This window comes from Oratosquilla oratoria, chromosome 1 (genome assembly GCF_046742065.1).
Source record: "Oratosquilla oratoria isolate Oo_2021 chromosome 1, ASM4674206v1, whole genome shotgun sequence".
Classification (NCBI taxonomy): domain Eukaryota; kingdom Metazoa; phylum Arthropoda; class Malacostraca; order Stomatopoda; family Squillidae; genus Oratosquilla; species Oratosquilla oratoria.
In genome coordinates, this window is record NC_134777.1 from 28894523 (window position 1) to 28966611 (window position 72089).

Consider the following 72089-nt stretch of genomic DNA (forward strand, 5'->3'; position numbering starts at 1 on the left):
AACAAACTTACAACAATTTTACGCAACTGTGAAAAAAAATACTATGACACACTGCTTGAAGGTTATAAAGGTAATATAAAAAGACATGGGAAGTAATAAACAACTTAACTAGGCACAAAATTAATAACACCAATGAATTCATAGACATTATTAAAAAAGGAAAAACTAAAAAAGAAGTGGCAAACGAATTTAATGAATTTTTCTCCCATGTAGGACTTAACCTCGCGAAACAAATAAAGACAACACATCAAACTTACGAGACATTTTTGAAACACCGAATAAATAACACTATGTTTTTAAAACCCGTCACAGAAAACGAACTTATGAACACAGTAAAATCAATGCAGAACAAGAAATCACTCGATTGCACAGGAATCAATATGAACCTCATAAAACAAATTATGCCTATCATCAAAGATCATTTTCTGACAATATGCAATAAATCATTTGAACAAGGGATATTTCCAGATGCAATGAAAATAGCAAAAGTAATACCGATATTCAAATCAGCCGACAAATCAAGTTATAATAACTATAGACCAATTTCACTATTACCACAGTTTTCCAAAATTCTTGAAAAGTTATTCACAATTCGCCTTGACTCATTTCTAAAAAAAAATGACGTCATTTACCATAGTCAATATGGATTTCAACGAAATCTTTCAACGTCTACAGCAGTAATGGAATTAATTGAAGAGATAACTAACAATATAGAACAAAAGAAAAAGACAGCCGGCATATTTATTGATCTTAAAAAGGCATTTGACACAGTAAATCATGAAATCCTAATTCGAAAGGCCGAATACTATGGGCTAAGAGGTAAAGTTAATGACTGGTTAAAAAGTTATCTAAAAAACAGGAAACAATATGTGGCCATTGAGGAAGAAAGATCACACATTCTACCAGTTACATGCGGAGTACCTCAAGGTTCAGTTCTAGGACCCAAACTATTCTTAATATACATTAATGACATTACAAATGTATCCAACCTTATGAAATTTATACTGTTCGCCGACGATACCACCATTCTATGCTCCGATACAAATTCCGACAAACTGATCAAGACAATTAATGAAGGATTATGTCAACTATCCAACTGGTTTTCAGCCAATAAGCTATCCTTAAACGTATCAAAAACTAACTACCTGCTTTTCTACAAAAATAATGAAAGTACTAAGCCGATCAAAATAAACAACGAAATTATTGAAAAAGCGTCCGTCAGTAAATTCCTAGGCGTGTATTTAGACGATCAACTTAATTGGAAACATCATATAAATCACGTGATAAATAAGATATCCAAAACTTTAGGAATTATGCATAAAATGAGAAATATCCTCAATGAAAATACCCTACGTACCATTTATTGTAGTCTACTACTACCATACTTAAACTATTGTTCAGAAATTTGGGGTAATACTTATCAAACTAATCTTCAACGCATAATTACCTCTCAAAAAAGGGCACTGCGTATAATCTGCAATGTAGGTCGTTTGGAACATACAAATAATTTATTTAAAAAACTAAATCTACTCAAATTCAATGACTTAATAAAGTACAAAACTGCCATTGTTATGCACCAAATCTACAATAAACACATGAATCAAAACATATTGAAATTTTACTCAACTTACGAAACTCGCTATGCGACTAGGCAAACAAACGACTTCTTTAAAACTCAATACAGAACAACCAAAAAAAGCCAATGCTTATCTATTATAGGTGTTAACACATGGAATAAACTGGAAAAGGATTTACCTAAGACAAAATGTTTATCATCATTCAAACGATACTTAAAAAAGTCTTTAATCTATAAGTATTAGTATATTGAACACTTCAGGTCCATTTCATGGTTGTATTCATGGAGAAACTGTCATGCACTGCCCAAGTCTGCCGCTCTTTTTTTTTCTATTCCAGCAGGTCACGGTGACCCAGATCTGCGCATTAAGCAATTATCGTCCCGTCAACAATCGACCTGACCTCTCACCTCTCACCTGACCCCCACAAGTTGCGATGCTCGCTCGTGCCCCCGATTTCTACGTGAGGTCGGAGTTAGCGGACGTCGTGACGCATGTCATTGTGTGTGTGTATATATGTGTATGCATGTATGTGTGTATATATGTGTGTAGATGTGTATGTACCATACTACCATGTAACAAAAATAAATAAATAAAAATAATTTTTTCCTTAAGGGAGAGCAACTCCCCATAAGCTTTGCTTCTCGCTCTCCCTTTTCAACTACCAATTTTGTAAAAAAAAAAATGTATATATGTATGTCTAATTGTATTTAATATTGTTGAATAAACCTATAATAAAAAAAAAAATTCTCCCCCATTTACCGCGGTTACCGGTGCTTATATGTTATGCACTTCTGTTGAGATCATTAAAGAACACACCTCCACCTCAGATGACGTAACCATCCTCCACATTGTCAAGGAGATGCAATCTATCAATTTCCATGACTTTGCGTCTAGTGACTGTCATACACTACCTCAACCATATATACCTCATGACCTTCACTCTTGCTCTAAGGTTTGGGTGAGAGTTGACAGAATTCGTAAGAGTTTGGAGGCTCCGTATTCTGGTTCTTATGACGCTGTTCGACGTGAACCTAAGCATTTTATCCTTAGTCTCCCTCAGGGCGAAACCTCGGTTTCCATAGATCGATTAAAACCAGCTTTCCTTCCTATCTCTAATCAGACTAAGGCCCGTACGGATGACGTCCCCGACGTACTCCCCATGACTGATGTCACTGACTCAACCAATTCGAGCACGGCTGATGCTGCTAGTCCAGCTGGTCCACCCACCGGTGACCTTGACCACCTTCGTAGTTGCTCATTGGATTCTTTCAATTTTCCTTATATTCTTTTTAGTACTGGGTGACCATAGCGTCGCTGCGTTCTCCAGTCTTGATCTTATCTGTGTGACTAGTATTTTCTTCACAATTTCTTCGTCTAGGTAAATAAATGCCACTTTTATTGATCTCAGCAAGTTGTAGGTTTCTCCGACAATTTTATCTGTTTATCAGGGGACATGTCCTTTGTGATGATTACTCCCAGGTCTTTTTCAAATCCCACTTTCCTCACTTCCTTTTCACCGATTTTATATTGCCCTGATATCCTGTTTTTACTTTTTCCAAATTCCATTATACTACGTTTCTTGATGTTGAAGTCCACTTCCCACTTCTGACTCCATTTCCAAAGTTTGTTTAGATCTCTCTGAATCGACTCAAAGTCTATTTCAGTGCTCACTTTTCTCAACAACTTTGCGTCACATAAATAGCAAAAATTATTGGAGCCAGTGCCGATCCCTGTGGAACCCCACTAATCACCTCTTTCCAAGTATAACTCTTATCTCTGAACACTATTATTTGTCTTCCGTGCAAGAAATCCTTCATCCATTCTTCTGTGTGCAACTCCTATGGTTTTCAGTTTTCCTTATATTTTTATATTTTTCTATGTGGCACTTTATCAAAAGCTTTTTGTAGATCTAGAAAATCACAATCAGCCCATCCGTCCCTTTCCTGTATTATATCTAATAGTCTTGAGTAAAAACAAATCAGATTTGTGGCACATGAGCTTCCCTGTCTGAATCCAAACAGTCTCGGCCTTAATATGTTGTTCTCCTCCAGATGTTTTGTCCACCTATTTTTGATAAAAGTTTCACAAATTTTGGCTGCGGTATTTGTAAGGGAAACCGGTATGTAATGTGTTGGGTCTTCCTTGCTTCCTCCTTTATATATTGGTACTATGCTTGCCTTTTCCCAGTCTTCTGGTATTTTCCTTCCTTAAGTGAACAACTTATCATATTATATATTTTGCCTTCCAATTTTTCTTTACACTCCTTTAGTATCCAGTTTGCAATTCCCTCCGGGCCATGTGATTTCCTGACATCAAGGCTTGTTATTTGGTCCATTATTTCAGCTCGCGTTGCTATTATTTTCCCTATGGGGATGGATTTAGCTTCTCGCTGTTCATCCCAGTGCCATACTTTTTCTCTGGTGAAAACCGATTTGAAATGTTTACTTATAACCTCAGCCATTTCTATATCTTCTGTGTATACCACGTTCCCCTGGTGTAGTTTCTCTATTTCTTGCTTGTTTTTCAATTTACCGTTCACATATCTATAGTATAGTTTTGGTTGACCCTTACATTTTTCTACTATGCCTTTTTCATAATTTATTTTTCTTCCCTGGGTATTTTACATATTCATTCCTTTCATTGATATACATTTGCCACTTTCTATCTTTCTATGATTTTTCTCTTTTTCCATGTTTTCCAAGCTTTATCTCTCTCTCTCTCTCTCTCTCTGCACTTTCTCTTAAACCAGCATTTAATATATTGATTTTCCTGTTTTTGTCTTGGTACATTTTTCTCCGCTCCTTCATTATAGATTTCCATCAGAATCTTCCATTTTTCTTCCACTCACGTGTCTTCATTATGGAATTTTTCCCAACTCACTTCTTGAAAAAGAACTCTTGTTTCACAAAGTCTGTTTTACTAGTATGACAGTCTCTCTTTTCTGTTTTTCTCATTTCTCTCCATACATATTTCCTCCTTTAATTCTAGCTCAAGTAATATGTGGTCACTCTTCCCAACTGGTGTCTTACATTCAATTTCATCCACAATTTCAAGTTCTCACGTAAAAAATAAATCCAGTTTTGACGGTTCTTCATTATTTCTATATCTGGTGTTTTCCTTTGCCCAATGTGTCATTGTATATTCCAGTCATGTCAAGTAATACATTCCCCCATAATTCCTCTCCACCTTTCACTGTCATCTCTTCCCAACAGATTTCTTTGCAGTTAAAATCTCCCATAAGTACCACGTTTTCTTCATCTTTCAGCACCCCATTTAATGAAATCCTTGTATCTTCTAACATTTTAGAGTAATCTCTCTCCAAAAACCCGTTTTGGGGGCACATAAATCACCACAAACACTCTTTTTCATGTCCCGCCCACACTTTCCAAAGCAACTTAAACTGGACGAGCTCATCAGGGACTTGGGTTTCACTAAGTCAGGAGCTGAGCTTTTAGCATCCAGACAGAGTGAATGGAATCTGTTGAGGAAGGGCTGTAGTTCAACAGTATACAGGAAGCGCCATGAGGAATTTGAAGTATACTTTGATATAAGTGAGGATCTCTGCTTCTGCGAAGATATTAATGGCTTATTTGCAATTGTTGGAATTTATCATAACCCTGAACAATGGCAACTGTTCATAGATAGTTCTACAAAAAGCCTCAAAACTCTTTTACTACATAATGGGAATCAGTATCCATCACAGACGAAGGAAGAATATGACAATGTATAAAGGCTTCTCGAGAAGGGAAACTATACTGAGTTTAAATTGGATGTTTGTGGTGATTTTAAAATGCTCACCTTCTTCCTTGGATTACAGGGTGGGTCCATCAAGCATTCATGTTTTCTTTGCCTATGTGACAGTCGGGCTAATAATGAACGCTACCAGAAAGTGAAGTGGCCCCCTCGAGATGACTTGCAGCCAAGAAAACTCAATATTATTAGACAACCTCTTGTAGAGCCTGCCAAAGTGTTGCTACCCCCACTTCATATAAGGTTTGGTTTGGTCAAACAGTTTGTGGAAGCATTAAATCATGTTAGAAAAGAATTTCAAGAGATTCGTCTACTCTTTCCAAAACTATCAGAGGCCAAAATTAAGGGTGGTCCGCAAGTAAGGAAAATGTTGAACTCAAAACAACTTTAGAATGCAATGAGTGATGTCGAAAGAGAGGCGTGGCGTGCATTTCAAGGCATAGTTAATGGATTCCTTAGTAATGATATAGACCCAAAATACAAGCAGCTCGTAGCAAAACCTTTGGAAAGTTATAAGAACTTAGGATGTAGAATGTCAAGGTGAACTTTTTGCTTTCACACTTGGATTTTTTTTCATGAAAATTTGGGAAGCGTGAGTGATGAGTATAGTGAGAGGTTCCATCAGGACATTGCTGGGAACTTTCCTGTTATTGCCCCACCACCAAAATGTAATGAAACAAATTTATTGAACAACATAGATGTATTGAAATCAAGAACACCTTTTCTAGAAAAATATACTGAGTGGAATGGGTTAGGTTAGGTTAGAACCTAACCTAACCTATCCTATGATAAACAAAATCATAGACAACAGAAAATAAAATAAAAAATAGTGGTGGGGCAATAATAGAAAGTTCCCATTGCTGCAATGGAGAAAAGATACCAGGGAATGTGGGATACTGCTATGAATATATATGGTCACTGGTGCCTAATAATCAAGGAGCTCACAGTAGGAAACCACGATCATCAGTGCATTTCTAGCGCGCTCTTAACCGTATGTTTTATACTTACATTTTCTCATTAGCTTAAAAGGGGAATACAAGGACAAAATATCAGCTACTATTCATAGACAATGTGAATATGCTATATATATAGTATACTATCGTAGTTTAGTATAATTTTTGTACATTAAACCTCATTTATCTTTTGAAATATCGATACTATGCAATTTTCAATTGTATTTCTAAAATTAGGAGAAAAAACGACCTTAGAAACATTGAAGACATTTAAAGAAAAAACTAGTTACCGGGTACAATCTATCTCATCGAAGTTACCCAGTGTTATTAGCAAAATATGTCAGCATGCAGCAACAAACCGCTGTTTTAACAACGAACGTCAAGTCTCACGTGTATAATGTAAACAACTTGTGAGTTGCAATCTGTATCGTCGAAGTTGAAACAAATGGGCATACGTCGCCAGCAATAACAAAATCATGTCGCGAATAGTCGTCAAAAACTTACCCACAAAGGTAATTTCTATAAGATGAATAAGGTCTCAAAGCAATTTGTTTAGATTTATATATTGGTGAAATCAATAATACAAAGACAAGGTAAACATTGAAGGGTATGATTATAAATATAATGATATCCCATATAATCCATATTCAATATCATGGATTATAAGAAAACACCTCAACACAATATAATATTGTGATGCTAAACATTCTTAAGGTGTCAATTCTCTTTTTATAGAGCATGTTAACACAGGATCTTCACACTGGACTGTCTGGTAGGCTGTTCATCTTAGCGACAGCACATTATTATGGGGTAGAATTCCAGAATCACACAGATGTTGAACATGAAACTTACATTGTGTAACAATTACAATAGCTCCTAACCTAACCTAATTTGTCATAACCATTATAGGTTACAATCAATTTGGGTTCTGTTCCAGTAACATTCAAACTTGGTTTTCACTTTATTTTCTTCTCTGCACTTGATTGAAAGTTTATTTTTTGGTAAGTTTTTAGATGTGCACACGTACGTGACATAGCAATAGAAAATTAAATATTAGTTTTCAATTTTGTAAATTATAAAACATTAAATTGATATACGTTTTCCTTGGTGGAAATCAATAACAAAAGAAGTTGCTAAAAGCGATACACAAACAAGTCAAATGTCTTCAACTTCTTGAGACACCATCTTTGTTTTGGTAAATGTGGAAGTTGAAAAAAGTAACGCAGTGTCTATTTTTACGACGAGTTGTGAGAACAGTTGTCAGGCTATTGTTACGACTCATAAGTATGATAAGAATAGTCCTCTGACTATTTTTATGACAATGGATTTTGATGATGAAATACGCCTAAGAATAGTCTTTATTAGGCTATTTTTGTGACATATGATTATACGAATTTAGATAGAATTCATAAAAATATGAATTTTGATGAAGTCATAAGAATAGGCTATTTATTACTATTTTTTTATGAAGTCATTCATAGGAATAGGGTATGGAGTTTAATGAAGTGATAAGAATACCAATGGGTTGTGGATTTTGATGAAGTCATCATCAGAATAGATAGGTATTTTAGTCGTAAGTAAGAGTCAGCGATAGATTTTGATGAATAAGCTATGGATTTTGATGAAGTCTTAAGATAGACTATGCAGTTTGATAGTCATAAGAATGGACTAAGGAGTTTGATAAAGTTGGATTGGAAGAATGTGAATTTTACTGAAGTCAGTCATCATAAGAATTCTTATATATTCAGAATATACATATTATATATTATTCTCATATTCTCTGGAGGCCTGGATCCAGGGGGGCAGATAGGACCATGACCCTGAGCCACATAGTTATGGGGTCCAAATTTTCTTTTCCATAGTCCTACAGATGACCCAGTCACCTGAAGTACTTCAATAGGAATAATCGCCTAACTGTACTACATCAAGGTGCAGAACCTGGTAATCACTAAACTACTGATACAAGGGAACCTGCCCTGACAACCAGTAATACTACCAGCAGCTGGCTAGCACACTTGCCCTGACAGTCAAAATACAGCAAACTACAGCAGAACAGACAGAACACACAGCGACACTCACTTTACTACTAACTCACTACAACAAAAAGTGTCCCACCAATCAATGTACTCTACAAGCTGGCTAGACTACAGAATCCGTCCTGACTGGAATGGCTGACATCAAGAGACTTCATTAGGCTAGCTGCCAAGAAGAGTCAATATCATATGATATAAAAAACATCTTTCTCCTTTTTCCTTGTATATTGTAATTGTACAGCACAATTTTATTCAAATACAGAATATACCAGGAGATAAGCACAGATGTATTAAAATACAGAATACCTATATACCCAAATAAAGCAAGATCTATCTGCGAGAGCTGCACAAGATATGATTCAGCTATGTTTGGCCTCTAATTGGCAATAATAGCTGATTGAATGGCAGATGTGGAGGGAGTGAACATGAGGGGACGTCCTAGGATGAGGTGGATGGATGGGGTGAAGGGGGCTTTGGGGAAGAGGGGAATGTCTGTTGAGGAAGGACGGGAGAGGACAGAAGACGGGTGAATGGAGAATGGTTGTATATGGATGATGTGATTGCATGAGGTGGAATGGGCGGGTGGATGGGGGGTGAGGTAGTATGTGTGAGCAAAATTTGATGCAGCCCGAAGGGATTTCTCCCCGTCCTCTCATTTTATGCAATGGGGGGACGGAGAGGGGGGTCGCCGATTTAATGAAGCGGCCTTGCTGTGGATGTGCTATGTCTTGCGACACTGCTTCTGACCCAGGGCAGTGGACAAGGTGCAGGGATGACCCGTCATTCAGGAGGTGCTAAGATAAGAGGGAGGGTGGAGGGGTGTGGAGTGTATTCAGGGATGGAATGGGTGGGAATGATTTTATGCCTTTTTCTTTTTGGCTACCCCCCTTGTAATGGGAAAAAGCCTTGGTATATGTATGTATGTATGTATGGATGAAGAAAGAATACTAGTAGCAAATTTGAATGGATAACAAGAATTTGGACTGTAATACTATATATGAGACGTAAGATATGTATCTCGATTCATCAGAATTTGACTGTCCCTGTCACTCACGACATATGTATTTCCTGTTTTTGTGCACGTTTCTTTGTCAGTTTGCTGTCTACGATAAGGTACACAAATTTCATCCTGATGGTGGTTTATTCAACAGCATGACAAGTCCAACATTACCGATGTTTTGCCTTTGGTGGCACATTTTTATTCAAACATGCCAGATGAAACCAATCAAGGCAGGAATCACAACAAATGCTAGGACATGTCTCAAGTTCTTGGTTGCATGTCACACAACACTAGATACTTTTTCTCACAAATGACATCCACTTGTGCCTGAATGGCCTCCCAACTATCAAACATGAAGTATTTTCGAACTGAGAATGGATTAATGTTTTCATCCAAGCACTTCATTGGCACTTGTACTGGGCGACATTCAATGTCATGTTCATCAATTAGTTCAGATGAATGAACAACTCTTTTTTCATTAATCTGAAGGCATATTGCATCAGAAAATTGTGATACTATTATAGGGTCTCACTTAGATGATCAGGTCCAGTATATACTTTGAGCTGAAAATTCGCAGCTCTACTATCTCATTCACTCTTGAGAATATGAACACACTTCATGAGGTCTCTCAGGACCGTGGGCATATTGGAATATCTAGATATTACACTTTTCAGTTTCTGGTTTGTGGCCTCAACTCGATTATTCGCTCTGTTCATGAATGAACCTTTCAGCGCTTTAAGCCCATCGAATTGAATGCCAGTTAGTGTCGTAGTACAAACTCACTGATTTTGGCACTGTTTACTTAAAGTTCTCATACAGGGACTAATAAGCCTCCTCAGTTGGTGCATGTGAGATTTTTTCAATTTGCTCCAAAGCTAGAGTTCTTTCACCTGGAGAAATGTTCATTTTATCTATAGTTACTTCTCTCCAAAGGGATTTCTCCCCGTCTTCTCCTTTTCTGCATGGAGGGATGGAGAGGGGGGGTCGCCGAATTTATGAAGTGGCCTTGCTGTGGATGTGCTGTGTCTTGAGACACTGCTTCTGACCCAGGGCAGTGGACAGGATGCAGGGATGACCCGTCATCCAGGAGGTGCCAAGATAAGAGGAAGGGAGGAGGATGGAGGGGAGTGGAATATATAGGAAATGGAATAGGTGGGAGGTGTTGCTATGCCTTTTTCTTTTTGGCTAACCCCCCCGTTTAGGGGGAAAAAGCCTTTGGTATACGTATGTATGTACTTCCCTCCAAAATGAGCTCAATGAGTGATAGAGGCAAATTAGGAGATCCACTTGTGGGAACTTTTCAGTGAGCACAGTATGCTCAGTCATGTCCTTATCTGCCATTATAAGGCAAACTGACTCCCAACATGTGTTTTTCTCCTTGAATGTATCCAACAAATCACCAACAGTCTTTCAATCTTCAGATGCCACAATCCAAAAGCATACTATTTCACTTTCACCATTGCCATCTTCTACCATAAGTACATATAATGGCATGCAATTATCATTTAGTTTATAAATTGCATCAACAAACATTATCTCTGGAAAAGCATTAAATGTTTCAATCATTTCCCAGTTTGTATATATATTCCTTGTACTGTATCACTGGTTGTCCACTATGATCTCTATTTCAGTATCCTCAACACTTTTTCTGAGCTCTGCTATCACATCAGCGAAGTCCATGCCTGATTTGATATTCCTTCCCACATCGTGTATGTCCTTCAGCATTATTTTCTTACCAGTACTTGAAATGAGATGTTATTTGATCAATTTCCTGTTGGCCTTCAAGTTGATCATAGCTTTTATTTCTACAACCTTGCCTGATGATAATTTCCTCTGCTTTGAGCTGTACTGGAAATTTCCTTTTTGATCTCATGCAAATATACATAATCTGAGTCGATATGGGTGACAATGAGTCTTTGACCATCTTCTGATGCTCTCACTTGGATATGAAATGGGCAGTTCTTCAGTACAGTCCTGAAATGAGAATGCAAACAGTCAGATTAATTTGGAAGCTACGAATAAGTTGGTGTAGTGGCACAGGGGCATAATTTCCTTTGATATGCTACGTAGTCACATGATGTCAAAGAAAGTGTCAGGCCAACTACAGTAAACCTTGCTGTAAGTCAGATTCAAGTGAACTGAAAAATTTAACAAAATGACCAAAAGATCTGACTGAAGTGGAGACTGTGCGGGCCTGGTAGTCTAATATCTGATAGTCTAATAGAGTCTAACAGCATCATGCTTCAGAGTACCTTGCATTATGGCATCCCCCTTCTATGCACATCCTCCCAGGAATGTTGTTTCAAAATTTTTTAAATGCGCAAATTATCTTAAGTTGCTAATAATGTATGAAGATGTCTTGGAATAGACAGAAGTCTAATTCTTACTTACATTTGATTTGGTCGTGTCCCAATAGTAGATTTCAGCTGGTATTTTCTACCTCCATGCTGACAGCAGTAATTTATTGAAAAATACTGTAGCTCAGGTTTGAAACTTCTGTTAGGAGCACGTTTAGTGGCTGATTGTATTGTTCTTGAGTTCCTGGTATAAAGATTTGCATTATTAGACTTTTCCCAGCTGGAAATTGATTCTTTTAGAGCTGCAAATGAATCAAATTCTGCACCTGCTGCAAGTAATTTGAAATTAGTGGCAGCCAATTTGAATTTAGTTCAAAAATTCACAATAGAGGGCACTATCAACCATGTCATAAGAATAGCCTGAGGACTATTCTTACGACTCATCGTAAAAATAGCCATTGCGAAAAAGTAAAGTATGATAAATTTATTCTAACCTAACCCCAATCTACCTACCTAAACTAACTTAATTTACCTACCTAACATAACCTGCACTTAGTAATGCAATACCCATAATTCTAGAGGTCATCAGGGTTGTTGTCATCATCTTGGACCTCCAAATCTATCAAAACAAAGATGGCGTCTAAAGGAGTCAATGTGACTCAGTTCGTTTGTGTGTAGCTTTGAGCAACATTTTCTGTTATTGATTTCTGCCAAGAAAAACATATATAAATGTATTATATTTCATAAAATTACATTTATGTATTATATTTTACAAAATCAATATTTATTTTCTAATGCTATACCATGTAGATGTGCACTTCTGAAAGAATAATTTTTATTTTTTATGGAATGGTTAGGTTAAGAGCTATTGGACTGTAAGTTTCTTGTTGAATATATGTGGTTTTGTGATTCTGGAATTTTACCCCAATTTCACCTTCATAATACATGCTACTTTTGTAGCCTGAGATAGGTTAACTTTGGGAATTCTTTGTGTTATTTTGGGTCTGAGTAAAGCGCCAATGTACCTGGTACATTGGGTGGTACCTTTGGGAGACCCAATGCACATATTTATCATGATATTATCAGATATATTATAGCTTATATACTTGTATTGTTGTTTGTATTTGATATCTATATATTAACTATCTAAAATTTTCAACTTATAAATATGTAGTGAACAAAATTGTAATTGATTGCCTACTTCGTAAATATGTTTATTTGACTGATATTTTCTATGTTCACCAGGGGCATTGTACTGATTCTTTTTGTTTCATTTGTAGTCAATTTAGCAAAATAACAAATGAAAAGTTAACAAATACATAAAGATGAAATGATTAAAAACTAAAGGACTCCTCATTATATTATGCTCTACAGATTACAATGCATCCAATGATCAACGCATCGAGCCCGTCTTTTGGCAAATGCCTTTTTTATGTTCTGAATATTACTTTCCTATAGAACTTCTCAAACTTTTATATTGTCAAATGCAGTTGGTGTGGGCATAATGCCAATGTTAATCCACTGACATATATTGACAAATTTATCTAAACCTATTTTGAATTTTCTAAGTACTGCATACATTAAAATCGTAGTTAAGTATTGTCAGATTCGAATATTGATCCTAGTGTAATCATATCTTCTAGATCTAACTAACATTACTAGATATTATATTAAATGAATGTGCATAGCAATTCGTTCAGGCATTGTACCAACGTTAATCCATGGAATTGCAATGAACAACGAAATCTAACTCAGAGCATGAAAATCTAACCAAATGCCTGGAATTCTCACTATAAGTAAGGTGATGAGATATACATGAAGTGAGGGTGGCATTAAGTTGGATGTAAATCTTAAAGGAGAGAAGTTAGAGAAAGTAGATAGTTTCAAGTATTTAGGGTCACATGTAGCAGATAATGGAGGAAATGGGGTTGAGGTAAACTATAGTGAGGGAAGCAAGTAAATGTTTTGTATGGGGCAAAGGCAAAAAGGAGACATTTAAATGTTTTTGAGATAGTGTTTGAGAAGTGGTTAAGATTACAAGGATAGACATAGTGAGAAGTGAGGCAATGAAGAGAGCAGGGGTGGAAAGGGAACTGGTATGTAAGGTTGATGAAAATAATGGATTGGTATGGGCACATGGAAAGAATGATTGAAGGAACACTAGCACAAAGGGTGTGGTCGTGTGGATAAAATGAATTTGAGGGGAGATTGATGAATGGGATAAGGGGGCCTTGGGTAAAAAGGAAAATGTCGAAAATGTCTGTTGAACAGGGAAGGGAAAAGGTGAAAGATAGGTGTTAGTGGAGAATGGTTTTGAATGTATGATAAAATGATGTAGCCAGAAGGGATTTCTTTTTGTCCTCTCTATGCATGAGTGGATGAAGAAGGAGGGTTGCCATATGAATGAAAGATTGAAAGTAAACCAGATTTAGTTGTTGTGCTCTCCTCTGGATGTGCTGTGTCTTGCATTGTTGTTTCTGACTCTGGCAGTTGGAGGGGGCCAGAGATGACCCTTCATCCACAAGGAACTAAGAATAGAAACAAATGTATGATGGGTTGGGGGTTGTGTACACCATGGGTAGCAATCTCCCATGTTAGGGTAAAGAAGCCTTTTGGTGTATAAACAAATAATTTATTTTTTATGTTGTAACTGTTCTCTCAAGTTACTTCCCATAGAATGCCCTTATCCAATACAATATTTTGCATGATTTTACACATGTTATTAATCCACAGACCTGAAATCCCTACACCCCTATCCTAATTTATATGTAATTGTCTTTATGTGTTTATTTATTATTGTTTTTTATTATTTTATTTATTTTATTTATTTTATTTATTTTTATTTTTTATTTTTTAGGTATCTGAGGAAGAACTGAGGCAGTATTTCAGCAAATATGGCACAGTTACTGACTTGAAGCTGAAATACCGAAATGGGGAATTTCGTCGTTTTGGTTTTGTAGGGTTTTGTAATGCTGAAGAAGCTGAAAAATCATGCAGCTATTTCAATGGATCATTTTTCAAGCAGTCCCGTATCACAGTTGAAATTTGTCAAGATATTGGTAAGTATGGATTAATATTTCTTTTGAAATTAAATTCTTGTATTACATTAAAGTACATGCTTCAAAAAATTCATAAAGAGATACCATCTTAACCCTTTTTGAAAGGGGGAGTTTATGATGTTAAACCAAAACAATGGTCACATTCACTAGGCATTAAACAGCTTATTTCTTCTTGTATCATAAATGCCAATATTGATTAGAAGTGTAGCCACTTTTCAATAGACATTTCAAGTATGATTCACAGCCAGGATGAGATGATATATTAATCCTATTTATTTTATTTTATTTTTGTATAATGAATTACAGAAATGGTAAAAGTGTCAATTATTTCATACCATTAGCAAGACATTCATAAGTTAACTTCATTAAACTTTTACAGTAAGTGACAATAAGCCACAACCATGGAGTAAAAAGAGCAAAGAGAAAATTAAAGCTGAGGAGAATATTGAAACAGAATCAAAAAAAGGTGACAAGAAGAAGAAAAAGAAAAAAGAGAAGGAAGAGTCTGTAATTGAGAAATTGAAAGATGATTCCAAGTTCACAGAATTCCTTAAACTCAAAGAAAAGGGTTTAGCTATTGAAGAAGAAAAAGAGATATCAAAGAGTAGAGGTTCCAGTAGTGATGATGAAGACAGCCATGAAGAGGAGATTGGAAGCAAGAATGAAGAACAGAGTACAGATGAGGAGGAAGAAAATGAAGACAAAATTGCAAACAAGAAAGAAATTTCAGATATGGATGTGGGTGGACTTGTCATTTGTTTAACAAAATTTGTAATTAACTTTGTCAGCATGGTGGTGGTATGCTTAAAAAGAATATTCTGACTAATGATAGACCCCCATATGGGATGACAACTGCATAATTTTTATGTAGTCAATATTTTAGGGATTTTTGCAACATCCTTATATTGGAACCAGAGTTATGCAGCATTCTTTTATGATAGGCTACCTGTCTTCACTAAAAAAAAAAGAGTGCTTATCACTTGTAACTTCAGATATCCTCCTTAAAGCCTTGTTTACACAGGACAAGCTGAGAGGCAAGTCAAGCATGCAAGTCACCAGTACTGGAGAGGAAAGTGAGCAAGTACACATTCACACAGGCCATTTGCCAAGTCCAGAGACAAGTGGTCCATGTGAACATGTGCTTTCTCGCTTTCCTCTTCAGTACTGGGTGACTTCCATGCTTGATTTGTCTCTCAGTTTGCCCCATGTAGATAAGGCTTAAATCTCTCTTACCATCTATGACTCCACCAATTTAGCATGATAGAACTCCTGATTATCATTGACAAAGCACATACATATCTATCTTTATACCAAAGGCCCATATAAGGGAGGTAGCCAAGTCAGAAGGCACCATCTGCTCCTACCCTTTCCACTCCCATCAACCACTTTTTCTTCCTTGTCGTCCTGCAACTCATGGATGACAGGTCATCCCTGTATCTCGCCCACTGCCTTGGGTCAGAAACAATGCAGCAAGATACAGTACATCCACAGGAAGGCCTCTTTACTTAATTGGCAACCCCCCACCCCACCCTCTGTCCCCTCATGCAGAAAAAGAGAAGATGGGGAGAAATCCCTTTGGGGTGCAACAATACATCATTTACACATAATCCCTCCCTACTCACCCCTATCCTCCACCCCCTCTTATCCTTGCATCACAGTATCATCTATATACAGCCATTCTCTATTCACCGCTGTCTCCTGCCCACTCCCTTCCTTGCTCAATAGATGTTCCTCACTTGCTCAAAGCCCCTTTCACCCCATTCATCCATCTCATCCTTGGTTGTCCCCCAAGTTCACTCCATCCACCTCTGCCTTTCATACCTCTTTTACTAATCTTTCTTCCCTCATTCTTTCCATGTGTCCAAACCATCCCAATACTCTTTCATCAACCCTATCTGCCATCACCTTTTCCACCTCTGCTCTTCTCCTCACTTCATTTATCACTATCTAACTTTGTAACCCCTACTATACTTCTCAGACATTTCATCTCAAACACATAACTTCTCTCTTCCTCTCTCAAATTCCAAGCCTCCACTCCGTACAGTGCCATTGGCACAATCACCCCTTCATATAATCTCTTTGTATCAAATTTCAAATGCCTATTTCTCATGACACTTTTTAATCCCCCAAGGTATTTACTGGCTTCCCTCAATCTACAGTTTACCTCCACCACCGCTCCTCCCTTTGATTCCACATGCAACCGGAAATACGTAAAATTATCCACTTCCGCCAACCAATCTCCCATAAGACGTGCTTCCAACTCGCTGCTATCCTCTTTCCTTGCAGATCTCATCAACTTACTTTCCATGTTTACCTTTAACTTTCTCCTATCACTTACCTTCCTAAACTCTGTCTTGAACTCCCTTAATCCCCCCTCTGTCCCTGCCACATAGTGTTGTCAGCATAGAACAACTGGCTTACCTCCCACCTTCTTCCATTTACTTTAACCATCTCCACTCCCCTGCCCACTACCCTTGCATTTACCTCCCACACCACCCCATCCATGTGCACAATGAACAGCCATGGTGACATGATACATCCCTGATGCAGCCCCACCTACCACCCATCCTTCCCACTCCTCCACTTTCAACAGCTCTCAAAAATTTACTCTATCCATCTTCCCCTTACTGCCTCCTCTTCTGTTAACAACTGTTCATCTGCACCTTTTACCTTTTCTTCTCTACTTGACTTGCCTCCCCTTCCTCTCTTATCTTCCTTCCAAAATGTTTTTTAAAATTTTCTATTGTAATCTTCCCACATTTTACATGTGCTCTTCTTTTTGCCTCTTTAACCTCTTCACTCCAGGGCACATTGCACGTCTGGCAGCATTAGCTGCCAGGCGTGCGATGTTACGTCATAATAATCGCATTAGAAAAAATAAAGTCACTGCTCAATCGCTCGTTCTCTTTCACCCGTCAATTTTGATAACCATAAAAAGTATGATGAAGCCAGTTTAGAGAGAATGAGAGTCATGCAGGTATGACTATAATAAATATAATCAAGACGCCGACGTCGGCATCATCGCGTAACCACTTGCTCCTCATGACGCCTATGTAGGCGTCACCGTATGGAAGTGGTTAATCTTGTATCTTTGCTTCTCTTCTTTTTTCTTTGTAACTCTCATATGTTTCCTGAATGCTTGCTTCTTCTCTTCTGTTACCTTCTTTACTTCATCATCCCACCACTCACTACCTATCCTCCTTGTTCCATGTATCATTTTTGCACACCTTGTCACTCCCTCCTTGAAACACCCCCATTCCTCTTCCACTCCTCCCTCTACTCTATCCCTTACCTCACCTCCCATATTTCTCTCAGGAGAGGAACAGAGGGAGTAATTGGTGAGGAACAGTGTGAGTTTAGGAAAGGTAGGGATTGTGTGGATCAGAATTTTGTAGTAAGGCAGATATGTGAGAAAGCTTTATGAAAAGATAAGGATGGTTTTTGGGACTTTATGGGTTTGGAAAAGGCTTATGACAGGAAATCACTGTGGGAGGTATTGCAGATATATGGGATAGGAGGAAAGCTGTTCAGAGCAGTCAAGTTTTTACAGGAGTAATAGAGTGTGGTAGAATTAGAAGTGGAGAGAGTGAGTGGTTTGAGGTAAATCTGGGACTCCACTAGGGATGTGTCATGTTGCCATGGCTGTTCAGTGTGTACATGAATGGGGTGGTGTGGGAGGTAAATGGAAGGGTAATGGACTGGGGATTGGAGATGGTTAAAGAAATTTGAGAAAAATAGAAGATAAGCCAGTTGTTGTTTGCTGACAATACTGTGCTTGTAGCCAGATCAGTAGAGGGATTAAGGAAGCTAGTGAAGGAGCTTGGGAAGGTGTGTGAAAGGAGGAAATTGAAGATAAATGTGGGTAAAAATAAGGTGATGAGATGTACAAAGGGAAAGGATGGCAGCAAATTGGAAGTGAGTATTAAGGGAGAAAGACTGGAGGAAGTGGATAGCTTTAGGTATTTGGGGGCACGTGTGGTGGGAAAGGAAGGAGTGGTAGAGGTAGAATGTCGATTGAGAGAAGCAAGTAAATGCCTTCTGAGATTAAAAAGTGTAATGAGAAATAAGCATTTGGAAATAGATGCTAAGAGGAGATTATATGAAGGAGTGATTGTGCCTACAGCACTGTATGGGGTAGAAACATAGAACATAAAAAGGAAGAGTTTGAATGTGTTTGACATGAAATGTCTAAGACAGGGGTTCTCAGCCTTACTTGGCCCATTCACCCCTTTCACCATTTGTCAGAATGTCATTCCCCCCCTCCTTTCCAAGATTGTCTGTTTCAAAAGGTGCATTCTAAATAATATGCAAATATTACTAAAAACCCTTTTATTTTTTCCAAATTAGTATATATTTTTCCCAAATTAGTATAAATCCAGCCCAGGTGACAGGCCAGATAGGCCAAAACCTATAATTGCTTTCCTCACCCCGTAAGCTGGCCGTGGTCACAAATCACCCCCAGAAATCCCAAAATGCCCCCCTGGGGGTGAATTTCACCCCTAATGAGAACCCCTGGTCTAAGAGGTATTGTAGGGGTTACTAGGCTGCATAGAGTGAGAAATGAGGAGGAGAGCAGGGTTGGAAAAAGAGTTGGGAGATAGGGTTGATGAAAGAGTATTAGGATGGTTTGGACACATGGATAGAATGAGTGAAGAAAGATTAGCAAAGGAAGTGTAGAAGGCATAGGTGGATGAAGTGAATGTGATGGGGTGACCAAGGATGAGATGGATCTGTGGGGTAAAAGGGGTGTTGAGCGAGAGGGGGATGTCTGTTGAGGAAGGAAGGGAGAAGGCAGAAGGTAGGAGTGGAGAATGGCTGTGTATGGATGATACTGTAATGCATGGAAGGGAGTGGGTGGGGGATAGGGGGAGCATTAGAGAGTGGTCATGTGTGAATGATATTTTAAAGCAGCCCATCTTCTCTTTTTCTGCATGAAGGGACTGAGAGTGGGGATCACCAATTAAATGAAGCTGCCTTGCTGTGGATGTGCCTTGTCTTGCTGCATTGCTTCTGACCCAGGGCAATGGGCGAGATGCAGGGATGACCCATCATCCAGGAGGAGCCAAGAAAAGAGGGAGGGAGGGGTAATGGAGGTGGAGTGGATGGGGATAAAATGGGTGGGAATGGATTTATGCCTTTTGACTTTGGCTACCTTCCTTGTAAAGTGGAAAAATCCCTTGGTATATGCATGTATGAGTCTCCTGCAAAAGACTAGGAACAACAAGTTCATTGATCGATTGGTGGAGGCTTATAATATATGTGTGCATTTTTCAGTACCTGAAGCTCATGAAGAAGAAATCAGTTAATGCTGAGGACAAAGAAGGAACTACAAAAACAAAGAAGAAAAAGAAAGTGGGTATTTATTAAATAGTTTTGCAAAAGTTGTAATACATTGTTGAAATTTGAAATATTGAAAAAGAAATAAACTTATTCCAGTGAATGTGTATTTACCTAGTTGTATTTTACAGGAAGAGAGTTATGCTTGTAGTGACCCGTCTTTGTATCTTTCAGCATCAAGTTTGTTCTTAAATTCTTGTATAGTTTTTGCACTCACTGTTTCCTCATATGTGTTATTTACTATGTGTGTGTGTATACATATACATACATGTATATTTACAAAATATATATTATGTGTGTGTGTATATAAATACATACACACATGCAAATTTACAAAATATATATTATGTGTGTGTGTATAAATACATACACACATGTACACTGACTCATTACAGAGAGATTTGAACAGAGTCTGGGAATGGAGTCAGAAGTGGGAAGTGGACTTCAACATAAAGAAATGTAGCATAATGGAATTTGGAAAAAGTATAAAAAAAAAGGATATCAGGACAATATAGAATTGGTAAAAAAAAAAGTAATGAGAATGGGATCTGAAACAGACCTGGGAGTGATCATGACAAAATATATGTCTCCTGACAAACATGAACAAAATTATCAGTGAAACATATAACTTGCTAAGATCATTAAAAATGGCTTTTACTTGGATGAAGAAATGGTAAAGAAAATATTAGTCACACTGAAGTCCTAAATTGGAGTATACAGCAACACTATGGTCACCCAGTACTAAAAACAATATAAAGAAAATTGAGAGAATCCAGAAAGCAACTACGAAGATGGCCCCAACACTATCAAAAATGTCATATGAAGAAAGATTGACAAAACTAGAACTACCAACTCTGGAACAAAGAAGAGAAAGAGGTGACTTGTTTACCATATACAGAATTATAAAAGGTGTAGGAGTCCTTGATAGAGACAACTTACTAAATTGGGATAAGAGAAACATGAGGACATGGAAAGAAACTCCAAAAGGACAGTTATAGAAGAGACATGAAAAAACAGCTTTCCACACAGAGTAGTGCATGTATGGAACATACTAGACAAAACAATAATGTGTGCAAAAACAATACAAGAATTTAAGAGCAAGTTAGATATGGCGAGATACAGAGACAGGACACCACAAGCGTAGCTCCCCATCCTGTAAGATACAACTAGGTAAATACACACACATATACACATATACTTTTCTTTCTTTATCTTTATTTCTTTCTTTATTTCTTTGAAGGAATGGAAGGAATTCTTCACCATAGTCATCCGTTCCAAAGAGATGTGTAAAGCAAAGACAAACCAAAAACGAACATTCAACAAGAAGAGTATAAAAGCATTTCTTCAGCCCTTGAAATACAAAAGCCTTAGAATTCCTCGTAATGTACGTTTGGTAGCATATGTTGGATTTGCTACTGAAAAGGACATGAAGCAAGCATTACAGAAAGATAAAAGTTTTCTTGGTAAGGATTTTGACATTTTTAAGTCTTCCTTTGTATTGTAGTGTCAGTGATATATGCCTAAATCTTTTAACTCCTTCAGCACAGTGATTTATAATTGACAGCAAATTGTAGTTAATTTTATTAAACAGTTCAAGATAAAAAGATGAGGTTCCTGTGCCAAGAGGTGTGTGCTTCAGAAACTGTCACCATTGCCCAGTGCATTTGGACTGTTTAAGACCCTAGCCAAAATGGGATCTTGGATAATTGTGATCCCTTTTTGACAAATATGCCCATGGTGCTGAATACATCATTGGCATTTTTCACAGCAAAAACTAGTATATTACCATGATGTAAAGTTAATCAAATTTAAGTATTAAAAATCCTTTCACCCATATAAAAGGAGGCCATCTCAAAGCCCACACTCAATTCTGTGGGGCTGATGTATTGGGGTTCATGAAGTATTGAGGTGGTCTTTCTTGAAGAGTTTGTATTTGATCTGGGTGGGAATGTGTTTTTGTATAGATGTATTGTGTGGTACTGGTAGTATGTTATACATATTAAGAGGGTTTTTTTTTTTTTTTTTTTTTTTTTTTTTTTTTTTTTTTCTCCTTTCTTTTTCTTCCTCTCTAGCTGATAATGCTTATGTGATGCATTGAAATGGATGAGTGGGATTGAGGGCTCTTGTATAGAATTGCGAACATATAATTTTCATATGATATTCTATGGGGAGGAATTTAGTGTCTGTGTAGGTATCTTAATGGGGTGGTTTTGGTGCATCATTTATACACTCGATACTTTATTTTGTATAATTTTTAAAGTGTCTTTGTATGTCTTGCGGATTGTTTGGAACCATGCCATGAAAACATAGCTGAGGGTGGTTCTTATGAATTATTTGAAGACAGTTATTAGAGTTTCCTTCTGTTGTCCAAAGCCTGTGCTTGCAATAGGATTTAGTAGGTTTGTTTTCTTGTAGGTTTATTTTCTTGTATGGAAAGAATGAGTGAAGAAAGATTAGTAAAAGAAGTTTGGAAGGAGTGAATAAGAGGGGGCATCCTAGGATGAGATGGATGGATGGGGTGAAAGGGGCATTACAAAAGAGAGGAATGTCTGTGGAGGAAGGACGAGAGAGGACAGAAGATAGGGGTGAATGGAGAAGGGTTGTGTATGGATGATGCTGTGATGCATGAGGGGGAGTGGGTGGGAGATGGGGGGTGAGGAAGTATGTATGAGAAAAATTTGATGCATCCCGAAGGGATTTCTCCCTGTCTTCTCCTTTTCTGCATGAGGGGACGGAGAGGTGGGGTTGCCAAATTTATGAAGCAGCCTTACTGTGGATGTGCTGTGTCTTGCGACACTGCTTCTGACCCAGGGCAGTGGACAGGATGCAGGGATGACCCGTCATCCAGGAGGTGCCAAGATAAGAGGGAGGGAGGAGGGTGGAGGGGAGTGGAATATATAGGAAATGGAATGGGTGGGAGTGATTTCTATGCCTTTTTCTTTCTGTAAGGGGGGAAAAGCCTTTGGTATATCTCTGTATTTTCTTGTAGATTTTCATGGTCAAATCTTTGATGATGTGTGTCTAGAAACATTATCAAATGCCCTGTTTATGTCTATAGCTACCATAACCATTCCACTTGGTGGAGCTGTCTTGTTAAATCCCTCCAACATGTGTTGGGTGATGAGTAGTGTGCTAGTGGAGTGGCTATCTTTGAATCTGTGTTCGTTAGGGGAGGTGGGTAGTTTTGTTGCAATTCTTATTGCTACTAATCTTTCCATCAGCTTGGATATGGTGGATAGTAGTGAAATTTGTCAGTAGGATGCAGGGTTTTCATGTGATTGGTTTTGATGTGGATAGTATGTGAGCACTTCAGATAGCTTTAGAAGGATCAGTCTGTTAAGGGAATTGAGAGGATTAGGAGGGGACCAAAGGAAGTAATTTGGGAAGAGCAGTGTGGGTTGGATTTAGCGCATTTTTCCCATTCTTGGCTCCATGCAAAAATAGTATCTAGATATTTTTGCAATATTCTACCCTCCTTATTTTTCACTCTCCCAATGATTTTTGCATCATCTACAAATATATTGGCATAACTTGTTGCTCCTTCCATCATATCATTAACATAGACAATTATTGGTGCAAGCAATGAACCCTGTGGAACTCTGCTTGTTACTGCTCTCCAGCTTGACATCTTGTCCTTTACTACTGTCCTCATGTATCTTTTTTCAAAAAGTCTGTAATCCATTCCAGCAGTTTGCCTCACAGTCCTCCAACATACTCCAATTCCCACATAAATTGAGTGTGAGATACTTTATCAAATGCCTTCTCTAGGTCCAGGCACACTCAGTCCGCCTGCCCTTCTCTTGCAGTACATCACTCTCAAGTAAAAACTTAAAAGGTTCAACACACAGGATTCCAGATCTGATCCCAAATTGACTGTCTGTCAGAATGTTCATCTTTTCAAGATATTTGGTCCATCAATCTTTCACAATTCGTTCACATAATTTCCTTATTGTGCTGGATAGTGATACTGGCCTATAATTTAGCGGTGTTTCCTTGTTTCCACCTTTGTGAATTGGCACCATGTTTGCCCTTTTCCGATCAAGTGGCACAGTGCCTTCTTTCAATGAACATGTAATAAGACTGTATCTTGTTCCCTATATTCTTTAAGTATTCATTTTGAGATCCCATCAGGTCCTGAAGCTATTGTCACATCCAATTATCCCAGGAGATTGAGCACTTTCCTCACATCTACATTTATATCTGCTAAACCTGATATTTTTCTCCCCTCACTTTTCTCCGAAAAGTTGTACTCCTTTGTGAAGACCGATTGGAAACCTTTATTCATTATTTCTGCCTGAGCTAAGGCCTCTTCACAGACTTCCCCATCTACTAATAACTTGGTGAGTTCTTCTGTGTCACAATTTACCATCAATGAACCTTGTAAAATAGTTTTAGTTCATCTTTGCATTTTTTACTACACCTCTTTCGAAATTGCTTTCTGCCTGTGAATTCTGGTATAGTCATTCCTAGCTTCTTTTGTTTTAATGTTTCTTTTCTTTCTCCATTTACCCGAAGCCACATCCATGGCCTTTTTCACAATTTTACACTTTTTGTTAAACCAGTCCTGTTTTTGCTTCTTCCTATCTCTAATCTTTGGTGCATATTTGTTCACTCCTAAGTTGCCAAGAGAGATTTCCCATTTCCTTCTTATTCTTGTGGTATTCATGAATCCCTCCCAGTTTGTTTTCCTCCAGCTGAAATTCACTTGTAACATGAACCCTATCTCCCAACTGCTTCTCTCCATCGACATTCTACCTCCACCAATCCTTCCTTTCCCACCACACGTGCTCCCAAATACCTAAAGCTATCCACTTCCTCCAGTCTTTCTCCCTTAATACTCACTCCCAACTTGCTGCCATCCTTTCCCTTTGTACATCTCATCACCTTATTTTTACCCACATTTATCTTCAACTTCCTCCTTTAACACACCTTCCCAAGCTCCTTCACTAGCTTCCTTAATCCCTCTATTGATCCGGCTACAAGCACAGTATTGTCAGCTAACAACAACTGGCTTATCTTCTATTTTTCTCCATTTTCTTTAACCATCTCCAATCCCCAGCCCATTACCCTTTCATTTACCTCTTGCACCACCCCATTCATGTACACACTGAACAGCCATGGCAACATGACACATCCCTAGTGGAGTCCCAGATTTACCTCAAACTCTCCACTTCTAATTGTAACACAGACTATTACTCCCACAAAAACTTGACTGCTCTTAACAGCTTTCCTCCTATCCCATATATCTGCAATACCTCCCACAGTGATTTCCTGTCATAAGCCTTTTCCAAAGCCATAAAGGGCCAAAAACCATCCTTATCTTTTCCTAAAGCTTTCTCACATATCTGCCTTACTACAAAATTCTGATCCACACAAACCCTACCTTTCCTAAACTCACACTGTTCCTCTCCTGAGAGAAATGTGGGAGGTGAGGTAAGGGAGTAGAGAGAGGAGTGGAAGAGGAATGAGGGTGTTTCAAGGAGGGAGTGACAAGGTGTGCAAAAATGATATATGGAACAAGGAGGATAGGTAGTGAGTGGTGGGATGATGAAGTAAAGAAGGTAACAGAAGAGAAGAAGCAAGCATTCAGGAAACATATGTGGGGTACAAAGAAAAAAGAAGAGAAGCAAAGATATAAGATTAAAGAGGCAAAAAGGAGAGCACATGTAAAATGTGGGAAGATTATGACAGAAAATTAAAAAAAAAAACATTTTGGAAGGAAGTTAAGAGAGGAATGGGAGGCAAGTCAAGTAGAGAAGAAAAGGTAAAAGGTGCAGATGAACAGATGTTAACAAAAGAGGAGGCTGTAAGGGGAAGATGGGTAGAGTACATTTTTGAGAGCTGTTGAAAGTGGAGGAGTGGGAAGGATGGGTGGTAGGTGGGGCTGCATCAGGGAGGTATCATGTCACCATGGCTGTCCATTGTGCACATGGATGGGGTGGTGTGGGAGGTAAATGCAAGGGTAATAAGCAGGGGAGTGGAGATGGTTAAAGTAAATGGAAGAAGGTGGGAGGTAAGCCAGTTGTTTTATGCTGACAACATTATGTTTGTGGCAGGGACAGAGGGGGGATTAAGGGAGTTAATGACAGAGTTTGGGAAGGTAAGTGATAGGAGAAAGCTAAAGGAAAACATGGATAAAAGTAAGTTGATGAGATCTACAAGGAAAGAGGATAGCAGCGGGTTGAAAGCACGTCTTATGGGAGATTGATTGGAGGAAGTGGATAGTTTTAGGTATTTTGAGTTGCATGTGGAATCAAAGGGAGGAGCAGTGGTGGAGGTAAACTGTAGATTGAAGGAAGCCAGTAAATACCTTGGGGGATTAAAAAGTGTCATGAGAAATAGGCATTTGAAATTTGATACAAAAAGATTATATGTAGGGGTGATTGTGCCAATGGCACTGTATGGGGTGGAGGCTTGGAATTTGAGAGAGGAAGAGAGAAGTTATGTGTTCGAGATGAAATGGCTGAGAAATATAGTAGGGGTTACAAAGTTAGTGATAAATGAGGTGAGGAGGAGAGCAGAGGTGGAAAAGGTGATGGCAGATATGGTTGATGAAAGAGTATTGGGATGGTTTGGACACATGGAAAGAATGAGGTGAAAAAAAGATTAGTAAAAGAGGTATGAAAGGCAGAGGTGGATGGAATGAACTTGGGGGACAACCAAGGATGAGATGGATGAATGGGGTGAAAGGGGCACCCTATCAAAAGCTTTTTTTCAGGTCTAGAAAGGCACAATCAGCCCATCCATCTCTTTCCTGTATTATATCTATTAGTTTTGAATAGAAACACATCAGGTTTGTGACACATGATCTTCCTTGTCTAAATACAAACTGCCTCAGATTTAGTACATTGTTTTTTCCAAATGCTCTACCCATCTAATTTTGATCATTCTTTCACAAATTTTTCCTACCATACTTGTAAGAGAGACCGGTCTATAGTTTGTAGGGTCTTCTTTGTTTCCCCCCTTATATATTGGTACTATATTTGCTATTTTCCAATCTTCTGGAACTTTTCCTTCTTTCAATGAACTGCTTATTAGACTATGTACTTTGTTAGTTTGGCCCTGCATTCTCTCAAAATCCAGCTTGCCATTTCATCTGAACCATGCAATTTTCTGACATCAAGATTACTCAAGTGATTCATTATTTCATTCTTTGTTACTTCTATTTCTTTCATAGGTGGGACTTTCCCCTCCCACTCGTCATCTCTCAGTTGTATGTTCTCCCTCATAAACACTGATTTAAAATGCTTGTTCATAATTTCTGCCATTTCTATTTCCTCTGTGTATTCTATTTCTCTTTGTCATAGTTTCACTAATTCTTGTTTATTTTTCAGTTTGTTGTTTACAAATCAGATGGATGGATGGGGTGAAGGGGGCTTTGGGGAAGAGGGGAATGTCTGTTGAGGAAGGACGGGAGAGGACAGAAGACGGGTGAATGGAGAATGGTTGTATATGGAAAATGTTGTGATGCATGAGGTGGAATGGACGGGGGAATGGGGGGTGAGGTAGTGTGTGTGAGCAAAAATTTTGACGCAGCCCAAAGGGATTTCTCCCCGTCCTCTCCTTATATGGGGGGACGGAGAGGGGGGGTCGCCGATTTGATGAAGCGGCCTTGCTGTGGATGTGCTGTGTCCTGCGACACTGCTTCTGACCCAGGGCAGTGGACAGGGTGCAGGGATGACCCGTCATCTAGGAGGTGCTAAGATGGGAGGGAGGGTGGAGGGGTGTGGAGTGTTTTCGGGGATGGAATGGGTGGGAATGATTTTATGCCTTGTCCTTTTTGGCTACCTCCCTGGTAAGGGGGAAAAAGCCTTGGTATATGTATGTATGAAAATCGACTAAAACATATGAATCTGTTTTCCCTAAAAAAGCGTAGACTCAGAGGTGACTTGATACAGGTCTTTAAAATTCTAAAGGGAATTGACAACATCAAAAGTGACCAAATTTTTACATTGAATGAGAATCAGACAAGAAACAATGGTCTCAAACTGTCCGGAAATAGATTCAATTTGGAAGTAGGTAGAAACAACTTTGCCAACCGTGTAGTTAATGAATGGAATAAACTTCCTGCACAGGTAGTGCAATGTAGTTCAGTTCGAAGCTTTAAGAATCATTTAGATAAATACCTAAGATGCTGTAATGATTATAATTTATCTTATATTATTTGTTTTTGTTTTGTTATCATTTGTCTGTCTGATTTTCATTTATTATTAGTTATATGTCAATTTATTATTATTTACTATTTACCTGTTTGTTTATTATTTAACTATACCTATGCATTTATTTATGTATTTTATTTGTTATTTACATTATCATAGTTTTTATTTATTATTTTATTATTAATATGATTTTTTTTCGCATCCGACCTAGATATGGATCAAAAGGTCTCCTGTTGGCATGCTCCGCCTTTGTAATCCTTTGTATGTATGTATGTTTACAAATCTATAGTTTTGGTTGATCTTTACATTTTTCCATGACATCCTTTTTGTGTCTTCTCTTTTCTTCTCTATGCACTTCATGTTAATTTCTATGATCAGTATATATATATATATATATATATATATATTTTTTTTTTCTCTCCTCCATTTTATCCAAGCTTAATACCTTTTATCTTTTAACTCTACATCTTTTGTTGTACCAACATTTTACATATTGGTTACAAAATAGGACGAGGTAGTCATATGAGAGGTACAAAGAGAAGAAAAGAGAAGTAAAGCAAAAGGTAAAGGAGGCAAAGAGGGGAGCAGATGTGAAATGGGGTAAGAGTATGACAGAAAATTTTGAAAGTAATAAAGAGATGTTTTGGAAAGAAATTGAGAGAGGAAGAGGAGGCGAATCAATTAGAGAAGAAAAGGTAAAAGGTGCAGATGGAGAATGGAGAGATGATAATGGAAGAGAGGGCAGTAAGGGGAAGATGGGCGGAGTATTTTGGGGAGTTGCTAAATCTGAAGGAGGATAGGGAGGGAAAGATAGCTGCAGTGGGAAATGCTAAGAAAATGACCGTGATGAGTGAGGAAAATGGAGGAGAAATAAGGAAGGATGAAGTGAAAGCAGTTGTTAAGATGATGAAAGCAGGTAAGGCACCTGGTATGGATGGATGCCATGCAGAATGTCTAAAAAAGGGAGGTACAGAGATGGTGGACTGGCTGGTGAGGGTATTTAATGTTTGCTGGAGAGAGGGTAGAGTGCCGGAGGACTGGATGAATGCCTGTATAGTTCCACTTTACAAGGGAAAAGGGGACAGGTGTGAATGTAGTAGTTTCAGAGGGATTAGCTTGTTAAGTGTAGTTGGGAAGGCTTATGGGAGGATCTTGATTGAGAGGATTAGGAGAGGAACAGAGGGAGTATTTGGTGAGGAACAGTGTGGATTTAGGACGGGTAGAGGTTGTGTAGATCAGATCTTTGTGGTAAGACAGATATGTAAGAAAGCTATAGGAAAGGGGAAGGATGTTTTTTGGGCTTTTATGGATCTGGAAAAGGCTTACGACAGGGTAGACAGGAAGGCGGAAGGCACTGTGGGAGGTTTTGCGGATATACGGGATAGGAGGAAAGCTTCTAGGAGCTGTCAAGAGTTTTAACGAGAGTAGTAGAGCACATGTCAGGATTAGAAATGGAGAGAGTGAGTGGTTCGAGGTAAAGGTGGAACTTTGTCAGGGATGCGTTATGTCACCCTGGCTGTTCAACTTGTACATGGATGGGGAAGTGCGAGAGATAAATGCAAGGGTGGTGGGTCAGGGATTGGAGATGGTTAAAGAAAATGGAGAAAAGTGGGAGGTGAGCCAGCTGTTGTTTGCGGACGACACTGTGCTTGTGGCAGGATCGGAGGAGGGATTGAGGAAGTTGGTGACAGAGTTTGGGAGAATGTGTGAAAGAAGAAAGCTGAAGATAAATGTGGGTTAAAGTAAGGTGATGAGATGTACAAGGGGTGAAAGTGGCTGCAGACTGGAAGTGAGCATTAAGGGAGAGCGACTGGAGGAGGTGGATAGTTTTTTTTTTTTTTTACTATACCTATGCATTTATTTATGTATTTTATTTGTTATTTACATTATTATATATTTTTTTTATTAATTTATTTATTACTGTATTATTATGATATTTTTTGCATCCGGCCTAGATATGGACCAAAAGGTCTCCTGTCGGCATGCTCCGCCTTTGTAATCCTTTGTATAGTGGAGTGGAGGTGGAGGTAGAATGTAGATTGAGAGAAGCGAGTAGATGCCTTGGTGGAATAAAAAGTGTAATGAGGAATAGACATTTGGGAATGGATGCTAAGAGGAGACTGTAAGAAGGAGTGATTGTGCCAACAGCACTGTATTGGACAGAAATATGGAACATAAGAGAGGAAGAGAGAAGGAGTTTGAATATGTTTGAGATAAAGTGTCTGAGAAGTATGATGGGGGTTACTAGGCTAGATAGAGTGAGAAATGAGGAGGTGAGGAGGAGAACAGGGGTGGAAAGGGAGCTGGGAGATAGGGTTGATGAAAGAGTATTAGGATGGATTGGATACATGGAAAGAATGAGTGAAGAAAGACTAGTAAAAGAGGTGTGGAAGGCAGATGTGGAGGGAGTGAACATGAGGGGACATCCTATGATGAGATGGATGGATGGGGTGAAGGGGGCTTTGGGGAAGAGGGGAATGTCTGTTGAGGAAGGACAGGAGAGGACAGAAGATGGGTGAATGGAGAATGGTTGTATATGGATGATGTGATGCATGAGGTGGAATGGGTAGGGGGATGGGGGGCGAGGTAGTATATGTGAGCAAAATTTGACGCAGCCTGAAGGGATTTATCCTCGTCTTCTCCTTTTATGCATGGGGGGACGGAGAGGGGGGTTGCCGATTTAATGAAGCGGTGTTGCTGTGGATGTGCTGTGCCATGTGACACTGCCTCTGACCCAGGGCAGTGGACAGGGTGCAGGGATGATCCGTCATCCAGGAGGTGCTAAGATAAGAGGGAGGGTGGAGTGGAGTGTATTTAGGGATGGAATGGGTGGGAATGATTTTATGCCTTTTTCTTTTTGGCTACACCCCCGTGTAGGGGGAAAAGCCTTTGGTATATGTATGTATGTTATCCCTTTTATCTTTTAACTCTACATCTTTTGTTGTACCAACATTTTACATATCCTTTTTCTTGTTTTTGTCTTGGAACATACTTTTCCACTCCTTCCATATGAATTGGTGTCAAAATTTTCCATTTCTCTTCTACTGTTGTTTCCTCTTTGTATATCCTTTCCTAGTCTGCTTTTTGAAAAAAAAGAAAAAAAATAATTTTATCAAAATTTGTTTTTCCATACATCATTCTTCCCTTTCTATATTGATAATTTTTTCTCATGTATTTTTCTTCATTTATTTCCAGTTCTACTAATCTGTGGTCACTTTTACTTAGTGGTGTCTTATATTCAATCTTGTCCACTATTTCAGGTTCTGATGTGATCATTAGGTCTAGTCATGATGGTTCTTCCTCATTTCTATACCTACTATTCTCTTGTATCCATTGTGTCATTGTATGTTCTATAATCATATAAAGTAGTACATTTCTCCATAGGTCATCTCCACCCTTTACTGTCATTTCTTCCCAGCAGATTTCTTTACAATTAAAGTCACCCATTATAATTATACTTCCTCCATCATCCATTATCTTATTTAGTGTTATCCTTGTGTCTTCTAATATATTCTTGTGTTCTCTCTCTTCCCACGAAGTCGTTTTAGCAGGCACATAATTTACCACAAACTTCTTGCTATTCTTGTCCCTGTCCTCTATTTTCATCATGATCATTTCCACACTATTCTTTCCATATGTAACATTCCTTACATTTATATCCTTCTTAATCAAGAACATAACTCCACCACCTTGATTTACTTCTCTGTTTCTAAACCAGTAATTATATGCACCATGTCCTTCACTGTTGGGTGGTAATGGACCTTTCAATTTTGTCTCTACAATTCCCATTATGTCAGGTTCCTTTTCCACCAAGTAATCATTCAGTTCATTCAAGCCTGTTATTAATCCATCTATATTTGTGAAGGGCACTTTTAGTTTTCTGCTATGTCCATCCTGTTTTCTGTTTCTCCTCTGTTTTTCTCTCCTATGAACCATTTCCTCACTTTCATATCCACTACCCAATAGAATTTCTCTTTGACTCTGTTCTGTTCTCGTTTTTTCCCTTAGCTTCTATTCTTTTTGTTTTCTCTTCCTCTCTTTCCTCTTTAATTATCTCTCTTTTTATCCATACATGTTTGTACTGATCACTTTCTGCGAGATTTCCTGTTTCTGATTAGACATTCTCTGCTGCCATAGGTGACCTGAATTTAACCTTAATTAGTCTGGTCTTGTCTGTACTGTATTTCCCAATTCTATATATTCAATTTCTTTCCCTATTTCCTGTTCACCTTCTTGAAATATTCTTAGTACCCTGTTCACTCTTTCTCCTCTCTTACTCTTGTAGTCCTATTTGGATGTTTCTCTTCCATTCCTAACATAATTATACATTTCTTTTTACCTGCTAAGTCTCTTACTATATTCTTCTCTCCCATCACTTTAATAAATGTGTCCTTAGTGTGTTCCTTCATCTGTTGTTTCACTATATCCCTAAATTAATTTTTTCTATTTTCTTGAACCTTTTCCAACCACTTACCTCTTTTTCTATGGACTCTTTATTCTCTTTATTATTCCTATTTAATTCCTCATTCTCATCCTTTACTTCTTTTAATTGTCCTTTAAATTCTTCTATTTATTTGGGTTTTGGTTCTCCTTCTTTAGTTCTTCCAATTTATCAACTCATTGTGTAATCGGTGGAAGTTGACTGAACCTAACCACCCATTGTTCATTCATTTTTGTTAGTTTTTCCTTTAGACTTTCTAATCGGGGGAGGTTGTCATCTCCTCCTTCATTAAATCCATGGAAATAATTATCCCCACCTTCCATTGTGCTGCTCTTTTCTATATTTCTAAATTTTACATTTGTACTAATTTCTTCGACTTCACCTCTGTTGTCTGCACATCATTTGTTGACATACTTTCTGACGTCTGGGGCCCGTTCGTCCCCTTCCTCATTTTCTTCCATTTTCCTCAGTAATCCCTCACCTTCTCCTTTTTCTTCACCTTCCCACTACACCACGAGCTTTCCCCTTCCCTACTAATATGACACAGGTACTTCCTTGTTGAGATCCACGAAAATTAATTTTTTTGGAGTTCTAATCTTCGCTGTCACTCTGACTGTGTGTGAAAGGTCACATTATTACTGATAGACTGGGCCATATATGAGTTATGAACTCCTATCTGGGAGGGTAAAAAGTGTTGATCGCAAGTCAAACACTTGATTCAAGACCATGATGAAACACAGACATACACTGATGCACACACACACACGAGGAAAATAATAGTAACATGGAAAGAAATAATGGACCAAATAACGAACCTTGATGTCAGGAAAACACACGGCCTGGATGGAAGAGCAAACTGGATATTAAAAGAATGTAAAGAAGAACTAACAGAAAATATATAACATAATAAGATGCTCACTCAAGGAAAAATACCAGAAGACTGGAAAAATGCTGATATTGTATCAATTTATTAAGGAGGAAATAAGGAAGACCCAACAAATTACAGACAGGTTTCCCTTAAAAGCACAGTAGCCAAAATTTTTTAAAAAGTTATAAAAAGTACATGGATAAAACATCCTAGGAGAACAATATACTAAATCCGAGACAGTTTGGATTTAGGCAGGGAAGATTATGTACCACAAATTTGATCTGTTTTTACTCAAGACTGCTAGATATGATACAGGAAAGGGATGGATGGGCTGATTGTGCATTTCTAGAGCTACAAAATACTTTTGATAAAGTCCCACACAAAAAACTATTAAGAAAACTGGAAACCATTGGAGGAATACAAGGTAAACTACTGAAATGGATGGAGGACTTTTTGCATGGAAGAAAAATGAGAGTAGTGCTCAGAGAGGAGTTCTGCATGGAAAGAGGTAATAAGTTGAGTTCCACAAGGATTAGTATTGGCTCTAATAGTGTTTGCTATTTTTGGAAGGCAGAGGTGGGAGGAGTGAGCATGAGGGGTCAACTTAGGATGAGATGAATGGATGGGGTAAAAGGGGCTTTGGGAAAGAGGGGAATGTCTGTTGAGGAAGAACAGGAGAGGACAGAAGACAAGGGTGAATGGAGAATGGTTGTATATGGATGATGCTGTGATGCATGAGGTGGAATGGGTGGGGGATGGAGGGTGAGGGAGTATGTGTGAAAAATAATTTGATGCAGCCCAAAGAGATTTCTCCCTGTCTTCTTATTTTCTGCACGAGGGGATGGAGAGGGGGGATTGCTGATTTAATGAATTGGCCTTGCTGTGGATGTACTGTCTTGTGACACTGCTTCTAACCCAGGACAGTGGATGAGATGCAGGGATGACCCGTCATCCAGGAGGTGCCAAGATAAGAGGGTGGAGGGGAGTGAAGTATGATAGGGTTGGAATGGGTGGGAGTGGTTTTTATGCCTTTGTTTTTTGGCTACCTCCCTTATAAGGGGGAAAATAGCCTTTGGTATATGTATTTATGTGAATGACATGGGTGAGGGTGTGGAATGTTACATGAGCTTCTTTGCATGTTGTCCTTGATAGAGAAGACTTACTAAATTGGGATAAGAGAAACACAAGAGGACATGGAAGGAAGCTCAAAAAGGACAGTTATAGAAGAGACCTGAAAAAGAACAGCTTTCCCCACAGAGTGGTGGATGTATGGAACATACTAGATGAAACAGTAGTGTGTGCAAAAACAATACAAGAATTTAAGAGCAAATTAGATATGGCGAGGTACAGAGACAGGACACCATGAGCGTAGCTCCCCCTCCCTGTAAGGTACAGCTAGGTAATTACACACACACCAGAAGGCCTTTCCCCCCAATACAGGGATATATATATATATTTTTTTTAACACAAATTTTATTGCTTCAGATGGCGTGAGAGTTCAAGTTCACAAATTTGAAAAACCTGATGAAGGACCCACACATAATAATGCTCCTTGGAGTGCTGCAGAGGAAAAACTGAAGTCTGCAGAACCTGTTGCAGAATCAGGGAAGATTTTTGCAAGGAACCTTTGGTATTCAGTTACAGAAGATGATCTACGAGAGTTATTTGAAGAGTATGGTAAGTACAATTATTTGCTGTTTTTTTATGTCTTCATTATTTGACTTTATTTAGTACTGAACTTCATATCCCCTAACACAGGCTCTACTCTTGTTAAAACTCTTGACTGCCCTTAACAGCTTTTCCCCAATTCCATATATCTGTAATATATCCCATAGTGCCTTCCTGACTACATTGTCATAAGCCTTCTCCATATCCATAAACACCTAGATGACATCCTTACCTTCTGCAAAGCTTTCTCACAAATTTACCTTACCACAAAAATCTGATCCACACATACTCCGTTCTTCTTAAACCCACACTACATCTCACAAATAACTTCTCTGTTTCTTTCCTAATCCTCTCAGTTATAACCCTCCCATAAGCCTTTCCATCAATGATCAACAAACTGATCAATCTAAAACTACTGCAGTCACATTTGTCCACTTATCTTTTATGAAGTAGAACTATACAGGCAGTCCCCCAGTCCTCTAGCACTCTCCTTTCTTCTAGACACAAATTAAACAACCTCACTAGCCAGTCCACTATAACTGTATCTTCCATCTTCAGACACTCTGCATAACACCCATCCAACCCAGGTGCCTACCTGCTCTCATAATTTTCAAAGCTGCATTTTTTCTTACTCTTCCATTTTCCTTTCCCATAAGTCATTTTCTCAGTGCCTCCCACTGCTACAATCAGTCCTTCACAATCCCTCTCCACATTCAACAGGTCAGAAATACTCAACCCATCTTCTCCATGCCACCTTCAGTTCCATTAACATCTGTCCATCTGCCCATTTACCTTTTCATGTTTGCCTGACTCACCTCCCCATCCTGTCTTAACTTACTTCCAAAACATCTTTTTATTGTTTTCAAAATTTTCTGTCATACTCCTACCCCATTTTGCTTCTGCTCTACTTTTTGCCTCCTTTATCTTATCTTTTGCTTCACTTCTTTTTCCTCTGTACCTCTCATATGCTTCCCAAGTCCTACTTTGCAACAGATCTCTAAATGCTCACTATCATCTACATTCCATTACCCCATCACTCACTACCCTCCCTTCTAATCCCTCCTATTCTCCTTGTTCCACACCATCTTTGCACACCTCCTCACTTCCTCTTTGAAACACATCCTATCCTCTTCCACTTCCACCTCGTACTCCTTCACCACCTCCCACACTTCTCAGCTTCTCCTTGAACTCGTGCACCTTTTCCATCTGATTCAAAATGTTTACTCTAAGCACCTCCCTACCTTCAGCCCTTTATCCTTTTTCTCCCTCTATCCTCCACTCTCAACTTTCCTTCCACAAAAAATAAATAAATAGATAAAAATGAAATAAAATAAATCTGATATTCCCCTACTCCCCATAGAATGTGGACATTCAGAACTCATCCTACTCTTTTCCTGGATACCACTACATAGTCCATTAAAGCCTTATCAACCTCTCATCCACAATCCTCTCCCATCTGTGCTTATGCTTGAGAGAGGAGTTGGAGGGAGTGAAGGATAGAGTAGAACTAGGAGTGGAGGAGGAATGGGGGTGGCTCAATGAGGGAGCCACAAAGTGTGCAAAGATGGTGTGTGGAATAATGAGGATGGGAGGAAATAGAAGGAAGGGTAGTGAGTGGTCAGATGGGGAAGCAAAGAAGGTAAAAGAGAAGTGAAAATTCACGGATTGGTTACACAATAGGATGAGAGAATCATATGAGAGGTACAAAGAAAAGAGAAGTAAAGCATAAGATAAAGGAGATGATGAGAGCAGGTAAGGCACCTGGGTTGGATGGGTGTCATGCAGAATGTCTAAAAAAGTAGGTACAGTGATGGTGGACTGGCTGGTAAGGTTATTTAATGTTTGCTTAAGAGAGGATAGAGTGCCGGAGGACTGGAGGAGTACCTGTATAATTCCACATTACGAGGGAAAAGGGGACAAGTGTGAGTGTAGTAGTTTCAGAGGGATTAACTTAAATGTAGTTGGGAAGGCTTATGGGAGAGTTTTCATTGAGAGGATTAGGAGAGGAAGAGAGGGAGTAATTGGTCAGGAACAGTGTGGGTTTAGGACAAGTAGGGGTTGCATAGATCAGATTTTTATGGTAAGACAGATATGTGAGAAAGCTTTAAGAAAAGGTAAGGATGTGTTTTGGGCCTTTATGGATTTGGAAAAGGCTTATGACAGTGTAGACAGGAAGGCACTATTGGAGGTATTGCAGATGTATGGGATTGGAGGAAAGCTGTTAAGAGTAGTCAAGAGTTTTTATGAGAGTAGTAGAGCTTGTGTTAGAATCTGAAATGGAGAGAGTGGTTTGAACTAAAGGTGAGACTTCATCAGGGATATGTTATGTTGTCTTGGATGGGGTGGTGCAAGAGGAAAATGCAAAGGTAATGGGTCAGAAATTGGAGATGATTAAAGGAAATGGAGAAAAGTGAGAGATAAGCCAGTTGTTGTTTGTTGATGACACTGCATTTGTAGCAGGATCAAAGGAGGGATTGAGGAAGTTAGTGACAGAGTTTGGGAAGGTGTGCGAAAGAAGGAAGTTGAAGATAAATGTGGGAAAAAATAAGGTGATGAGATGTACAAGGGGAAAAAGTGGCAGCAGACTGGAAGTGAGTATTAAGGGAGACTGAAGGAAGTGGATAACTGATACTTAGGTGAGAATGTGGTGAGAAAGGGAGGAGTGGGGGTGGATGTAGAGTGTAGATTGAGAGAAGAAAGTAAATGCCTTGGGGTGTTAAAAAGTGTAATAAATAGATATTTGGGAATGGATGCTAAGAGGAGATTGTATAAAGGAGTGATTGTGCTGACAACACTGTATGGGGCAGAAACATGGAACATAAGAGAGGAGTTTAAATGTGTTTGAGATGAAATGTCTGAGAAGTATGATCGGGGTCACCAGTCTGGATGAGAAAGGAGGTGAGGAGGAGAACGGGGCTGGAAAGGGAGTTGGAAGATAGGGTTGATGAAAGAGTATTGGGATGGTTTGGACACATGAAAAGAATGAGTGAAGAAAGATTAATAAAAGAGGTGTGGAAGGCAGAGGTAGAAGAAGTGAACATGAGGGGGTGTCTTGAACTCTTGTTGTTCCTCTTCAGTCAAGGTCTTTGGCTGCTAGTCACTCTATATGCTAAACAAATCACTTTTGTTTTCTTTCAGTGCTTTTCCACAGCTTTCTTTGGACTCTCTCATGGCATATTGACTATTTTCTCCACAGGTAACGTAACGGACATAAATCTGCCCATATGCAAGATATCAAGAAAACCAAAAGGATTTGCAACCATCACTTTCCTGTTTGCAGAGCATGCTGTGAGAGCAATGTCAGAATTAGATGGCAAAAACTTCAAAGGAAGGGTGTTGCATCTCATGCCAGCGATTGATCATGAAAAAGAAAATAAAAAAGGTTAATTTATTAATGTATTTATGTATTATATATATAATATAAATATATATATAATATACTGTATATATATTGTATATAATGTATTAGTGGAATGGGCGGGTGGATGGGGGGTGAGGTAGTATGTGTGAGCAAAATTTGACGCAGCCCGAAGGGATTTCTCCCCGTCCTCTCATTTTATGCAATGGGGGGATGGGGAGGGGGGGTCGCTGATTTAATGAAGCGGCCTTGCTGTGGATGTGCTGTGTCTTGCGACACTGCTTCTGACCCAGGGCAGTGGACAAGGTGCAGGGATGACCCGTCATTCAGGAGGTGCTAAGATAAGAGGGAGGGTGGAGGGGTGTGGAGTGTATTCAGGGATGGAATGGGTGGGAATGATTTTGTGCCTATTTCTTTTTGGCTACCCCCCTTGTAAGGGGGAAAAAGCCTTGGTATATGTATGTATTTACTTAGGACAGGGGAAAGGTGGGTTTATGCCTTGACTGGGCCACTCTACTTATAAGAGGGGTAAGGTCTATTGTTATATATATTATTATTGATGTTATTATTGTGGGACCAATGATGGGTATCTGCATGTGACAGTCCTGCAAGATGGACAACAAAGCTGCCTTTTTTCAAAGCCTGTTGACCTTGCCTCCATTACGAGGTGCAGAACTGAGGAGCTGACACTCAGTTGCAGGACTGGGCCAAAGATATCTCTATCAATAAGCAACTACTCCCCTCCTCATCTTACCACTTTCAGCATATTAAATATAACATACACTTGCATTACTCCTTCCAGTATAACCACACCCTTCTTCAGACACTCCACATGACAGCCATTTAACCCAGGTGCCTTACCATAGCTTGCAACACTGCTTCTCACCCAGGGCAGTGGACAGGATGCAGGGATGACCTGTCATCCAGGAGGTGCCAAGATAAGAGGGAGGGAGGAGGATGGAGGGGAGTGGAATATATAGGAAATGGAATGGGTGGGAGTGGTTTCTATGCCTTTTTCTTTTTGGCTACCCCCCATGTAAGGGGGAAAAAGCCTTTGGTATATGTGTGTATGTATACCTTACCATACATATACCAAAGGCTTTTTCCCCCTTACAAGGGAGGTAGCCAGTTTTCATATCTTAATACTTTTTGTGATGTGAAAGTGAAGCTGAAAGCTACAGTGGGTGGGAATGTACAAAACGTATCCATATGATTTATATAAATCAACTTATAATCAGACTTAATGGCTGTAAGTCCATCTTATATGTCAGTACTGATAGTAATGTACTTGTGGATTTGAATATGAACAAACTGACATTTGTTCTATTTTATAGAGATGTATATACATTTTTCAGTTTGAATGTACAGGAAATGTGTGGCTTGAAATGTTATTTGCTTTTGAAGCTCATAGTTTCATGATTCATTATTAAATCTTTAAAAGATTATGCCCCATTGTTTTAGAGACGGAAGGGGGAAGCTATAAAGAACAGAAAGCCAAAGAGCTGAAGGCTACAGCAGGATCATGGCACAACTGGAACACCCTCTTTATTGGTACTGGAGCTGTAGTGGACATAATGGCAGAGAAATACAATCGTTCAAAAATGGAGGTAAGTATAATGTTTTTTATAAATATGTATGAGATATTAATAGACATTTTGGAATGGATGCTAAGAGTAGATTGTACAAAGGGGTGATTGTGCTGGCAGCATTGTATGGGGCAGAAATATGGAACATAAGTTAGGAAGAGGAATTTGAGATAAAATGTCTGAGAAATATGGTAGGTGTTACTAGGCTTGATAGAGTGTGAAAGGAGAAGGTGAGGAGGAGAGTGGGGGTGGAAAAGGAGTTGAGAGATAGGGTTGATGAAAAATAATTGGGATGGTTTGGATAAATGGAAAGAATGATAAGTAAAAGAGGTGAGGAAGGCAGAGGTGGATGGAGTAAACAGGTGTGGGTGACCAAGGATGAGATGAGATGGATGGGGTAAAAGGGGCATTGAGACAGAGGGGAATGTCTGTTAAGGAAGGAAGGGAGAGGACAGAAGATAGGGATGAGTGGAGAATGGTTGTATATGGATGATGCTATGATGCATAATATTGAAGAGGTCCCTCCTTTGACCCTGCCACATACTGCATATACATTACATATGCGTGTACAGGGATTTCTCATTTTATGTGAGGGATATGTTCCTGAAGGGATCGCGTAATCTAAAAATCACATAAAGTGAAAAGTTAAGTTTTACTATTGCTTACTTGATTTTTTGTATTGTGTTATTCTAAATAATCCGTGTAAAATGAAAAAATGACTAGGTTTTTTACCTCATGTTATATCAAAATCACATATTCTAAACATACATAAATTGAGAAATCCCTGTATATGTGTATATATGTATGTATGTAAATAGTGAGACATTTTTCTTTCTTCCAGATTTTAGATAATGAAGGTAAACAGAGTGCTGCTGTTAACTTAGCCCTGGGGGAAGCCCAGATTGTGGATGAAACAAAGAGGTTTGTGCAATTTTATACTGATCATTTCTATGTTGTGTTATATATCCTTACTGAATGAACAGTCTGAAGATTGTGGAAGTACTTAGGATTTTTTTTCCATAGCATATACTAATGTTGCTGGATGATACCATAAGCATGTGTGAGCTAAACTTATATAGATCTTGTGTATGCTTTTTTATGTAGATGCTTAGAGGAAAATGGCATATCTTTGGAAGCCTTCTCTAGAGAAGGAATTCAGAGATCGAATACAGTGATGTTGGTCAAGAATTTACCAAGTAAAACTACAGCTCGGGAATTATCAGAACTATTTGGTCGTTTTGGCGAACTTGGAAGAGTGGTGCTTCCCCCTTCTGGTGTAACAGGTATTTTTTCATATTTATTTTAATGATGATACCCTGTCTGTGTTGGAGGAAATATCTACTCATAGAGTAATGATGTTACATTATTGTATTGCAACTGTCCCTCCATCATGCTGTCCCCTGATTCTTAATGCTTTCCTCTACCATTTCTCTGAATATATATTTCTATTTTTGCTGAACTCTGTGGTAGAGGAGAAAGATTACTGCCACCAATATCCCCACTTGGGTCATAAAAGTCAACTAAAAAGGGATGGAGGATAGGAATATGTATCCTACTCTCTGTAGCCCTGAAGGGTAAATTTCTAAAAGAAGTCAAAGCATAAGAGGGTCTGGGAGGAGTTTTCCAACCAGAACCCTAAGGTTTGGTTCTTTTAATATGAATGGGTGTGGTACAGATGAGAGTAAAAGGAAAGAGATAGAATGTTTGTGAGAAGATGGATGTGTTGACATTGAGTGAAACCAAGTTTCTGTAGTGAGTCACAGTCCATTTCAGTACTTGCTTTCTTTAATAATTTTGCATCATCTACAAAGAAGCTCAAGTAACATTTGATGCCCTTGTTCATGTCATTTACATAAATGCAAAAATTATTGGAGCCAACACTGATCCTTGTGGGACTCCACTAATTACCTCTTCCCAAGTAGAAGTCTTATCTCTGAGCACTACCCTTATTCTTCTTCCATGCAGAAAGTCCACCATCCATTTCAATAATTTACCTTGTATCCCTCCTATGGGCGACAAAGTGTGCTCCACGCTACATAGTTGTTGCAGTTTGTACAGTACTCCCCTCTTAACCTCTTCAGTACGGGCCAAAATCTCGCGGGCACCATTATCTGCCAGACTTACGATGTGTCATAATAATACTCGCATCATAAAATATAGTCACCGCTTATATCGATCGTTCTCTCTTTCACCCGTGAATTTTGATAACCATAGAAAATGTGATGAAGACAGTTTAGAGAGTATGTCATTACGCAGGGGCAACTACAATAAATATAATCAAGACGCAGATATGGCAGCCTCGCATATCCACTTGCTCCTCATGCCGCCTACATATGCGGCACCGTATGGAAGGGGTTAAAATGGCTTTGGCTTAGAGGTCATTCCGCATGTGAGGGGATGGCCAATGGCCATTTCCGCTGGATATACGTTGAGGTTGCCCCTGATGGCTCGATGAACATTGGGTGTAGGAATGTCTAGCTTCAATGGCTGTAGCTGTGGTTGATTGTGATGCAGTTTGCAGTGGAGTCGAGATTAGCCATCTCTGCTGGAGACATGATGAGGTTGCCCCAGATGGCTTCAGTAAACGTTGGACGTGAAATGTCTAGCATTGATGGTGTTGGAGTTTGGAGGGGAGTTGAGGCTGGAGCTGTTGTGCAGACCAGGCAGATGTTTGCAACATTGACCAGTAACCTGTAATGAATGGGAAAATCAGCACTGAGGAGAGGCATCCTAACATCTGCCAGGATGCCAGAACAAAGCTCCAGGAGTCGTAGCGAATCCCAAATGTAAGATGCAGGTCTGGAGTGTGTCAGATTGCAGTGATTCAGTGTTGTTGTTGTTGTTGGTGCCTGTAGGCTGGTGCTGATGCTGCAGTGTTGATTTCATCCTTGATGTTGCCAAGGATGGATTGGAGGGGCACTAGGAATCACAGGAGCCACATCTGATGGAGTATGTCGATGCTCCTGCTGGTTCCGTCAGCTGTGGGTAGGAGACAGGCGATGGACAGCATCTTAGCATATGTTGCTCTTGGTTTAATGTCCCTCAGTGGCTGTTGGGAGAGAAGAAGCGGCGGTGGGAGCAGCAGCAATGGGAGACAAGGCTGGTTGTAAAATAGGACAAGAGTAAAGTGAGAAATATGGAGGTAAGGAGGAGAGTGGGGTTGGAAAAGGAGCTGGGAGATAGGGTTGATGAAAGAATATTGGGATGGTTTGAACACATGGAAAGAATGAGTGAAGAAATATTAGAAAAAGAAGTGTGGAAGGCAAAGGTGGATGGAGTGAACATAAGGGGTTGAACAAGGATGAGATGGATGGATGGGGTGAAAGGGGCATTGGGAAAGAGGGAGATCTCTTGAGGAAGGAAGGGAGAAGACAGAAGATAGGGGTGAGTGGAGAATGGCAGTGTATAGATAATACTGTGATGCATGGAAGGGAGGTGGGGGATAGGGAGTGATTATGTGCGAATGATATTTTGACACAGCTCAAAGGGATTTCTCCCTGTCTTCAATGTTTCTGCATGAGGGGACAAAGAGGGGGAGTCACTGATTAAATGCAGAGGGAGGGAGGGGTTGTGAATGGGAGTGGAATTATGCCTTTTGACTATGCCTACCTCCCTTGTAATTGGGAAAAGGCCCTTGACATATGTATGTATGTATTATTACAATTTATATTGTTATAATTACAGCCATTGTCTATGGGATATGTTGCAGATGTATAGAACAGGGGGAAGTCTGTTGAGTGTGGACAATTTTTTTTATATAGAAGTAGTGCTTATGTGAAGGTAGAGAATGGAGAGTAAATGGTTTGAGGTGAAGATAGGGCTGCACCTGATTGTTCAGTTTGTACATGGATAGGGTGGTGTGGGAGATCACTGCAAGTGTACAGGGTAGGAGGTTATATGCTTTGACTTTTCAAACCCTCATATAAGGGGGAAAGGGCTTTTTCATGTGTGTGTGCATGTATATATATACCTGTGTGTATGTATATATATACCTCACGTCATCCGGGAGGTGCTAAGATGAGAGGGAGGGTGGAGGGGTGTGGAGTGTATTCAGGGATGGAATGGGTGGGAATGATTTTATGCCTTTTCCTTTTTGGCTACCTCCCTTGTAAGGGGGAAAAAGCCTTGGTATATATATGTAGCTTTCCATAATTATTTATTTATTCATAATGGATTGTCTTTTGCAGCAATAATTGAGTTTTTAGATTCAAGTGAAGCAAAGAATGCCTTTAAAAATTTAGCATACTCCAAGTTTAAGTACCTCCCTCTTTACTTGGAATGGGCTCCTGTCGACACTTTCAAAACTGCCATGCAGATGACAGACAAAAAAGAAACTAAAGAAGAAACTGCAGATGTAAATGAAGGTATTGTTCACATATTGTTGTCTCAAATTGGAAGAGGCAATTGTAGCCTGATAGTGAAACTAAATGGATAGATATCTTGTTAAAAGAGGAAATATGGATGTAGTATTATACATGATCACAACACCACTGAAGCTAGTTCAGAAGTTTCTGAATTAAAGTTGATTTTATTTACTTTATTTAAATGCGATTAACTTGTAATACAAAATATTAGTTTTTTATATAAATGTATTGTTTGCACTGTTAACTCCTTTACTACAGTAACATTGTATAAGTTAAGTAGAATCCCCATCATAGTCAGAAAATTAATCTTAATAACCATATCCTATTCACAATGACAGAAATAGAATTGCTTGGTGTTAACAAGAGAAAAATCAGTGTTGTACACCACTGTAGCCAAAGAGTTAAAAGTAATTTATAGTAATCAAACAATCTGTTGCCCCTGGTCTCTCTTGTAGGAAATCCATGTCTCCCAAGTATCTTATATACAGTAATGGATTGAATGAGAGCTCTAAAGCTAAGAATTAATTTATTGTTTTGAATAACATTGTATATTCACAACAAGCTAAAAGTAAATCAATTATTTTGAATGACATTATACATTTACTACCAACAGAGCAAGAAGACAATGCAGATACAGCCTTATCAGAAACTCCAGAGAATGACACTTGTTTATATGTGAAGAACCTGAGCTTCAGTACAGATGAGGAACTATTGAAACAAGTAAGTTGGGTTTGATCACGTCATATTATCTTGCACATCTGAGCTAGATGCCCATAAGATCCTGTGTTGGCATTCTGCTTTTACATTTAAGCTGTTTTGATGCTATTATACTTTGAAATTACTTAAACTCCAAACATTAATGACCTCCACTGGGGATGCATTCAATTTTTTACTTGACTTAGAAAGATAATTTAACATACAAACATACCAAAAGACCCTTCCCCTCATGAGGAAGAGTCAAGTCAGAGTGTACATCCACCCTACAACCCCACACCCATCCAAAACCCCATTGGCCCTCCTATCTTAGCTTGTCATGGATGAAGACTCAACCATGTCCACCATGCTGCCCAGGTCAGAGGCAGTACAGCAAGACATGTCTCACTGCTTCATTACATGGTAGCCACCACACCACCACCTCACAATCATCCACTTAAGAACTACACAAAGCAGACAAGAAGAAATCTCTGGACTGTCATTTCTTCAACCATTTGCAACCATTTTCCATTTGCACCCAATCTTTTGCCCTCAACCTTCCTTTCTCAACAGAGTCTTCTTGCATCCAGTGCCCTCTTCGGCCTATCCATCCACCTCATTCTTGGTCTTCTCAAATTACCTCCATCCACTAATGTTTTCCACACAGTTTTTGCTATATTTTCTTTATTCTTTCTACAGACCCAAACTGTCACACACACACACACACACACACACACTCTCTCTCTCTCTCTCTCTCTCTCTCTCTCTCTCTCTCTCTCTCTCTCTCTCTCTCTCTCTCTCTCTCTCTCTCTCTCTCTCTCTCTCTCTCTCTCTCTCTCTCTCTCTCTCTCTCTCTCTCTCTCTCTCTCTCTCTCCTTTTTGCTAGTTATTTGTTATTTGCATCCTTGGTCACTGTCTCACCTCCACATTTCTCCCATTATACATTCTTGTAATCCCCATTCCTTTCTATCTCCTTCAGATTCCAAGTCTGTTCCAATTAATACCAGCTTTGTCACTTCCTCATATAATATTCTCTCTGTTCTCATCCCCCAGATACCTATTTCTCATAACAATTTGCATTCTCCCCAGATATTTACTTGCTTTCCTTACTAATTTACCTCAGCCTCCACCCCTCCATTCCCAGCTATAGGTAACCCCAAATCTCTTCACTTCCTCCAGCTTCTTACCCATAACCTCACCTTTCACCCTCCACCACCCCCACTAAACTTCCTCATCACTGTACATTTGCTCACATATACTTTCAACTTTCTCCTCACACATTACCAAACTCTGCCACTAACTGCTTCAGTACCTCTGACACAGCAAGTGCAGTGTCATCTGCAACCATCAACTTGTTCACCTCCCATTTGTATGATATAGGGATGACAAAGGCATGGTGGAATATATTGCAGATGTATGGGACAAGGTTCTGTTGAAGCCTGTCAAAAGTTTTTACATAGTAGAAGAGCTTGTATGAGGGAAATGGAGAGTGAAGGGATTGATGTGAAGGTGGGGTTATATAATGTCACCATGGTTGTTTATCATGTGTATGGAAGAGGTGGTGAAGGAGGTAAACATGAGGGTATTAGGCAGTGGTTTGGATTTAGTGAGAGCGGAAGGAAGTGGGAGGTGAACCATTTGTTGCTTGTGGATGACCATCCATTTATAACAAAGTAGAAGGGTACATTGAAACAGTAAGTGGTGAAGTTTGGGGGGGAATGAGAGAGGAGAAAGCTAAAAGTAAAAGGGAGCAAAAGTAAGGAGATGAAATGTACAAAGGCTGAGGGTGGATGTGGGTTGAAGATAATTTAAAGGGTGAATGGCTGGAGAAAGCGGACAGCTTTATGTATTTAACCCCTTCACTCTGGGCCAAAATCTCGCGGGCAGCATTAGCTGCCAGACGTGCAATGTTGCGTCATAATACTCACTTTATAAAAAATAAAGTTACTGCTGTATTGCTCGTTCTCTTTCACGCTTGAATTTTGATAACCATAGAAAATATGATGAAGCCAGTTTACATAGTATGGGGGTCATGCAGGTACAACTACAATATATATAATCAAGACACCAACATCGGCATCCTCATGTACCCACTTGCTCCTCATGGCGCCTACGTAGGCGTCATCGTATCGAAGGGATTAAGGATGCATGTAGTAGGGAATGTAGTGTGGGTGGAGGTGAATTATAGTTTATGGGGAGCAAATGAATGTCTGGGGAGGAATGAAAAATCATTAGAAATAGATATCTAGGGATGAGCACAAAGAAAAAACTGTAAAAAGGAGTGATTGTGCCCAAGACATCATTTGGGTCAAAGACCTGCCTGGAATTTCAAGGAGACAGAAATGAAGAGCATAAATGTATTTGCAATGAAGTTTTTAAGAAGTGTGGTGTGTGATTCAAGACTGGATAATGGGAGAAATGTGGAGGTTAAGTGGAGAGTTGGGGGGGGTGACAAGGGAGGTGGCAAATTGCGTAAATCAAAGAATAATGAGATGGTTATGTCACATGGAAAGAATGAATGAAAGAAAATGTGGAGAAGAAAATTGAATGGAGGGAACATGAGGGAATGATCAAGAATGAGGTGGATGAACAAGGTGAAGGGGGGACTGGATACAAGAAGAATGTCTTTTGAACAAGGAACCAAGAGTCCTAAAGATAGGAGTGAATGGAGAGTGGTTTTAAATTTCTTGAGTGGATGGGGGTGGGACTCATCATATAATAAAGCAGTGGGAGTAAATCAGCTCTGGCTGTGTCTTGCTGCATTGCTTGTGACCTGCAGTTTGGTGGGAAGAAGGTTGACCTTTCGTCCATTAGATGTTATAATGGGAGAAGCAATGAAGAGATGTTTGCATGGGCATGGGATAAGTGTGTATTGGGTATATGCTTTGACTGTGCCACCCCCATTTTGAGAGGGAGGTAGCTAAAGTCAAAAGGCATAATTCCACTCCTACCCATCTCATCTCCACCCACTTCACCCCCACTCACCGCTCCTCCCTCCTTCCCTCCTTCTCATCTTGGCTCCTCCTGGATAACAGGTCATCCCTGCATCTCGCCTATCGCCCTGGGCCAGAAGCAGTGCAGCAAGACACTATAAATCTGTCAGTTGACTTGGATCTTTTAAATGAGACCAACAGCCACAAGAGATCTGAATGTAACCACTAGGTTTACCCACAGATTATTCTTTAGAGAGATTTAGTGGAGTTAGTGAATGTAGACAGCATAAGGTAACATGTTCAATGTTTTCTGTATAATGGAAGTGTATATTTTCCTTTTCAGCATTTTGAACACATAGGTCCCATATATTCTGTATTAATTGCTAAACAAAGAGGCCTTTCAAGGGGTTATGGGTTTGTACAATTTATGAAGAGAAAGGATACTCAAAAGGCTCTGAAGGATATGCAAGAATCAGTGTTGGAAGAACACACCTTACAGCTTAGGCTATCAGAAAAAACTCTATCGTAAGTATTGTTTCTGTTTTCTCTGTTTTTTCTTTTTTCTTTCTTTTTTTCTTTCTTTCTTTCAGTATTCTTTAAACATATTTCAAGGGTATTTAACTTGTTCCTACCCAGTGCCCCATTTCCCATATCCCTGAACCATTGATTTATTTGTAAGTGAAAGCTTTCTCTCTCTCTTTCTCTTTTGTTCTCTCACAATCTTTCATGTTGTCTCTCATTTTCTTTAGCACTCTCTCTTTCTCTTTCTCCCTTGTAAACATACAAGTGACCTACATTGATACAGCAAGCACTATATATAATGAATCAAATACGGTTAAGGTGTACTGAAAAAATATGTGTATTTGTGAACCCATGAAAATGGAAGTAGCAAATGTTGGGGGTTTGGTGTATATATATTCTTTTTTTCTTTTATTAACAACTATATATTTGTATGATTCTCAGAACCAAAATCAAGAGTGCACGTAAAATGCATGATGCTGGGAAGCAAACCTCCAAACTTTTGGTGAAGAATGTGCCATTCCAAGCAACATTAAAAGAAATTCGACAGTTATTCAGGTAAGTCATTCCTTGTTTGGTTCTAGTCTCAAGGTGTAACCTCGCTCCAACATTTGATCAATATGTCTGTTGTGGCTGTACCATACCATTAGGCAAGGGTGCACCCATAAATAGAATTCATGGGTCTATAATTGTGAAATTGTGACTTGTGTTTCATACCCATCTATCTATATACCAAGGGCCTCTTTCCCCTTGTAAAGTCTAAGTCAAAATGTTTGGCATGAGAGGGACTGCCAGACATTTTGTTATTTTTTGGTTACAACCCTCTAGTACATACATACTTATACCAAAGGCTTTTTCCCCTTCATACGGGGGGTAGCCAAAAAGAAAAAGGCATAGAAACCACTCCCACCCATTCCATTTCCTATATATTCCACTCCCCTCTTCCCTCCTCCCTCCCTCTTATCTTGGCACCTCCTGGATGACGGGTCATCCCTGCATCCTGTCCACTGCCCTGGGTCAGAAGCAGTGTCGCAAGACACAGCACATCCACAGCAAGGCTGCTTCATAAATACGGCGACCCCCCTCTCCATCCCCTCATGCAGAAAAAGAGAAGACGGGGAGATCCCTTCATTCCAAATCTGCCAAATTACTTGACACATGAGCTGTGGCTACATGAACACGTCAACTTCACAATGTCTGAATAAAACCACCTAATAGAAGTGGAAAACATCTAAAAATTACTGTCCAGTAATGTCGTTACACATTAGTAATTGCACTAAAAACCCACTATTATTTGGATTTAAGAAAAGAAGGAAATAACGAATTTCCGTATATTTCGATCACTTGCTGTGATCGAAATATAAGGAAATTCGTTATTTCCTTCTTTTCTTAAATCCAAATAATAGTGGGTTTTTAGTGCATCTAAAAATTAATTCTACCGTCTACAGGTCAAAGTTGAGAGATGAATTTAGTCTGTGTACAAAGGGGGCAGTTTGTGGTGATTGTGTGGTGATGGGTAAAGTTAAAGAGCTGACAAGTAAACAGCTTGCTGCTGTTACCTCACTCTGTAAGTCAGGAAAGTCTAATAAAGAAACAGCATCTATAACTGACATTTCAATATGCAGTGTACAGCGGTGGACAAAGAAATTCCGTGACTGTGGAAATACCGACCCACCACTACAGAAATAGTCAAAAGGGAGACCATTTAAAATTACTCCACATACTTTAAAGATGCTCAGGAGGTAGATGGATAGTAAACTATGTATAACAGCACCAGAATTAAAGGAAAAGAACCCTGTGTTTCTGGCTCATGTGTCTGTAAGAACAGTGCAGCACCATCTCCACAATGACCTGAAGTTCTTGCACCACACTGCTTGTAAGAAACTTATTGTCACCCTTAAACAGAGGAAAAGTAGGGTTGCTTTGTGCAAAAAATATCTGCAGTGGGATAAGGAGAAGTGGCTATGGGTGTTATGGAGTGATGAGGCTGTATTCAGTGTCACTGGGAACCGAGGTGGTAAAGCATATCAGCAGCCAGAACACAAAATTCATTCAAGGGACTGTTAACTATCCAGATAAATTAATGGTCTGGGGTGCTTTTGGTTACCACGGTGTGGGGAAATTTGTGATCTTACCGAGGAATGTTTTGATGAATGCAGACCGATACTTGGAACTACTGAATGAACATTTGGAAGATTGTTTTGAGATGTACCAAACAAACCTGTTCATGCAGGACGGTCCTTTGTTTGTGCCATTAATTAATTTCCTTCTGCTAGATCCAATATGTTACATTTCTTTGTATTGAAATTCTTTTTCCACTCCTTGTTCCATTCACAAGCATTATCTAGGTCTTCCAGTAGGAGTTTGCAGTCTTCACTTTTCAATTCTTTTGTGATTGCATCATCAGCAAATAACTTTGAATAGGTTTCTGTTCCATTCCTCATTATTTATATACAATAGGAACATAACATGTGCCAGAACTGAACCCTGGGGTCCTCCACTAGTTGTTCCTCTATAGTCCAACTTTTCATTTCTCACTACTGTTTTTGTCTTGCGACACTGCTTCTGACCCAGGGCAGTGGACAAGGTGCAGGGATGACCCGTCATTCAGGAGGTGCTAAGATAAGAGGGAGGCTGGAGGGGTGTGGAGTGTATTCAGGGATGGAATGGGTGGGAATGATTTTATGCCTTTTTCTTTTTGGCTACCCCCCTTGTAAGGGGAAAAAAGCCTTGGTACATGTATGTATGTACTACTGTTTTTTCCAATGGAGGAGACTGGCCATTTTGTTTTACAATAGGTATACGTGTTTGTATGTGTTTTATTATGCATGTCTGGAGTATGCTTTGATGATTTTTGGTTGAGGCTTCCATTCTCTTATTTCTGAGCCATTGCTCTAATTAGTTCAAGTAGGCTTGGTTGTTTTTGGATGGATTTTATTATTATTATTATAAGAAATGAAACTAGTGATTTATCATGTATTTTCCAAGAAAATAAAAGATTTATGCTCTTTTCAGGACTTTTGGGGAGTTGAAATCCGTCCGCCTACCTGGCAAAATAGGAAGCACAGAGCATAGAGGTTTTGGCTTTGTTGAATTTATCACAAAGGAAGATGCAAAAGTAAGTAACATGACCACTGAAGATTAATCTATAATTGGCCTGTGTAGTGTTTATAATATTTAACAGTGCATCAGATGTATTCCTCTCTTAAAAAATATTGTCCAATAAGATCACCAGGCATGTTGTGTGAGGTTGCAACCTCCCATGACTGACTCCTCTTAGCCACTACCAATAGTACACTTCTTCCTCTTCTTCATATAATTCCTCTTCTTTTCTTCTTCTTCTTCTTCTTTTTTGTCTTTGTCTTCTACACTTGATGGGAACAACAATGGGTATCTGCAAGTAGTGGTTCTGCAAGACAGAGAGAACAAATTATCTCCCTACCATCTTTCACATTTAGTCTCCAGATCAGACCAAGATACCCTTCTATCAATTTCAGAAGTTTTTATGTGGGCTTGTGTTAGGTTTACAAATGTACAGAGTATTTTCAGGTGAAGGTAGGGTTTCACCAGGGCTGTGTAATGAGTGCAGAGTAACACAAAACAACCAAATATCTGGGCTTAAAAGACTGTACAATGGAGTACCCCATGAAGCAGCACTCTCATCTGTACTAATTTTCACACTTGATCTCTCAACACCAATTTATATATCTATATAGCACATTCTGAAGCTCTTTGATACTTATGGCAACTTCTCTTGCTCAGCAGATATATATATATATATATATATATATATATATATATATATATATATATATATATATTATATATATATATATATATATATATATATATATATATATATATACACATATACATATACCAAGGGCTTTTCCCCCTTACAAGGGAAGTAGCCAAAGTCAAAGGCATAAATCCACTCCCTCCCATTTCATCCCCACATACTCCACTCCCATTTACCACCCCTTCCTCACACTTATCTTGATTCTTGAATGATGGGTCATCTGTGCATCTCACCCACTGCCCTGGGTCAGAAGCAGTGCAGCAAGACAGCATATCCACAGCAAAGCTGCTTCATTTAATCAACGACCTCCCCTCTCCATCCTCTCATACAGAAAAAGAGAAGATGAGGAGAAGTCTCTTCGGGCTGCATCAAAATATCATTCACACATAGTCCCAACCCCTCCCCCCATCCCCCACCCACTCCCTTCTATACATTGCAGCATCATCCATACACAACCATTCACCTCTCACTCTTATCTTCATCCTTCCTCAGCAGACATTCCCCTCTTTCCCAATGCCCCTTTTGCCCCATCCATCCATCTCATCCTTGGTTGCCCCCTCATGTTCACTCCTTCCACCTCTGCCTTCCACACCTCTTTTACTAATTTTCTTCACTCATTCTTTCTATGTATCCAAACCATCCCAGTGCTCTTTCATCAACCCTATTTCCCAACTCCCTTTCCATCTGCGTAGAGCATCAATTCAGATAGGCCCCACCACAGAACACTTCTTATAACATTGGACATTAGTAAAGCTTTTGATGCTATCCCCCGCCACAACCTAACAAATAAAATATATAACACAGACATGCACAATAACACCAAAAGATGGCTGGCCAATTATCTGGCAGGCAGGAATGCTCATGTGTCATATAATGGCCAATCATCGCACATCAGAAACATTAAGAACGGAGTACCACAGGGCTCGGTTCTATCCCCCACATTATTTAATCTATACATGCATGACTTACCCACGCCAGACACCTCAGAAATACAAATCTCTTCCTACGCAGACGACATAACAATCACATGCACACATCGTAACACAGACAAAGCTGCAGAAATAATCTAGCCTTACCTTGACACACTCAACACATGGTTCATCACAAACAGACTCAAAATAGCTCCAACCAAATCTACAGCAACACTTCTCACCAACTGGACAAAAGAACACAAATACATACCTCATCTCTACATCAACAACACTCTAATACCACACACAAACACACCGAAAATTCTTGGTGTAACATACGATACATCCATGTCTTTCAAACAACACCTCACAAACATAAAAAACAAATGCACACCTAGACTTAACGCACTTAAATCAATCACTGGAACAACATTTGGACAAAACAAAGAAACTAATATAACAATATACAAACAATGCATACGCTCAGTGATGAATTATGCGAGTCCTGCATGGGCTCCTAATCTCAGTGAGACACACCACAACACCCTTCAAATCATACAAAACAAAGCCCTAAAAACAATTACAGGCTGCACAAATACATCACCTACAGACCATTTACACCATGAAACAAAAGTCCTCAAAGTCAAGGACCACCTCGACATGAGAGGCACACAAACACTTGCTGCAGCCACCACAAACACATCACACCCGCTACACTACATAGCAGAACACCCACACACACCAAGAAACATTAAAACTACACCCAAAGACCTTTATTACACACAGATACTCTCTTCTCTTCCTCCACAACCACCAAATACCAGCCTCCGGAAACATATTCATAATCATATCACTCACCGCTCCATTAACACACTGAAAGACAACACACTGCTGCATGCCAGACCCCCTGATATCCACCCTTCTGAATCTTCTCTCCCACGTAGGGACAGAGTCCACTTGGCCAGACTGCGATGCGGTCACCACCCAGCACTTCTAAGCTACCAGAAGAGGCTGGACGACCGTGTTGTGAACAGCTGCCCAGGATGTAACACTTCACCCCATACCATACAACACATAATGGAAGACTGCATTATACACAATCATGCACGCAAACAATACAACATACACTCTATAAAGGATTTGTGGGAAAACCCAGTTTCGGCTGTGGCCTTCCTTGGGGAGACGGGACTGCTCGGACAGACAGTCTAGGGAACGACAACAACAACAACAACAACTCCCTTTCCACCCTTGCTCTCCTCCTTTCTCTTCATTTCTCACTCTATCCAACCTAGTAACCCCCTACCATACTTCTCAGGCATTTAATCTCAAACACATTTAAACTCTTCCTCTCTTAAGTTCCATATTTCTGCCCTATACAGTGCTGTTGGCACAATTACCCTTTCATACAACCTCCTCTTAGCATCCATTCCCAAATGACTCTCATTACACTTTTTAATCCCCCATGGCATTTACTTGCTTCTCTCACTCTACATTCTACATCCACCTCCACTCCTCCCTTTCACACCAAATTTGCCTCCAAGTATCTAAAGCCATCCACTTCCTCCAGTCTCTCTCCCTTTATACTTACTTTCAATTTGCTGCCATCCTCTCTCCTTGTACATCTCATCACCTTACTTTTACATACATACATATACCAAAGGCTTTTTCCCCCTTACAAGGGAGATAGCCAAAAAACAAAGGCATAAAAACCATTCCCACCCATTCCATCCCTAAATACACTCCACTCCCCTCCACCCTCTACCCTCCCTCCTATCTTGGCACCTCCTGGATGACTGGTCATCCCTGCATCTTGTCCACTGCCCTGGGTCAGAAGCAGTGTCACAAGACACAGCACATCCACAGCAAGGCCAATTCATTAAAACAATGACCCCCCCCCCCTCTCTCTGTCCCCGCATGCAGAAAAGGAGAAGACGGGGAGATAGCCCTTCAGGCTGCGTAAATTTTTTTTCACATATACTACCTCACCCCCCATCCCCCCACCCATTCCACCTCATGCATCATCCATATACAACCACTTTCCATCCCCTATCTTCTGTCCTCTCCCGTCCTTCCTCATCAGACATTCCCCTCTTCCCCAAAGCTTTCACCCCATCCATCCATTTCATCCTAGGTCGCCCCCTCATGTTCACTCCCTCCACATCTGCCTTCCATACCTCTTTTACTAGTCTATCTTCACTCATTCTTTCCAATACTCTTTCATCCACTCTATCTCTCAACTCCCTTACCACCCCCGTTCTCCTCCTCACCTCCTCATTTCTCACTCTATCCAACCTATTAATCCCCATCATACTTCTCAGACACTTCATCTCAAACATATTCAAACTCCTTCTCTCTTCCTCCCTTGTGTTCCATGTTTCTGCCCCATACAGTGCTGTTGGCACAATCACTCCTTCATACAATCTCCTCTTAGCATCCATTCCCAAATGTCTATTTCTCATTACACTTTTTAATCCACCAAGGCATTTACTCACTTCTCTCAATCTACATTCTACCTCCACCTCCCCTCCACCCTTTCCTGCCGCATTTGCACCCAAGTATCTAAAACTATCCACTTCCTCCAGTCGCTTTCCCTTAATGCTCACTTCCAGTCTGCTGCCACTTTCACCCCTTGTACATCTCATCACCTTACATTTACCCACATTTATTCTCAACTTTCTTCTTTCACACACTCTCCCAAACTCTGTCACCAACTTCCTCAATCCCTCCTCTGATCCTGCTACAAGTACAATGTCGTCCGCAAACAACAGCTGACTCACCTCCCACATTTCTCCATTTTCTTTAACCATCTCCAATCTCTGACCCACCACCCTTGCATTTACCTCATGCACCACCCCATCCATGTATAAGTTGAACAGCCAGGGCAACATAACACATCCCTGACAAAGTCCCACCCCTACCCTGAACCACTCACTCTCCATTTCTAATCCTGACACATGCTCTACTACATACATACATACATATACCAAGGCTTTTTCCCCCTTCCAAGGGAGGTAGCCAAAAAGGGGAAGGCATAAGAACACTCCCACCCATTTCATCCCTAAATACCCTCCACACCCCTCCCACCCTTCCTCTCATCTGAGCACCTCCTGGATGACGGGTCATCCCTGCACCCTGCCCACCGCCCTGGGTCAGAAGCAGTGTCGCAAGACACAGTACATCCACAGCAAGGCCGCTTCATTTAATCGGCGACCCCCCCTCTCCGTCCCCCTTTGCATATAAGGCGAGGACGGGGAGAAATCCCTTCAGGCTGCGTCAAAATTTACTCACACATACTACCCCACCCCCCACCCCCCGCCCATTCCTCCTCATGCAGTCACAACATCATCCATATACAACCATTCTCCACTCACCTCTGTCTTCCGTCCTCTCCCTTCCTTCCTCAACAGACATTTCCCTCTTCCCCAAAGCCCCCTTCACCCCATCCATCCACCTCATCCTAGGACGTCCCCTCATGCTCACTCCCTCCACATCTGCCTTCCATACCTCTTTTACTAGTCTTTCTTCACTCATTCTTTCCATGTGTCCAAACCATCCTAATATTCTTTCATCAACCCTATCTCCCAAATCCTTTTTTACCCCTGTTCTCCTCCTCACCTCCTCATTTCTCACTCTATCCAGCCTAGTAACCCCCACCATACTTCTCAGACACCTCATCTCAAACACATTCAAACTCCTTCTCTCTTCTTCTCTTATGTTCCACGTTTCTGCCCCATACAGTGCTGTTGGCACAATCACTCCTTCATACAGTCTCCTCTTCGCATCCATTCCCAAATGTCTATTCCTCATTACACTCTTTAAACCACCAAGGCATTTACTCGCTTCTCTCAATCTACATTCTACCTCCACCTTCACTCCACCTTTTCCTGCTACACTTGCACCCAAGTATCTAAAACTATCCACTTCCTCCAGTCGCTCTCCCTTAATGTTCACTTCCAGTCTACTGCCACTTTCACCCCTTGTACATCTCATCACCTTACTTTTACCCACATTTATCTTTAGCTTTCTTCTATCACATACTCTCCCAAACTCTGCCACCAGCTTCCTCAATCCCTCCTCTGACCCTGCCACAAGCGCAGTGTCGTCCGCAAACAACAGCTGGCTCACCTCCCACTTTTCTCCATTTTCTTTAACCATCTCCAATCCCTGACTCACTACCCTAGCATTCACCTCTCGCACCACTCCATCCATGTATAAGTTGAACAGCCAGGGCGACATAACGCATCCTTGACGAAGTCCCACCTTTACTTCAAACCACTCGCTCTCTCCATTTCTAATCCTAACACATGCTCTACTCTCATAAAAACTCTTGACAGCTCCCAAAAGCTTTCCTCCTATCCCATAAATCTGCATAACCTCCCACAGTGCCTTTCTGTCTACCCTATCATAAGCTTTTTCCAGATCCATAAAAGCCCAAAAAACATCCTTCCCCTTTCCTACAGCTTTCTCACATATCTGTCTTACCACAAAGATCTGATCTACACAACCTCTACCCGTCCTAAATCCACACTGTTCCTCACCAATTACTCCTTCTGTTCCTCTCCTAATCCTGCTCTACTACTCTTGTAAAAACTCTTGACAGCTCCTAGAAGCTTTCTTCCTATCCCATGTATCTGCAAAACCTCCCACAGTACCCTCCTGTCCACTCTGTCATAAGCCTTTTCCAGATCCATAAAAGCCCAAAAAATATCATTACCTTTTCCTATAACTTTCTCACATATCTATCTTATTTTGTAACCAATCTGTGAAAGTTCACTTCTTCTTTTCTACAACCTTCTTTGTTTCCTCATCCCACCATTCACTACCCTTCCTTGTATTTCCTCCCATCCTTCTTGTTCCACACACCATCTTTGTACACTTTGTGACTCCCTTCTTGAACCATCCCCATTCCTCCTCCACTCCTAGCTCTACTCTATCCTTCACTCCCTCCCACTCCTCTCTCATCTTCTTCTTGTACTCCTTACTTTTACCCACATTTATCTTTAAATTCCTTCTTTTACACACTTTCCCAAACTCTGTCACTAACTTCCTTAATCCCTCCTCAGATCCTGCTACAAGTGCAGTGTCGTCAGCAAACAGCAACTGGCTTATCTCCCATTTTTCTCCATTTTCTTTAACCATTTCCAAGCCCATTACCCTTGCATTTACCTATTGCACCATCCCATCTATGTATAAATTGAATAGCCAAGGCAGCATGACACATCCTCGGCGAAGTCCCACTTTTACCTCAAACCACTCACTCTCTCCATTTCTGATTCTAACACAGGCTCTACTAATCTCGTAAAAACTCTTGACTGCTCTTAACAGATATATATATATATATATATATATATATATATATATATATATATATATATATATATATATATATATATATATATATATATATAATTGTGAAACTAAATATAATGTTTTGGTTTGAATTTCTAGAAAGCCTTTGATGCCCTTGGAGGAAGTACGCATCTCTATGGACGGCGGTTGGTTCTGGAATGGGCCAAGGAGGAGGAAACTGTGGAGGAATTGCGTAGAAAGACAGCTGAACATTTCTTAGCATCAGGTTTGTGTTTGTAGTTCACTGCTGTTTGAACCAATCATTCTCAAACCATAGTTTTTGTGACCTTGTATCTTTGTCCTTCATCCATGTGTCTTTGCTCTTTTGTCTTTGTCCTTTCATTTAAGAAAGGACAAAGACACAAGGTCACATGATGGTCTTGGGAATAAAATTGATTCTCTGGATTATGAAATCGTTTAAGTTTCTGTTTTTAGTTTTGACATGTTTTAGTTTTTGACATTAGATTTGTAACAGTCATCAGTCAGTTACATGATACTCACACAAGCATTTCAAACAACCAAAAACACAAAAATTTTGTATTAAATATTACAAGGAGTAAATTTTTTATAGTACTGTAATAGTTTGAGTAGATTCTTGCTGATTAATTGTAATTCTCCCCATCTATAGATAGATAGAATTATAAGGAGAAAAAATTAATGCTGTAATGGATTTAAGCAGATTCTTGGTGACTAATACTGTTATTACAATGTTGATTACTAAAAGCACAATTTTGAAAATGATAATTAAACATGGCTTGTACTCTTACAGGACCTCCAAAGAAAAAGTCCAAGATTGATGTTTCTATGCAAGAAGATGTGGAGGCCTCTTAGGGCCTGTTGTAAATTGAAATTTAAATATTTCATAGATTTTGGACATTAAAAGATTTATAGTTGTTCCTATTGTTTTCCTCTGAAACACGTCTAATATCAACAAGGTGTGATCACCTGTAACAATGCTGTCATCTGAGAGAAGTCAGAGGCCCAAAAGATAACCTAGAGATCACAAGACGACAACCTCAGGATGAAAGATACTCCCCCACCTCCACCCTGACCAGGTCCAGAAATTCACTTCATTGTCATTGCCATCCAACCTTTCACACTCTCTCTCTCTCTCTCTCTCTCTCTCTCTCTCTCTCTCTCTCTCTCTCTCTCTCTCTCTCTCTCTCTCTCTCTCTCTCTCTCTCTCTCTCTCTCTCTCTCTCTCTCTCTCTCTCTCTCTCTCTCTCCCCATCTCTCACATACACACACACACACAAGAACAATTTAGATACTGCAAGATACAGAGGTGGGACACCACGAGCATAGCTCCCCTTCCCATGAGATGCAACTAGGTAAATAGACTCTGTCTCAGTTGGTCTCTCTGTATATCTCTCTCTCAGCCTGTCTTTCTCTGTCTGTCTCTCTCTCTGTCCATCTCTCTCTCTCTGCCCATCTCTCTCTCCATCTGTCTCTGTATCTCTCTCCCTCCCTCCTCTCCCTCTCTCTCACTCTCTCTCACTCTCACTCTCTTCACACACACACAAGAAATGGTGAAACTATGTCATGGAAATATAGAATACACAAAAAATTTAGAAATGGCTGAAGTCATGAACAATTACTTCAAATCGGTTTTCACAAGAGAAAATTTACAGCATTGAGATGAAGGGCGTGAAGTGGGATCCCACCCCATGAGGGAAATGATAATAATAACAAAAAGAAATAGTGGATCATTTAATAAATCTTGATGTCAGGAAATCACATGGCCTAGGTGGAATTGCAAATTGGATACTAAAAGAACATAAAGAAGAACTAATGGACAAAATATATAAGTTGTTCACTCAAAGAAAGAAAAATACCAAAGGACTGGAAAAATGCCAATATTGTACCAATATATAAAAGAGGAAACAAGGAAGACCCAAAATGTGTGAAAAAGTTGTTAAGAACAGATGGATAAAACATCTGGAAGAAAATAATATACTAAACCTGAGACAGTTTGGATTTAGACAGGGAAGATCATGTGCCACAAATTTGATTTGTTTCTACTGAAGACTAATAGACCACAAGAAAGGGACAGATGGGTTAGTTGTGCTTATATAAAACCTTCAACAAAGTACCACATAAAAAATTATTAAGAAAACTGGAAACCATAGGAGGAATACAAGGTAAATTGCTGAACTGGATGGAGGATTTCTTCCATGGAAGGAAAATAATGGTAGTGTTCAAAGAAAAGCTCAACATGGGAAGAGATGAATGACATGGATGAAGATGTGCAATGTTACATGAGCTTTGCAGATGACACAAAATTGCTGAGGAAAGTGAATACTGAAAAGGATTATAAATCACTGCAGAGAGATCTGAACAAGATTTGGAAATGGAGTCAGAAGAGGTAAATGGACTTCAACATTAAGAAATGTAGTATAATGGAATTTGGAAAAAGTAAAAAAAAAAAAAAAAAAAGATCTGGACAATATAAAATCGGTGCAAAGGAAGTAAAGAAAGTGGGATCTGAAAAAAGACCTGGGAGTAATCCTCACAAATGACATGTTCCTGATAAACAGATGAACAAAATTGTCGGAGAATCCTATAACATGCTAAGATCAATAAAGGTGTCTTTAACCTACTTAGACGAAGACTCTCACACACACACAAAATCAATACCCCTGAACCTGCTCTCCCATGGAGTTAGGGATCTTTTCACTGCTATGAATCCTGTTTCAAGATCTTGCAACCTTCTCCATCCTATCTCCTACCTAAGAAGGAAGCAAAATTTTGAAATAGTACAGTCAAACCTCGGTTCTCGAATGTCTCTGAACTAGAACAAATAGGTTTTTGAATGAAAAATTCAGGCTGGAAATACCTCTGTTTTTGAACAAATTTTTGGTTCTTGAATGACGCTAACATGTGGCTGCTGACGAAACGTAAACTGTTCTATGTTGACCAGTGAGCTGAATAGTTGCGCTGTGTTTTCGTTATCTTATTGCATTCAGCATTTATTTTTCCTACACTAGCCCTCAATCATGGCTCTAAAGAAAGCAAAAAGTGATACTGGTCAAGGAAAAAGAAAAGTGAGAAAAGCAATCGAAGTGAAGAAAGAAATTATCACAAAACACAAAAATGGCATTTGTGTATCTGATCTTGCTGTGCAGTACGGTATAGCAAAGTATACAATTTGCACTATTCTCAAGAATAAAGAAGTGCTAAAGTCGGCTGATGTTGCAAAAAGAGTGACTGCAAATACTTGAGGAAATGGAAAAGTTGTTGCTTGTTTATAAAAATGAGAAACAGCAGGTGATAGTATCTCTGAAGCATTTGTATGTGAGAAAGCATTAGCAATTTACGATGATCTAGTAAAGGAAAGCCCTAGTACAAGTGCTGATTATTTTGTAATTAAAGCAAGTCGAGGATGGTTTGAAAAATTGAAGAACATCGCAGCCAAAAGGGTAAAGTACATACATGTTGCTTTGTCATTAAATTTACTTAGTTATGTTTTTCATTTGATTTACACTTTTATGATTTATTTATTATGTGATATATAAAGTAATTAGGTAAATAAGCATTCATCTGGTGCTTGGGAATGAATTATTCTCTTACATTATTTGTAATGGGAAAATATGATTTGGTTTTCAAACAATTCAGTTTTAGAACAGATTTTTGGAACAAATTATGTTTGAAAACCAAGATTTGACTGTATTTGAAAGGAACTTGAAGGGAAACCAACTGCTACCTCATCATTTCCACATGGTGCCACTAGGTTATGTCAAGACTGAGACCAACAATATATTCAGGTACTGTTCCACTATATAATGATAACTAAGTACTTATAGGAGGTGCTAAGATGGGAGGGAGGGTGGAGGGGTGTGGAGTGTTTTCGGGGATGAAATGGGTGGGAATGTTTTTGTGCCTTGTCCTTTTTGGCTACCCCCCCTGGTAAGGGGGAAAAAAGCCTTGGTATATGTATGTATGTAAGTACTTATAATCAATCAATCAATCCATTGCCCCTGGTTTCTTTTGCAGAAGACCCACAGGCTCCAGGAAACCAACAACAGTCCCCAGGCAGGACCATAAGTCACTTAGGGAAGAGATCTTGTATTCACCTTGGTCTTTGTATTCACCTTGGTCTTTGGATCATGTGTTGGACTCATGATCGACAGCTATTTCCCTCCTGGAAGAGAGCTCAGAGCTTGTATGACCGATCTATGGGTAATGCTATGACCTTACACACACACACCCCCAACTCCCTGCCCATGAGAGTCAGAGTAACGACTCGAAGCGCGGCGATACCAAAATAATTTCGGCCCTGGGCAGGATTCGAACCAGGTACTGCAAGCACCACTGTGCTGGCAGTCCAGCGCTCTACCAACCGCGGCACCGAGTCGTGTTATCTCAGGATTGTTAGTGTGGGGTATTGTAGTATGAGGTGTTCTGTCTTGAGTGCGGTAGTTGTATCTAGGGTAGTTTGAATCTGTGGCTAGGCCTATTCTGTGTCGGTACTGTCTTAATGCCAGATGGTGTCCTGAGAGTAGGTGTTCCAATGTGGTTCTTTTCAAGTGTGGGAGGTTTTCTGTTTCAGTAGTATAATGCTAAAAAAAAAATTGTTGGTGCACTATGTTGGTGCTGCTTGTGAGATGTGAAGAGTGTGTGGTGTTTAGGGTTCAGCCATAGCATTGTGTTCATGTCAGTTTCATATGGTGAGGATTTTTTTGTTTTTTTTTTGTTTTTTTTTTTTTTGTTTTTTTTTTTTTTTTTTTTTTTTTTTTTTTTTTTTTTTTTTTTTAAGTGTGTGTGTAATTGTAGGGGTCCTATAAAAATGGCTTTGATGCATCTTGTTAATGTTCTTGAAACTCCATTCTGCAGCATTTGTATATACATATACCAACAGCTTTTTCCCCCTTACAAGGCATAAAATCCACTCCCACTCATTCCATCCCCACATACTTCACTCCCATTCATCCCCCTCCCTTCCTCTTATCTTGGCTCCTCCTGGATGATGGGTCATCCCTGCATCTTGTCCACTGCCCTGGTTCAGAAGCAAACTAGCAATTTGCTGATTGTTTGGTCTAAGTTGGCTCTTATGAAGTGTAAATGGTTATTAGAGTTTCTTTTTGTTATCCTAAGTCAGCATTGTTGATGGTTTTTAATACATTTGTCCTCTTGTCGATTTGTGCTTTCAGGGCTTTGATATGTGGGTTGAATGTCATATGAGTATCAAATATTAGGATCAGAATTTTAGGTTCCTTTCTAGTCGAAAGGTTTGACCATTTAATTTTACTATAGGGCTGTTTTTTATTCATAGTTGTCTGAAGTGAGTAATGTTACTGTTGATTTCTGGAGTGAAGCTTCCTCTCTCTCTCTCAAAAAAAAAAAAAAAAAAAATCTAACAACCATTTATGTCCTCTGGCAGTGGTAATTGAGGGGGGGGGGGGGGGCAACAGATCTGTGGATACCTTTAGTCACAAAACAACATGGAAGACTATAAACCTGGCGTCACACAGTGCTAGGATAGGAAGTAACAGCTTGGCAGCAGTGTTAGGATAGGGAGTAACAGCTTGGCAGCAGTCTACATGACTGAGCAGCCCTATGTAGGTTCTGCACTGCTCATCCTACATGGTCACCCTTAGTGTTGCATGAATGATGATTACATAATCTATCAATATACAAAGATACTTTTCCTTCCTTTTAAGTAAGGCCTTTAGCCAAGGCATAAAGCCACCATGTACTCATCCCAAACCCATGCAAAAGCCATTTGTTTTCCCTTTTATCCTAGCTCCTTGTGGCTGAAGAACTATCCCTGCACCATGTCCACTGCCTGGGTCAGAAGCAATGCAGCAAGACACAGCACTAGCATGGTCTGACAGCTAAAGCTGGATTACCTCCACAGTTTCATTTACAAGGTGACTCTCCGCATCTACATCCACATTAGAGAAGACCAGGAGAAATACTTTTGGGCTGCACCAATTAATCATCCCAGGGCAGTGGGCGAGATACAGGGATGACCCATCATCCAGGAGGAGCCAAGAAAAGAGGGAGGGAGAGATGGAGAATGGGAGTGGAGTATGTGGGGATGAAATGGCTACCTCCCTAGTAAAGGGGAAAAAGCCCTTGGTATATGTATGTGTGTATATTTTGCCATTTTTCCTTTGAAAAGAGGAACTATACAGTTACTTCTCCAGTCCTCTGGCACATTACCCTCCCTTTGGGACACATTAAACATCCTCACTAGCCAGTCCACTGTAAAAGTTCCCTTTACGATGTAGTTCACATGACACCCATCCAACCCAGTTTCCATACCAGCTTTGAGTCTCATATTTTTTATAGCGCTGTAATTTTCTTCTCCCACCACATTCATTTCCCTAGCACCTCCAACTGCCACAATCAATTCCTAACCTCCTCCACGCTTAGTATATATGAAGTAATCCACACTTCGCTCCTGTACCACATTTACTTCCATTAACATCTGTCCATCTGCACACTTTACCTTTTCCTCTCCACCTAATTTGTCCCCTCACTCTTCCCACATTATTCTCAAACGTCTTTGTATTCTGTTCAAAGTTCTGTTTAAGAATCTCACCCCATTTTAAATCTGCCTACTCTTTACCTCTCTCACTTTGTATTTTGCTTCTCTCTCCTATTAGGAAGAAGGCTGTTGGTATATATATATATATATATATATATATATATATATAGGTAGATAGATAAATAAACAGTTTTTCCTTGCACCCAATCTTCCAATCTTCCAATCTTCATACACTTCTTATCCACTACCACTTTCATCTCGTCATCCCACCATTTGTTACCTCCTCTGTTCTCTCTCTTCTTCCTCAACCCACAAACCATCATAATACATTTGAACACTTCCTCTATGAAATGTACCCATTCTTCTACTGTGAACCCCCTATCCCTCACCATCTCCCATACTTCACTCATTTTCTAGTATTCTTTCTCTTTATCATTCATTTGATTTGTTTACTCTCAGCATTTCTCTATGCCTATCCCTTTTCCTCATCCACTTTTCCCCAACTTTCACTTTCCCTTTGACAAAAAATAAATAAAATAAAATAACCTGACAATCCGCCACTCTCTCCCCTGAAAACATGAACATCCAGAACTCTTCCAGTGATACCGGTTTCAGAATGTACTCGCTTCACACTTTAATAACAAAATCACACTTTAGTCTACATAACCTGTAGGGATAAAAACTATCAATGGAGGGTTCACAAAATCCAATGTCATCTTGGCCGAAGTGCAGAGGGGGAGGGGAGGGGACGGTGGTGGGGGTGCCCGAGCACTTGCCCCTTTGCCCTGTGCCCCAAAAGTGCCCCTCACAAAAATATATAAAAATTAATGAAAAATTATTTCTCACAGGCTTTTTCCATTTTCTTACCATTCAGAAATTATAATGTGGAAAATGGTGTTGCACCCTACCGGATAGTTACCAAATACGAATAATACAAATGAGTGAAGTACCCAATTTCCTGCCCAAAGCACCTGCCCCTTGCAGTGTCTGTGCACGTTACTGCCGAAGTGTGTCGGCGACATACTAAAACGACCCGGTTTTTGACTGACAACTAAACATGCAAAGAAGAATGCTGATAATTTTTTATTTCTACTAGCCCTCTTTTCCACCACCTTCCTAATCTCTCTTTTGCCACCTCGGCGGGGCGATATTGTCCCCAGAAGCTGGCCATTAGTGAAGTGGAATATAACGACCCGCGAGAAATACGACTTGTCAGACCGTCTGCAACACTAAACATGGCGGTCTAATTGCGTAGAATGGACAGTTGCAAAATTCGTACCTCAAATATATATATATATATATATATATATGTATATATATATATATATATATATATATATATATGTATATATATATATATATATTCCTGACTAGTTTTGAAGATATGCTTTTTCAAAGCACACCTGCGAAACTATTCAAGAATAAAATCAGATTAAGACTCCTGTGTTTCGTACTCCCACTTATGTCAACCTGTCAGAATGCCTCAACACACATACACATATATATTTATATATATATATTATATATATACATATATATATATGTGTGTGTGTGTGTGTGTGTGTATGTATGTATACGTTAAGCATATATAAAAAAATGTATACATATATACAAGAGTGAGTGGAAAGACGATAGTCAAAAGAGTGGAAGGTAGAGGGAGATGAATTTGAGAAGATGAAAAATGAGATAGGTGGATGGGGTGAAGAGGGCCTTTCTAAACCTTTAGCCGGAAACGTTGCTTTCTCCTCTAGCCTCGTGGGTTAGAAGGTTTGCCCACGTCCCATTGTCCCCCAACCTGCGCTACTTGCCGTGCGTCATTCTTTATCTGCTCACTAAAACATGTGTTTCCGCTCTCGCTACACTATTTCTTTCTTCGATCTTTTTTTTTCGTTGTTTTTGCTCCGGCTAAGGATCTGCTTTCGATTATTTTGGTTTAAAGGTACTGAAACTTATTTAGATGCCTTCGGAGGTTATTTCTTTCGGTATGACGTTGGTCCAGGGCAGCGTTTCTCAACCTTTTTACCTTTGCGTAACCTTTAAAATAAGATGTATGTCTCAGGGAACCCCTGCGCAAAAAAAAAAAAAAACCATACCATATCTTTCTAACTTTATTTTCATTGTAATAATAGGTTAGATAGGATGTCTATATAACATCATTACAATAACCAAGGATATGTCGTGCGTGTTTATATTACGTATATGAAATTAGATAAAGAATCAAAAGTGCATTAGCTTATCTCACTTGTTCTCGCTGAACCCATAGGGACCTTTTGTGGAACCTTAGGGTTCCGGGGAACCCTGGTTTAGAAACTGGTCTGGGGGCTTGGAAATTATTCGCTGGGTGTTTGTGCCCCCTAACCCCGCGTGAATGCCATATATATATATATATATATCACGGCCTTCACATGGAGGGGGGGGCATATGCCCTGGGGCGGCACATGGAGGGGGGCGGCAATTCTAATCTGGACATGCCGCCCACAAAGCTTAACAAAATGATCACAATAAAAAAAAAGAGCAAAGGAGACTTGAATATTTCACTGTAATGTACGAATTTCGCGTTAGAATCAGAATATGAAATATTTTCCCCCTGACACTTTCTGCAATAAGGACATTAAATAATATTTTTCAAATCTGTTTAATTATTTTGCAAGTCAATAGCTATAATAGGCAGCAAAGGATGGTAGAGGGGCGTCATTGAGAACTTTTCCCCAGGGCGGCACTTAGGCAAGTAAGGGCTCTGATATATATATATATATATTCTCGTACAACGTATTGTCTTAGGTACACCAGAGGATTCCCACCTGGGATCCTTTTACACCCACCAAGCCAAGGGCGGTGAGCTAAACACAGAGAACAGTTGGAATTTTATTCACTGACGTTTCGTCCTTACCAGGACATTCTCAGAGTACATGTAATTTGAGAATGTCCTTGTAAGGACGAAACGTCAGTGAATAAAACTCCAACTGTTCTCTGTGTTTAGCCCACTGCCCTTCCACTCATATACATACATACATATATATATATATGTATATATATATATATATATATATATATATATATAAATGTTTTTGTCATGACATTTGGATAAACTCTTACTGGGATTCGAACCCTCGCCTGAGCGGCTTGCTTTTTATAAGACGAAGATCGTACCATCGTTCCGCTTTGTAGGGTCGTGGTGGCATGATGCTAAGGTCTTCGTCTTATAAAAAGCAAGCCGCTCAGGCGAGGGTTCGAATCCCAGTAGGAGAGTTTATTACTATATATATATATATATATATATATATATATATATATGAGCCCATATAAATGTTTGCAAGCATGACACCTAACAGGGAACCCATGGCGACTCCATCAATTTGCACATACATTACATAAGAATGAAGGAGACGGCAAGAGACCACAAGGCCTACATTAGGCAGTTTCATGTCTGTTACCACCTGTCATCCCCATCCATAGAGTTGTCTAACCGTTTCTTAAAACGACCGATAGTGTCACCACTCACTACGTGGTTACTGAGTCTATTCCGTTCGTTGACCACCCTATTAGTAAAGCAATTTTTACAAATTTCTTCTTAAATCTAAATATGTCCAATTTAAATCCATTACTGCGAGTCTTGCCATGTCTTAATATGATGACCTTGTTTGCGTCACCCTTGTTAAAGCCTTTGATCCACTTAAACACGTCTATTAGATCACCCCGCACCATGCGTCTTTCCAGAGTGTAAATTAAGGTGCCTAACCCCCTCTTCGTAAGGTAAATTTCTGAGCCCATGTATCATTTTGGTCATTCTCCTCTTTACTGATTCTAGTGAATAAATGTCCATTCTATAAGACGGAGACCAAAACTGTACCGCATTGTCAAGTATAGGTCTAACACTAGATAGAGTTTGATCATTACTTCTGCACTTCTATTCGTAACCGTTCTAGCAATAAAACCTAGTGTTCTGTTGGCTTTATTCCTTGCGTTACTGCACTGTTTCCTAGATTTAAGGTCAGGATTCGCTAGAACTACCAAGTCTCTCTCGCACTCAATTTTCTCTAAAAACGTGTTATCTAAGCTATATCTATTTTTGGGGTTGTGTAGCCCTACATTTAACACGCTGCACTTTGAGATATTGAAGTCCATTTGCCATTTCATGAACCATATGTACAATTTGTTAAGATCATCCTGCAGAATCTCGGCTAATTAAGCGTCCTATTTTAGTGTCGTCCGCAAACTTACTAACATCACCATTAATCCCATTGTCCAAGTCGTTTATGTACATAATGAACAATAAGGGACCCAAAACCGAGCCCTGGGGACTCCATTGGAAACACTCCCTCATTTGGATTTTACACAATTTATGGCGACCCGGTGTTTTCTGTCACTGATCCAAGTTCTAATGATCTAATCCATTCTAAGATTTTTCCTCTTATGTCATAGGCTTTGATCTTATTTAGTAGTCTCTGGTGGGGCACCTTATCGAACGCTTTGCTAAAGTCAAGGCAAATAACATCGTAACTATCATATTATCTGACACCTTATATACGTTAGTGTAAAAATATAGAAGATTAGTCACACATGACTTACCTTGAAGAAACCATGCTGTGAGTCACGAATCAAGTTGTCTCTCGATGTGATCTCTGAGTCTATTATTGATTCAAGCATTTTACCTATAACTGATGTCAGATTGATTGACCTGTAGTTGCATATAGACAATTTATCTCCCTTTTTGAAAACAAGAACAACGTTTGCCTGCCCCCAAGCAATAGGCACAAAACCAGTGTCTACCGACTTATTAAATATTTATGTTAACTGGTCGCAGATTTAAGCACTCTAAGAAAATTTTCATCTGGACCCGGGGATTTTGTAGCTGTCTATCAATCTGTTTGACTACTTCAACCTTACTAATGCTGATATTTGATAGTCTACTTTCTTCATCCCCAATGAAAATCGGATCGTAGTCAGGTACCTTATCTAACCTCTCCTTAGTAAACACCGAGAGAACATATTTGTTAAACTCCCCACTCATTTTTTCCTCCGATTCTATCATGACATTTTCGTTGTTTTTAATTGGTCCTATCCTTTCTTATTGTCGGGTCAGTAGAACGGTACTTCTTTAGTACAGGCTTGTAATAATTGACTTTGTGCGTCCTCGGGAATCGGGAACTGTGTTCTGAGTGATATAATATATTACAGATGAAGTCAATAGTCTCATCCACAGGTATATTGGTGAAGAGGGATTTATCCATCGATGTTATGATTCCAGATGGTCGGGTTGTCTTTATGAAGGATGAGGTCAATGCTTGTAGGAACTTAGCCAGTTTGTAATTAATCGCCGGTATCTGGCTAGTGATAGACCGATTTCATGTTGCGTATCTGCTGCGTGTGTGCACAGCTCAAGCTCAAAACATTGTTGACATCCATGTTAGGTCTAAATGCAGGTTGAGTGAGTGGATTAAGGGTTCGTTGGAGTGTTGTTAAAAAAAAAACAATACTATGCCAAATTGTTATGCGGTGGGATGCGTGAATAGAAGTAACAACAACCCAGTGTAGTGACGCATCGCTGGTCGAAACCAGACTGGCCGTCACACAACTCGAGCTTGGCTTTTATACTCGCTGTAGTTGGCAAGCATAGGATCTGTTAACATTATGTCCACGTTCACTTTTAACAAACTCCGTTTGGAGCGCAAGAAAGTCACCATCCTAGAGCCAACGTCGACGGTGTACCATTCCCTATCCCCTATCCTTGGAAAAAGTTCCTTGGATATTAACTTTAAAGATCAATGGCCACCCATTCAACTTACTGTCTACGTCCCTGACGTGTATTTTCCCGCTGACATCCTCATAGGCTTGAGCTTGGTAAAGCAACATGATAGTTGTATATACCGCTCAGAATGGTATAATTCATGCAAACAATTTACTCCCTGCGTTGCATTCACAAACCCCCCAGACCATTAGCAAAATATAAGTGACCGAGATCCAACAGCCAAACACAAACAGCTCCAACACCTCTTCGACCACTCCAAAACCACCTCAGGATTCAACCTCTCCTTCCTTGCTCACAGCTGTTGACATGCATTCCAAACGTAACAGACACAACTCCTTCCGCATGTCAAAATCAGCAAAACGTCAAACAAAAATCTCATTCAATACCGTTGATGATTCATCGACTGAGAAAGATGTCTTATCCTTCATTGAAGATTTCAATTTCCAATCCACCCCAGTCTCACAAATTATATCTACTTTCAAACACACTCGCAGCATTCATCAGCTAAAAAACGCTGTTCCCTCATGAGTATACAAAATTACACATACGAGTCTTCCAAGCCCCAAACACCGATTTAATCTGTATGCCAGAGGCAAGCCGCGTGAATAGTATCTCCCTACTTTCCGCCATCAACTCAACATCAAAGAAAGGTCACACGTGCATATTAATGGCAAATGAGACTAGTGCTTCCCTCCATCTTACAGTTGGCACTAATATTTGTGAATTCTTGATACATCCCTCACATATACAGCTCATGGAGGACAAATTCCTCACTTTACAAGTGTGTATTACAACTTCCGACGAACCCATTCATGTATTGCATTTCAACCCCCGTAGACTTCCCCGATGCGTAAGCTTAGTTACTCTTTGCAACAAATTTAGACATACCATCGCACTGCCAGATGAGCCCCTTGGAGTAACAAACCTTATTTAGCACCATGTACCCCTTCTAGAAAACGCAAAACCAAGTTACGTTATTCCTGCATACAGATTACCACACAGTAAACGCACGAATGAAGATAACCTCATAATAGACATGATTGAACAAGACATAATCGAACCTTCAATCTCTGAATGGAATTTCCCTTTCTTTGTTGTTTCTGCCCAGTTGTGGCTTTCAGAGAATTAAACTAATTTTCTGTCCTAGAAAGACATCCCATTCCGGTATTACACGACATCTTACACTCCGTCGG

General features: G+C 39.6%; 2 protein-coding genes across 2 annotated transcripts; one reads left to right on the forward strand and one right to left on the reverse strand.

Annotated features, from left to right (window-relative positions):
- Positions 1-6639: 6639 nt before the first annotated feature.
- On the forward strand, positions 6640-59548 carry LOC143032482 (putative RNA-binding protein 19). The gene is made up of 17 exons (XM_076197336.1): positions 6640-6792; positions 14468-14669; positions 15049-15407; positions 19944-20021; positions 21247-21469; positions 34960-35151; positions 38339-38524; positions 39962-40107; positions 40928-41007; positions 41191-41369; positions 44274-44450; positions 45064-45170; positions 48420-48601; positions 49040-49153; positions 51611-51713; positions 58754-58880; positions 59424-59548. Exons 1-17 carry the CDS (start codon positions 6757-6759, stop codon positions 59483-59485), a joined length of 2553 nt encoding a protein of 850 aa, XP_076053451.1. The 5' UTR covers positions 6640-6756; the 3' UTR covers positions 59486-59548.
- On the reverse strand, positions 9746-11792 carry LOC143031403 (zinc finger SWIM domain-containing protein 3-like). The gene is given in 3 exon segments (XM_076195177.1): positions 9746-10045; positions 10047-10233; positions 10567-11792. Coding segments are annotated over 3 exon segments (645 nt in total). The 5' UTR covers positions 10880-11792; the 3' UTR covers positions 9746-9900.
- Positions 59549-72089: the final 12541 nt, after the last annotated feature.

Bases quoted from the DNA above. Each gene is read 5' to 3' on its own strand.
- LOC143032482 (XM_076197336.1), top strand. From the start codon at position 6,757: ATGTCGCGAATAGTCGTCAAAAACTTACCCACAAAG. The intron at 48,602-49,039 runs GTAAGTATTGTT...TATGATTCTCAG, and splicing joins CTATCAGAAAAAACTCTATC to AACCAAAATCAAGAGTGCAC. The intron at 51,714-58,753 runs GTAAGTAACATG...TTGAATTTCTAG, and splicing joins TCACAAAGGAAGATGCAAAA to AAAGCCTTTGATGCCCTTGG.